The sequence below is a fragment of the Pituophis catenifer genome, unplaced genomic scaffold (assembly GCF_029215685.1).
Source record: "Pituophis catenifer annectens isolate HBS135680 unplaced genomic scaffold, rPitCat1.0.hap2 SCAF_17, whole genome shotgun sequence".
NCBI lineage: Eukaryota > Metazoa > Chordata > Lepidosauria > Squamata > Colubridae > Pituophis > Pituophis catenifer.
Genome location: NW_027256897.1, coordinates 6371532 through 6443620, shown reverse-complemented (window position 1 = coordinate 6443620; position 72089 = coordinate 6371532).

Here is a 72089-nt window from a genome sequence, read left to right as displayed (position 1 = left end):
CCCGGCTCTCACACTCATTCCTATAGATCCGAACGAATTAGAGTCAAAGATAATTGCCAGCAATCCGGTCCGATTTCTGCAAACTGGGATCTCTCTGTCGTTTATTGAATCTGCCAGTCAAATCCACTTCCCAGATTTCCCATCTCCCATTCGACGACTCGCGTCGGCCTCGCCTCAGCAGGCTGGGCCTGTTTATTTATTTATTTTGTTCCGAAACAAAAGTGCAACGGCTTCCAGTAAATTCCCTTAATTAGTTAATGCTTTCCAAAGTGCCCCGATCAACTGCAGAGCGATATAATTGTAGAGTTCCCACTAATATAATTGAAGTTGATTGTGCCTCTTCTTCGGCTGGCTGGCTGTTTTTCTTTTTAAAGAAAATCACCTTTCGCTCCGCAGCTCTGAGCGCACGGAAGAACGAGAAAATTGTTTCGACTTATGACGACAATCGAGCCCAGCATGTCTGTTCCTCCGTGAGACAGTTGCTCAGTGAATGCTGCCCCGATTTTACGACCTCTCTTGCCACAGTTGTTAAGTGAATCTGGGCTTCCTCGCTGACTTTGCTTGTCAGAAGGTTTTACGTGCCCTGGGACACTGCGACCGTCATAACTATGAGGCAGTATGCCAAATGTCCAAATTTTCCGACTGAAGAATAGCCGAAGTCAGAACTGAAGAAGCTTCTTGGGTGAGAAGCGAAAGGTCTTCAAGTCAAAAACGAAGTTTTGAAAAAAGCACCTTTGGGACAAATGGAACAGCCAAAAAACAGGCAGTTTGGGGGGCATTTTCTGGGCATTTTGGGGGCTGTTTTCAGGCCATTTTCAGGCTGTTTTTTGTGCTGTTTTCCAGCTGTTTTGGGGCCATTTTTGGCCTGAAAAACAGCCCCAAAACAGCCAAAAAACAGACATTTGGGGGGCATTTTCTGGGCCTTTTGGAGGCTATTTTTAGGGCTGTTTTCAGGCCATTTTCAGACCATTTTCCAGGCTGTTTTCTGGGCTGTTTTCCTGCTTTGGGGGGCCATTTTTGGCTTGAAAAACAGCCAAAAAACAGCCCCAAAACAGCCTGAAAACGGTCTGAAAAATGGCCAAAAATGCCCCAAAAAACAGGCATGTGCATGCAGGGAAACCTTTGGGTTTCTGGTGCTCCGGCGTACGTTCCAGTTTGGACACCTGGTGACGAAAAGGTTTTGCTCTATCACTGCTCTATTCTGTAAAAATAAACCACTGGTATACCAGAACCTGTGATTTTTTTTTTTTCCCCCAAGACATTTTCAAAGAACGATTTGCTGGGAAACCGAAGAGAAGGAGTCTGCGAATGCAGGCAAGTCGCTGATCCATGTCTACCTTCAGAATTGATGTACGTCGTCGACTCTTCACCCAGAGATTATCCCTCTCTCTATGCTTTGCAGTGTTATTTTCACCTCCGCATTTCGCACCGGGCCTCTTTAACAAGAGCCATTTCCCTCCTTCCGTTTTTTTTTTTTTTAAGCATTTCTCCCTTGTCCAATTCCTTTCCCCCCCCCCCCCGAGTTTAGCCAAAGCATCGAATTAGAATGCCTTCAGCAGACCAGAAACAGATAATAACACCTTCAGGTATTCAACGAGTCCGTAGCCTGTTAAATATTATATACGGGCATCCTTGTTTTGGTGCAGGTTGAATTTTTTTTTTTCCTTTTTCATTTTTCGCAAGGTTTATGCAGAGGCACGCAGCCAGAATCCGCAATGTATGGAAACCAATCTTGTGATGGAAAGAAAATCGAATCGCTTGCTTACTTTTTTTTTTTTTTAACCGTAACTCTCTTGCTGTTTTCCCCATAAGGATTCCTTCTGTTTTCCAAGCTGAAAAATCTAAGTTTTTTTTTTTTTTTAAACCATTCCTGAGTTCAAAACAAAGAATGTACAAAACCCTCTGGAGAAATTCCTCCTGCCTTTCCTGAAATTCTTTTAACTGCTCAAGCAGCGATAGAGGTGCTGAACGGACTGCACAATTTGTTTGATTTGTTTTTTCCCCACAACAGAACACGGTGGGCTATTGTTGATGGCCAAATCGGTTTTGCCCTGGCAACTGAGCAACCGATTCGGAAGATCATTTAAAAGCAATTTATTAGAGTACTCTGATAAAAGTTTCCCTTGGAAAAGTGGGGAGGGGGGAAGCAGGAAAAATGGCTTACCTTCACTTTTTTATACTCGGCACAAAGAAAGAACTTCAAAACAAAAGTTGATTGGTTTAGAAACAGCCCTCCGTCCAGTTACATCACAAGGATTAATAAAGCATCCAATAATTGGTGAGCGCAGCACAGAAAAGAGCACTGAATTCTGAGTAACAGTAAAAGAAACTTTTGCCAAGGGGGAAAAAAAAACCATCAACATGGATGTTGGTAAAAATACATGCTCAGTGCTTCCCTCAAGCTTGGGCTTGAATATTGTTCATGGAGGCTTAGGAACAGCTAAAAACGAAACTGTTATCTACAACGCATCGAATCCTATTCAGCCAGTCCTGGTTTCTGAAAGAGAGACTTATGGCAAATTATTAGCAATACATTTGAAAAAAGCAAATTTAAAATATAAGAAAAGCCATGTTAGTAGTTGTCTTCTTCTTCTCTTCCTCCTCTCCCTTCTTCTTCTTCTTCTTCTTCTTCTTCTTCTTCTTCTTCTTCTTCTTCTTCTTCTTCTTCTTCTTCTTCTTCTTCTCCTTCTCCTTCTCCTTCTCCTTCTCCTTCTCCTCCTCCTCCTCCTCCTCCTCCTCCTCCTCCTCCTCCTCCTCCTCTTCTTCCTCCTCCTTCTTCTTCCTCTTCTTCTTCCTCTTCCTCCTCTTCTTCTTCTTCTCCTTCTCTTTCTTCTTTTTCTTCTTCTCCTCCTCCTCCTCCTCCTCCTCCTCCTCCTCCTCTTCTTCTTCTTCTTCTTCCTCTTCCTCCTCTTCTTCTTCTTCTCCTTCTCTTTCTTCTTTTTCTTCTCCTCCTCCTCCCCCCCTCCTCCTTCTTCTTCCATGTGTAGATCAAATTTCAAACTGCTAGAATGAAGCCACGTTCTCGGCTATGTCACTGGGGTACACAGAAGGAGCCTCCTCGAAGATTGTGGATCAATATTTCAAACCACAATCGGGCGTACCCTGGGCAACGGCAACTTTGTTTGCCGGCTAATCCTTCTCACACTAGATCAAACCTGGGCAAACGAAGGAACATTTGCCCAGCTAAATTGTCAAGACCAATTTTAACAATGTTCTCAAAGCATATTGAGGGATTGTCTAATGATAAAGAGCTAGCCAGGGCAACAGTACTACTGAAACCATGTTTCAGGTATTACAAATCCCATCCTGTGTGGCCTTCAATGTCATTGAACGATAACTACCTGGATGGATAGGGGAAACGTTCCTTGTTCCAGGAGGTAAAAGATTTAACTACAATTAGGACCCGGCATTGAGTCAGTTACAAAGTGAGTCAAACAAATATAGCAATTTCCCTGACAAGTTTCTATATTGCTTAGAAGCAGGTGATCCAGGAGTCTCTTGGATTACCTGGCTTGGATGTTACTACCACTTTACAATGTCTTGGTAAGACCACACTTGGAATCCTGCATCCAGTTTTGGTTGCCACGATGTAAAAAAGATGTGGAGACTCTAGAAAGAGTGCAGAGAAGAGCAACAAAGAGGATTAGAGGACTGGAGGCTAAGACATATGAACAGTTGCAGGAACTGGGTATGTCTACCCTGTTTTCCCCAAAATAATACCTCCCATGATAATAAGCCCAATCGGGTTTTTGAGCGCATGGCAATAAGGCCAAGCGCTTATTTCAGGATTCAAAAAAATATAAGACAGGGTCTTATTTTCGGGGAAACACAGTAGTTTAATGAAAAGAAGGACTAGGAGAGACATGATAGCTGTCTTCCAATATCTCAGGGGCTGCCCCAAAGAAGAGGGAGTCAAGCTATTCTCCAAAGCACCTGAGGGTAAGACAAGAAGCAACAGATGGAAACTAATCAAGGAGAGAAGAAACTTAGAACTAAGGAGAAATTTCCTGACTGTTAGAAAAATTAATCAGTGGAACAACTTGCCTCCAGAAGTTGTGAATGCTCCAACACTGGGAGTTTTTAAGAAGAGATTGGACAACCATTTGTCTGAAGTGGTGTAGGGTTTCCTGCCTGAGCAGGGGGTTGGACTAGAAGACCTCCAAGGTCCCTTCCAACTCTGTTATTCTATCTTTAAGTGCCTACTTTCTAAAGTCAAGGATCCATATGTATGTGGGCGTATAGGATGAACTAATTGAATTTTGAACGAAGTTTATATTTATTTATTAATTTAATTTGTATACCGCCCTTCTCCCAGAGGGGACTCAGGGCGGTGAACATGGTTATATATTTGTGGGTGGATATGCTGGTCTTAGAAAAGTTTGTTGTGTCAACTCAGTCTATGGATGTGTTGTCAGACGATCGAGTTCCACTCCAGCGCCTATGCTTTAGCCCTTAACCAAAATGTAAAGCTAAATAAATAAATATTGTCACTTTTAAACAGCGTCTTCACATAATCGCATCTTGAAATGGTCCTCAGATGCAGGACGAGCAAGTTGTGAGCGCTCCCGATATTGAATTTTAAATAATATATCACGCAAAAGAGCTTCCAATTTGATTTGGGAGGGGAATATATTTTCATGAATTATTGAAGATTGGATTATTGTTTGAAGGACTTTCACGAGCGAAGCTACAGAAGCCGCCATTCTTCTAAAGCCCGTGACAGACTTTGGTTATCAATATTTAAAGCAACATCCAAAGCCGGCAAATATAACCCACATCCGTTTGTTATCGTCAGCACTTATGTGGACTTGCGCCAATTGGTCGCCAATTCCGTGCGCCGGAAGGCCGAGGTAGTTCTAAAACTTTGCTGCTGTTGGACTTTGAGCTAATTCTTCTGGTATGATCTGTGATGGAATCATAGGCATTCCTTCCACGTCTCAACCGTTTCGAAAAGGAATCGTGCTTGATGCCGTGAAGTCACACAGGTTACTACGCAGTCGATGATCCCTCTTTCACAAAGACCATCATGCAAAGAGGCGAAGCCCATTTCTGAGGTCTAATTGAAGAACGTCTCGAAAATCAAGTTTATCAGAGAGAATCGGTGGGTTTTCTAGCACTGATGATGTTACCCAGTTGGGTAATGAAACATCTGCAAGAAAACAATCCAGCTCAGAGAACATCAAGGATCCCACAGTTGTACTTCTCCCCCTCCTCCTCCTCCTCCTCCTCCTCCTCCTCCTCCTCCTCCTCCTCCTCTTCATAGACCCCACTCCTTTCTAGCATTGATGGTTACCTAGTTGGTTAATGAAACAACCAATCTTAGAGAGTACCAAGGACCCCACAGTCATCCTCCCTCCCTCTCCTCCTCTTCCTCCTCCACAGACCCCACTCCCTTCTAGCACTGATAATGTTGCCTAGTTGGATAATGGAACATCTGCAAGAAAATCACCAAGTTCAGAAAACATCAAGGACCCCACAGTCCTCCTCCTCCCATTCTTGCTCCCCAGGTCCCACTCCCTTCTAGCACTGATAATGTTACCTAGTTGGGTAATGAAACATCTGCAAGGACAACTAAGCTCAGAGAGCACCAAGGACCCTACAACTCAACCCTGAGCTACAAATATTTTCTTCTATTGGAAAGCATGGATCTGGGGCAGTGTCAGACCCCTGTCCTGCACAAGGAGGAGGAGGAGGGGGGGGGGAGAAAGAAGAAGAAGAAGAAGAAGGAGAAGGAGAAGGAGGAGAAGGAGAAGAAGAAGAAGAAGAAGAAGAAGAAGAAGAAGAAGAAGAAGAAGAAGAAGAAGAAGAAGAAGAAGAAGAAGAAGAAGAAGAAGAAGAAGAAGAAGAAGAAGAAGAAGAAGAAGAAGAAGAAGAAGATGGAGCTTTTTTCCTTGTTCCTCAAGAAGTGTGGTCTAATGGGATGGAAAAAGCTGTATAAATGTGAACATATATCGAGAGAGACACTTTCTTCTCTTTACCCCATTCTTTTTTTTTTCTTTTCTTCTTTTTCTTCTTTCTTTCTGCTGACTTCATAGCTTTCTGCTAAATTGCCTTTTTCTCCCTCATTGCTGATTGAAGCTGAGTTCAGGGAGGTTTAAACACATTGCAATATGGCTTGCTTAATGACTCAGAGAACCGAGAAACGGACAGCACAGAAAGCCAACTGAAAGGCCTCCCTTCTCTCTCTCTCTCTCTCTCTCTCTCTCTCTCTCTCTCTCTCTCTCTCTCTCTCTCTCTCTCTCTCTCCAAGCGTTTTCCATTCCTGCTTTCCCCCTTGCCCCTCCCTCCCCCACTTCCCTTACTTATACGTCGTGGATTTATTTTACGACTAAGGTCAACTCTTCGGGATTAATTCATCCAATTTGCATAAACCTGTTGAGAAGGACCAGGGAAGGCTTCCTTCCTCCTGCCATTTTTCCCAATCATTCAAGAACGGTTGGCTGTGCCCGGGCCTGGGGGTGAGAAAGGATGGGTGGAAACTTTCCAACTGACATGCTGTAATCATAATATGCACAGAGGTTTTAATGCTGAAAAATGCCACGAGAGGGATTAATGGTTTCCTGTGCTCCCGGTAGCCAAGGCGAAGCAGCACGGTGTGATATTGCACGAAGCTTAAATGCAGATGGGCAGTTGAAAAATAAATCCCTGGAAAATGCCATCAATTCTGAATTAATTCTTTCGGCATGTCAGTCTCCGGGCCGTTTTACAAATGGCAGGTTTAGCCTTACACCAAAGTGTGAAATATAGAGGCTCACCGTTTTTCAAACCAGCTCAGATCTGGAGAAGAGACAAAACTCTTTGGATCAGGAGACAGTTTAACAGTAACAGAGTTGGAAGGGACCTTGGAGGCTATCTAGTCCAACCCCCTGCTCACGCAAGAGACCCGTACTGGGGATTCGAACCGCTGAACTGCTGACCTTTCTGATCGACAAGCTCAGTGTCTTGGTGTTGTGACCTAGGCCCACTCAGTCATTACAGGACACAATTAGTCTCAAACAAAACCATTTTATTACAACACCTGAGAATTACTTCATTCCCAGCTTAGTCTAAATTAATTTCAAAACAAAGTCCTTCAGAAAAAGTCCTTTGGCGTATCACAAACTTTTATCTTCTTTGGCACCCTGCCAAAGGCCTTTCTTGGCAAAGCCCCATGAAGTTCAGAAACAAGAGATGCCGACTTGAAACAGATTTAGCAACGTTGCTTTCCTACAAAGCGCCCAAGAGCCTTTGCTGCTCTTTTAAACCTTAGGGGAGGGGCCAATCATCTTCTGGCCTTACTCCTGAGTAATTTACGAAAAGGGTTTACTGGAGGAAGAATTGTTTGAAGAATAATCTGCAGTGTGGGCCTATTTAAAAGCATGTATTAAACACATCTATATATATATTTCTAGAAAATGAATATTAATGAAAACACAATACAAAACTTTCATGTTATTCAGTTTTATAGTTCTCCGCAAATGTAAATTTCCTAACCTTGGAAAGCTATCTCTAAAATGATCTGTGGTACCAAATACCGAGAAATTGGTGATGCATAGATTCAAGGTCACCACAAAAGGAGGATTAAAACAATATAGAAGAACAAGAGTTGGAACAGACTTTGGAGATAGTGGTGGAACTCAATTTTTTTTACTTCTGGTTCTGTGGGTGTGGCTTGGTGGGTGTGGTGTGGCTTGGTGGACATGGCTTGGTGGGCGTGGCAGGGGAAGGATACTGCAAAATCCCCATTCCCTCCCTACTCCTGGGGGAAGGATATTGCAAAATCTCCATTCCCATCCCACTCTGGGGTCAGCCAGAGGTGGTATTTGCTGGTTCTCCGAACTGCTCAAAATTTCTGCTACTGGTTCTCCAGAACCTGTCAGAACCTTCTGAATTTCACCCTGCTTGGAGGTCTTCTAGTCCAACCCCCTGTTTAGGCAGGAAATCCTGAAATACCACTTCAGACAAATGGTTGTCCAATCTCTTCTTTAAAACTTCCAGTGTTGGAGCATTCACAACTTCTGGAGGCAAATTGTTCCACTGATTAATTGTTTTAACGGTCAGGAAATTTCTCCTTAGTTCTAAGTTGCTTCTCTCCTTGATTAGTTTCCACCCATTGCTTCTTGTCCTGCCTTCAGGTGCTTTGGAGAATAGTTTGACTCCCTCTTCTTTGGGGCAGCTCCTGAGATATTGGAAGACTGCTTTCATGACAACCTTTCTTTTCATTAAACTAGACATGCCCAGTTCCTGCAACCGTTTGTCGTATGTTTTTGCCTCCAGTCCCCTAATCATCTTTGTTGCTCTTCTCTGCACTCTTTCTAGAGTCCCAACATCTTTTTTTACGTGATGGTGACCAAAACTGGATGCAGGATTCCAAGTGTGTCCTTACCACGTTAATGGTAGATATGATGTTGTGATGCCCTTTAGTAAGCGTGTCTATATCACATGTAGAAAGGGATGGGGGGCTTGGATTGCGATGCTGTGACAGCCATCTTGCCTGCTTTGATCCCCTGTTGGTTGCCACCACCTTTCATTTCATTTCAATGAGTTGAGGTGGCGCAGTGGTTAGAGTGCAGTACTGCAGCTACTTCAGCTGACTGCTAGTTCAGCAGATCAGCAGATCAAATCTCACCGGCTCAAGGTTGACTCAGCCTTCCATCCTTCCGAGGTGGGTAAAATGAGCCCAGATTGTTGGGGGCAATATGCTATTTAGTATACTGTCTTTGGTGTAAGCCGCCCAGAGTCCTCGGAGAGTGCTCGGCTGTTGGTTTTTCTATTAAAATCACTGGTGAAATAGCACCAAAAAATTAACTCAGGTTTGTTTACCAGGTGTAGCTGTCCTTGTCGGTCCCTTTTGTGCATTTGTGACAAATCTCAAAACAACCGAGTCTCTTTTTTTAAACATGAATGCTCAGGTCCACCTTCTCGGCTACTACACGAGGGGCTGTGAGAATGAATGGCCTATAACAGTTCCCCTGTTCCACCTCTCCACTCTTACTTCACGCCAGACGATTCCTCAGCGAGGAAACTGGAGTAGACAGAACGGTGGCGAACCAATTTTCAGAATGAAAAGCAATGATTCAATTAGAGAGATGGTCTAAAGCCTTATTAGATGGAGAAGTTTTATCCCTCTGGCTTCAGGCTCCGAAGGCGAGGTGGATGCAGAATGGCACTCTGTGACAGCAATGTCTTCCATTATTTCATAAAATGGTAGCAACCCGACTCTGTTAGATCTGTAAGCATTTATTATGGGGCTAGAAAATAATTGGTCTTTATCCCCCTTCACAAAGGTAGGAAATCACCTTCTTCTTGAGGGATCTCCACGGAGATCCAAATCTAAGATCTAAAACACACGATGAACGGTTGCAGGAACTGGGCAAGGCTAGTTAGTGAAGAGAAGGATCCCAATTGGATCCTGCGGGATTATCCTGGGTCACGTATATTCGCCTTTAAGGGCCACTGAAGCCAATTTCCAATGCAGAGATCCAGATGAAAGCATTGCTAAGGAAAGCATTGCTATGGAGGAGGAAGAAGAGGAGGAAGAGGAACAGGAGGAAGGAGATGAGGAGGAGGAAGAGGTGAGGAGGAGGAGGAGGAAGAGGAGGAGGAGGAGGAAGAAGAGAAGGAAGAGGAGGAGGAGGAAGAGGAAGAAGAAGAAGAGGAGGAGGAAGAGGAAGAAGAAGAGGAGGAGGAAAAAGGAGGAGGAGAAATCACCTTCTTCTTGAGGGATCTCCATGGAGATCTAAATCTAAGATCTAAAACACACGATGAACGGTTGCAGGAACTGGGCAAGGCTAGTTAGTGAAGAGAAGGATCCCAATTGGATCCTGCAGGATTATCCTGGGTCACGTATATTCGCCTTTAAGGGCCACTGAAGCCAATTTCCAATGCAGAGATCCAGATGAAAGCATTGCTAAGGAAAGCATAGCTATGGAGGAGGAAGAAGAGGAGGAAGAGGAACAGGAGGAAGGAGATGAGGAGGAAGAGGAGGAAGAGGAAGAAGAGAAGGAAGAGGAGGAGGAGGAAGAGGAAGAAGAGGAGGAGGAAGAGGAGGAAGAGGAAGAAGAAGAGGAGGAAGAGGAAGAGGAGGAAGAAGAGGAGGAGGAAGAGAAGGAGGAGGAAGAGGAGGGAGGTCTCAGCTTTGTGCTGAATTTCAAGACTTTTGCACTTGTGATAAGAAATGAAATCTGTTCCTGAGCTGGCTTTTTTTTTTTTTTTATGGCATAAGTAATGAACCAAATTGAAAGACAGTTCAGGCGTTGGCTGGAATTACGGCTTCATCCAGGCTGGAGATAATCGATACCAGCTCTCACTTACCAATCTCATCTGCATGTTGACTCCATCTCACAGGCCGTCTCTCGACAAATCCATCTCGCCAGAGGTCCAATAAAGCATGTTGCTGGCATTGATCCGGTTTATTCATCACTGGGCATGGAAAATGCATCACTTAAATTAATAGAAGGACGGGCAATTAGGCCATGAAAAGTTACCCGGCTCCCAAAGAACAGGGTACATTTGTGCAATTAAGGAAGAAAATATTAGAAGGGCTGAGGAGATGCATCTCAGGCTCCATCTACATATTCATGTACCATTTACCTGGCAGGATCAGATGGACAAGGGTGTTTTCAAGGACTAACAGATTAACAGAGTTGGAAGGGACCTTATAGGTCATCTAGCCCAACCCCACTGTCTGAGCACCATTTCTGACAAACGGCAGTACAGTCTCTTCTTGAAAGCTTCCAGTGATGAAGCTCCCACAGACTAAGGTGGGATCCTGACAGCTGGCTGAGAGGAGGATTAAAACAATATAGAATAGCTAGAGTTGGAAGGGACCTTGGAGGTCTTCTAATCCAACCCCTGCTCAAGCAGGAGACCCTATACCGTTTCAGACAAATGGTTGTCCAATTCTTCAAAACCTCCAGTGATGGAGCATTCACAGCTTCTGAAGGCAAAGCATTCCACTGATTAATTGTTCTAAGTCTCAGGAAATTCTCTTTAGTTCTAGGTTGGTTCTGTCCTTGATGAGTTTCCATCCACTGCTTCTTGTCTTGGCTTTTGGTGCTTTGGAAAATAGGTTGACCCTCTCTTCTTTGTTAAAGCCCCTCAAGACATGGGAAGACTGCTATCATGTCACTCCCTGGTCCTTGATGAGTTTCCATCCACTGCTTCTCGTCTTGGCTTCTGGTGCTTTGGAAAATAGGTTGACCCTCTCTTATTTGTTAAAGCCCCTCAAGACATGGGAAGACTGCTATCATGTCACTCCCTGGTCCTTGATGAGTTTCCATCTACTGCTTCTTGTCTTGGCTTCTGGTGCTTTGGAAAATAGGTTGACCCTCTCTTCTTTGTTGCAGCCCCTCAAGACATGGGAAGACTGCTATCATGTCACTCCCTGGTCCTTGATGAGTTTCCATCCACTGCTTCTCGTCTTGGCTTCTGGTGCTTTGGAAAATAGTTGACCCTCTCTTCTTTGTTGCAGCCCCTCAAGATATGGGAAGACTTCTATCATGTCACCCCCTGGTCCTTGATGAGTTTCCATCCACTGCTTCTTGTCTTGGCTTCTGGTGCTTTGGAAAATAGGTTGACCCTCTCTTCTTTGTTAAAGTCCCTCAAGACATGGGAAGACTTCTATCATGTCACTCCCTGGTCCTTGATGAGTTTCCATCCACTGCTTCTCGTCTTGGCTTCTGGTGCTTTGGAAAATAGGTTGACCCTCTCTTCTTTGTTGCAGCCCCTCAAGACATGGGAAGACTGCTATCATGTCTCCCCTGGTCCTTTTCATTTATCAAACAAGGTTTCTTCAAGAAAGTCGATTGATGGTTCCACACAGGCCCTATCACCGTTGTGAGCAATATGGCATAATGGGAATGGCAAACGAACTTAAGATTTTGCATCCTTTGTCTGAAGCTCTGTTAAGGAATAACCTTTGGGTAGCAAGGGTGTGCACACGAAAGCGGTTGAGAATAATTATGAAGAAGCACAGTCACCACACAGATACACCGAGTCGTGTTTACAGTTTACATTCAGGAAAAATAAAGCACAGTCCAATAAACAAAGTCTTCATACCAGTCGTATTAATCATACACAGTAAACAGTTCTTCTGGAGTTGCAAACAGTAATACAGTAAGTCAGATAGAGATATCAGAGAGCAAGGACAACAAAGAGAGCAAGCCATGTTTCTAGCTCCCTCTTAAGGACATTGGCAACAAAGCTAACCAATCAGGACACAGTACGATGCAATACAGCAGTCTTAAAGCTCTACAATACAATACAATACAATACACTGCAAACATAGATTGATGGTTTATATATTGCCAACCCAACAAGTTAGGCAATAGTCTTATTCCTAACAAGCTCATTTCTTGTATTGAGATAAACAGCTTCTTGCAAACGCATTCAAGTGAGGAAACATCTCCAGAGGTTGCGCCTTTATCTCCTCTTCTACAAATGTATTCCTTTGGGAGGCGTTAACTGCTCTCCCAACTCCCATTAATGTCATGTGGAATTAGGAATTCCTACTTAGGGCCACCAGCCCCTTGAAATTTTTATTGCCGGGATCGTGTCTTTGGCTGCAGCATCCTGTCGACGAAAATTTGGATTCCGTCAGCGTTTCCTTCCGACGATTGTTTCCTCGCCGACGCGATCAGCCGGGCGAGCATTAATTGTTTAGCAGACCCTCTTTAGAAATTAATTTACAAGGAGACAAATTCAAAGAATATGCAAAAGTGAAATTAAAAAGTGTCTCAATTAACATACAAAAGTCGGAGTGCGCCGCCCGCTCGGATGAACATCTCCGCCGAGGCCCCACAGCGGCCGACGGAAAGGAACAGCAACACAAAAGCGCATGGATTGAACAGGCCCTTGTGGGGTGGGGGAAGAAGCGGCAACAGGGAGAAGCAACAAATGTGGGGTTTTCTATTAGGAGGCCTCGAAAAGCTTTATTGCAATGGAAAGCTCATTTCGGAAAACACAGTGGGGGGAAATGCAAACGGGACTAAATGGGTTTTGCGGAAAACTCATTTGGGGGTTTGAAATGAGGTGGTGAGTATAAATGCCATCTAAGCAGGCGAGAAGTCAGAAATTATTGTTTGTTCCAAGATTGGAGGGTATTTAAAAAAAATAATAAATGGTGGGGCGAGAGGCCTCGCGCAACGGAGGCTGGAAGGTAGAGAATTTCCCCGCCTGTTGAAGGATTTCATTGTGAAGAATCAAGGACGGGGAGATAAGACATTTGCCCAAATTCTAACCGTGAAAGGAGTGTTAATTTCCATCCTGGTTAAGGAAAAAAGTACTATAGTAGTAGCCAAAATTGTGGAACCCTTTTGGGGGAAAGTGTATTTTCTGAAATTAGCTAATTTATTTTTTTTATTATTTATTTTATTTTATTAAATTTCTATACCGCCCTTCTCCTGAAGGACTCAGGGCGGTGAACAGCCACGAGATAAAACACATAAATACAAAAAATTTAAAATGAATTCAAAACGAATTAAATAATTTGGCTGAATTTAAAATACCCCATAATTTAAAACAAATTAAAATAACACCATTTTTTTTGAGAAGTACTGTAAAATTATATATCAATGGAAAGATAATTTAATCAAGAATGTAATGCAATAACTCTTATGAAGGGTTTGCTATTAGAATAGCAGTTACAGTATAAAGAAGAAAAGTGAAACACGTAGAAAAAACGAGCTATACAAAAATGACCCACATGTCAGTTAATACTTAGTTGGGTAACCTTTAGCATGAAATGCGGCCTTACAATGTCTTCCCATGGAGTGAACCAAGTCTTTGAGTTCTGCAGCTGTTATGTGAAACCAAGACTGAAGGATTGCTTCTATTAACTGGGTTTTATTGCTGGGTCGCTTCTGACTAACAAGTTTCTTTAGTCGGCTCCATCGATTTTCCATTGGGTGAAGCTCTGGGCTATTCCCAGGCCATTCCAGCAGTGGAATAAGATTATCTTGAAACTCCAAAAGAAAAGTGGTGTTATTAGCCATCAAACCTCAAAAATACACTTTTCCCCAAAAGGTTTCCACAAGTTTGGCCACTACTGTACTGTAGAGTAGTCTTCCTGGACAGTGATCTCAAATACAGGGGAGGGATCTCAGGGTCCATTGTGGAAGCCAAGCTAGAATGAACCTAGAGATCCAACCTAGGAGAAATTTCTTAACAGTGAGAAAAAATAATCAGTGGAACAGCTTGCCTTCAGAAGTTGTGGTTGCTCCATCACTGGAGGTTTTTAAGAAGAGATCGGACAGATCCTTGTCTGGAATGGTATGGGGTCTCCAGCTCAAGCTAGCAGTTGGACTTAAAGACCTCGAAGATCCCTTCCAACTCCATTATTCTATGTTCTAGGAATCCTTGAGCAGCGAGAACTATCCATGGTACTGAAGTGGTTCTGGAAATAACAGGGAAATGGCGCTACGCTCTCAGAAGCACTGGTGCGAAACTCTGAGTGAAGCAAGCAGACTGTTCCCATGGACAGCTGAACAAAGTAATTTTCTGCTCAGGACTTAGGCAATTATGCAGATTGCAACTGGCAATTTCTCTGCCAGCTGCCAGAAACTCATTTGCTTGCTGAATCATACATCTTGCCACTGGAGATGGGGAGGTGAAGATGGCAGATTGAAAGCACCTGGCACTTCTACATGTGCTCACTTGGCCACCGTATTAAAAAAAATAAAGAGGATTCAAAATCAAGTGCAATAAAAGCTTGATTGGCTTGTAACATATATCTCCCCATGGTTCAAGGGGATGAAGGGAGAGCTGCTTTCAAATGGCATTCAGGAGATAAAGACTTGGAAGGAATTCTGGGCACATCCTGGAGAGAGAGAGAGAGAGAGAGAGAGGGAGAGGGGGAGAGAGAGAGAGAGAAGTTCCCTGAAGATGGGCTCCAGCATGAGTCTGAATACGATAGATAGATAGATAGATAGATAGATAGATAGATAGATAGATAGATAGATAGATAGATAGACAGACAGACAGACAGACAGACAGACAGACAGACAGACAGACAGATAGTCAGATAAACCTCCAAGTGGCCTCAATGACTCTCTAAAAGGATCCAAATGACCAGCTGTCTCCAAGGAGTATAAATCCTTCCATTCCCCACCACCATCCAGTCAGAGCTGAAGAAGCTTCTTGAATGAGGAGTGAAACGTCTTCAAAGAAAAAAACAAGAAAGTCCAGTTGCCTCCTGAAAAAAGAAAAGAGCACCTTTGGGACAACCATGACCTGGATGACTGAAAATCTCCATAGACATCCATCCAGAGATGGTAGAAATAATGGTCCACGCTAAAGAAGCTTTCAGACACAATCTGAAATTTTCAGAGACCGTGAGGCTGAGGTAGAAGCTACTCAAACATTGGAAGACAATTTGAGAAACCAGAAGACAATTTGCTTTAAGGTTAAATATAATATACCCAGTTCTGTGTAGAATATTGCCTTGGCTTTGATCTGAATTGGGCTAAGGACAGAGGTGGGTTTCAGCCGGTTCTGACCAGTTCTGGAGAACCGGTAGCGGAAATTTTGAGTAGTTCCGAGAACCGGTAGTAAAAATTCTGACTGGCCTCACCCCCATCTATTCTCTGCCTCCCGAGTCCCAGCTGATCGGGAGGAAATGGGGATTTTGCAGTAACCTTCCCCTGTCATGCCCACCAAGCCACGCCCACCAAGCCACGCCCACAGAACCGGTAGTAAAAAAATTTGAAACCCACCACTGCTAAGGGCAGCCTACTTTATTATACAGGGAATTCTTTCCTGTTCCTCTCTATGGTTGTGTCTCTCATGGTTTAATTTTTATCTTCCTACGCTTTTGTAAGCTATCTTGTGTCTTAAAGGAATAAGCCACAGATCTATTTATATATACGCATTCATTTTAAAAAATCCATATCTTAGGGTAGTGGAGGTCAACCTAATTCCTTACATCAATATTTGTTTCAGGTTCTACAGTTGTGAAACCCCCCCAAAAAGGGGGGACTCTTTTCCATTGAAGTGGGCAACAAGAAAGGAATAGGTGCCAAGGTATAAGCAAATATTCTGGATCTATTCATTCCTATCGCGGGGGGAAAATGTTGTCTTTTAAAGAAATCCCTGCACGAGCACATGACTTTCCCCTGTTATAGATCTTGCTAGTAAAAGAAGTCTGAATCTGCCTACATATCTATTTTCTTGCTGTGCTGGTATTTTTCTTTTCTTTTCTTTTCTCAAAACTGTTGGCATGGCACTTTTAGGTTGTCTGCCAACTGTACAGAAAGTGCAGCGGGAAAAAAACGAAGAGGTGACTCAGTCCGTCAACGATCGAGACACCTTGTCTTCCCCTCGCCCAATATTTTCTCTGACCTCGACTTAAATAAAGTTGAAAGAAAAAGCTTGAAACAGCAGCAACAGCAACAACAACAAAAAAAGACCTCCATCCCTTCCACCCACAGGAGCCATGGCTGAAATCGCTGAGTGAGAAGAGATGATGGAGGTCGAGATGAATAACAAAAGAGAATAACAGAGTTGGAAGGGATCTTGGAGATATTCTAGTCTAACCCTCTGCTTAGGCAGGAAACCGTACACAATTTCAGACAAATGGTTATCCAACCTCTTCTTAAAAACTTCCAGTGTTGGAGCATTCACAACTTCTGGTGGCAAGTTGTTCCACTGATTCATTGTTCTCACTGTCAGGAAATTCCTCCTTAGTTCTAAGTTGCTTCTCTCCTTGATGAGTTTCCACCCATTGCTTCTTTTTCTACCCTCAGATGCTTTGGAGAACAGCTTGACTCCTTTTTCTTTGTGGCAGTCCCTGAGATATTGGAAGACTGCTATCATGTCTCTCCTCATCCTTCTTTTCATTAAACTTCTTCTTCTTGTTGTGCCATGTCCGTCATCGACGTTGGCGATCATGTTGGCAATCCTATTTTTGTCAACAGCCGTATGAAAAAGTGCTGCTGAGTTTTTTCCAAACCAGTCTCTTAGGTTTTGAAGCCATGATGTTCTTCTTCTGCCTGGGCCTCATTTGCCTTCAATTTTTCCCTGGAGGATTAAGTGAAGGATGCTGTATTTTCTGGGTGTCACATCCCATATCCAAAATACTCTAACTTTTGCTTTTTAATGGCTTTGATTATTTCCCTTTGTTTTCCCAGATGGCTTATCGCCTCCTCATTTGTGATTTCATTAAACTAGACATATCTAACTCCACCAACCGTTCTTTATATGTTTTAGCCTCCAGTCCCCTAATCATCTTGGTTGCTCTTCTCTGCACTCTTTCTAGAGTCTCCACATCTTTTTTTTACATCGTGGCAACCAAACCTGGATACAATATTCCAAGTGTGGCCTTACCAAGGCCTTATAAAGTGGTATTAACACTTCCCGTGATCTTGATTCTATTCCTCTGTTTATGCAGACTAGAACTGTGTTGGCTTTCTTTGGCAGCTGCTGGCTCATCTTTCAGTGATTGTCCACTAGGACTCTAAGATCCCTCTCACAGGGTTATCTCTTGGTTGGTTAAATTTGAAAACAAAGCTTAGAACACCCAAACTTCCATACCATCACCCATCCTATGTATTAATTTTGGTCTAGTCCTCAGTATACAGAAGGTCTAGTCCTCTCGGTGGCTAAGAGTTGGGTTTTCTGAGCAGTGGAAAACCAGGGAAATGTGACTTGATTTCAAACACCCAGTTAAAACAACTACCTGTTTCTCCGAAAATAAGGCCCAACCGGAAAATAAGCCCTAGCATGATTTTTCAGGATGCTCATAATATAAGCCCTACCCCAAAAATAAGCCCCACTTAAGATCATCAGCAGATGGAGCTGTTTAGTACTGTATTTTCCCCTCCCAAAATAAGACCTAACCAGAAAATAAGTCATAATGTGTCTTTTGGAGCAAAAATTAATATAAGACCCAGTCTTATTTTGGGGAAAAACATGGTAGCAAATGCACAAAGATCAAACTGCCCTTGGCAGCGTCTTCCTACTTACTCCACGGAATGCTGGAACTCTCTTGCACCTTGTTCTGTTTTCTATTGTTTCACTGCAGTTTCTCCTCTTCTGCACCTGCCCTCAGAAGGAAGAATGGCCTCCAAATTAATTAAAACTGAAAAGGGAGGCACTTCGTCCACAGGGATCAAGAGCTGAGCTCTCTCAAAATTTAGCCTGATGGCTTTCCAAGAGAAGCAGATACTGCCAAGCCTCCCCTTAATAACTTACAATTACTTAGGCGTTGAGAAAGTTAAAAAAAAAAGGGGGGCCATAATAAATACGGGAAGTCTGCAGCTTGTGCCGAAACCCGTCTTGGCTACGATCCCAAGAGCTTTTCCCTGGAGGCAGATTCTACAGCTGAGTTGCAAACGCAAAGAGGAGGAAAAATAAACACAAAAACAGTGCAAGAGTCCAGGACTCCAAAAGGACATTCACACAAGAGTCCTGGTCCAGTAAAAAAAAAAAATAAGCACGTTGAAAACGTTCGCCAGCTTGACAGGCACGATTCATTTCCCTACCCCAAAATGTTAACAAACACCAGGCTCTTAAGTACGGTATGATTAATATTGATTTTAATATGCAATGAGTTTCCTTCTTGGTCTAATTGACCTTCGGAGTCCTATACGAGGACTCCGATGTTTACAGAAACCAGCGCAGAGGTGGAATTTGAAATGGTGTCAGGTGTTCCGGAAAGGAAGGCTTGGGCATTGCCAGTTGCTGAGCTCAAAATCCCATTTGGGCCCAGCGGGTTGCCATCTTGAGGTACTAGAGAGGAAAAAAATCTAATTTGTGCTTGGAGCCTCTTTTTCAATCCCCATCCCTGCCATGAAAATAACATTTCGGGGGGCTCTTGGCATGCTTCTCGAGAAGCGGGAAGCGGTGATAAATTAAGCACGGGGAAAATGCACGTTTGCCGAAGAGAAGCCATTTTGCCTGTTTAGAGAGAAACATATATTTACCTCAATCAGCCACCCACTTCGTTAAAATTCCTCATCCGTGTAAGAAGACGCCAGATGTGGAACCACCACTTACTTGTCCTCAGTGAGTGGTAAATATCCCAAGAGCTTTTTCACTAAAATCGCTGACATAAAAACCTCCCATCTTTCTCACCACCTTCCTGTCCATCAGGTTGGTCCTCCTGGAGTGACCCAAGCAAAGAAGAACCAGTTGGTCATTCTATGTCAGATTCAAGCAACCAAAAACCACTCCTGAATAGGCTCAGCTTTATTATTTATCCCCTTGTTGTTGTTGTTAGTCGCGAAGTCATGTCCAATCCATTGCGACCCCATGGACAAGCCTTCCTGTCCTCTACCATCCTCTGGAGTCCATTTAAGTTCACGCTGACTGCTTCAGTGACTCCATCCAGCCACCTCGTTCTCTGCCGTCCCCTTCTTCTTTTGCCCTCAGTCTTTCCCAGCATTAGGCTCTTCTCCAGTGAGTCAAGCCTTCTCATTAGGCGGCCAAAGTACTTGAGTTTCATCTTCAGGATCTGGCCTTCTAAAGAGCAGTCAAGGTTGATCTCCTCTAGGACTGACCGATTGGATCGCCTTGCAGTTTATCCCCTATGTCACAAGAATCTCACCCGCCTGCTTGCCTCTCCTAGGAACAACCATATAAGGCTTCATGAAGAGGTCGTGCTTATGCCCTTTGCGGATGCATAAGGATTCCAAGCTAGGCCTCTGCTTGACTCCTCCTTCCAGCCTGGCTAGCAGTTTCCCAATGGCATAACTCCTTGGGAGGAAAACAAAGCTGCACTGTGAAGGAGAATAAGAAAATGCAAAGGAAGCAGCCATCCCACTCCTGAGCTCCAAAAAAGCACGCTTTAGCCCCAAAGGAGAAGGAACAAAGATCATGGAAAAACATCTCCAATAATTCAGAGGACAACTCAGACCACCCAAGGCGATCAGATAAGCAGAAGGTGGAGCAACACAAATCAAAACTCTGCCACTTAGAATAACAGAGTTGGAAGGGACCTTGGAGGTCTTCTAGTCCAACCTCCTCCTTAGGCAGGAAACTCTACACCACTTCAGACAAATGGTTATCCAACCTCTTCTTAAAAACTTCCAGTGTTGGAGCATTCACAAGTTCTGGAGGCAAGTTGTTCCACTGATTAATTGTTCTCACTGTCAGGAAATTTCTCCTTAGTTCTAGATAGCTTCTCTCCTTGATGAGTTTCCACCCGTTGCTTCTTGTCCTGCCCTCAGGTGCTTTGGAGAATAGCTTGACTCCCTCTTCTTTGTAGCAGCTCCTGAGATATTGGAAGACTGCTATCATGTCTCCTCTAATCCTTCTTTTCATTAAACTAGCCATGCCCAGTTCCTGCAACTGTTCTTCATATATTTTAGCCTCCAGTCCCCTCATCATCTTGGTTGCTCTTCTCTGCACTCTTTCTAGAGTCTCCACATCTTTTTTACATCATGGTGACCAAAACTGGATGCAGGATTCCAAGTGTGGCCTTATCAAGGCATTATAAAACGGTATTAACACTTCACATGATCTTGATTCTATCCCTCTGTTTACGCAGCCTAGAACTGTGTTGGCTTTTTTTTTTTTTTTGGCAGCTGCTGCACACAGCTGGCTCCTATTTAAATGGTTGTCCACTAGGACTCCAAGATCCCTCTCACTTTTCAACCCTGGGCCTAAAGGGAGCCCCCGAATTATTCTTTGCTTACATTTGGCAATCTAGAGCGAGGAGTGCAAACATCTTCAAATCACACAACCAAGAAGGTGTTTTTTTTCCCCCACCTGGAATTTTGTGGATCGTAAGTGGTGCTGGAGATGTTTCTGCAAACAGAACTGAGAGGAAGACATTTAATTAGCCCCTGTAGAAAAAGAGACACATTTTGGCTTCCAGGACTCCAAGAATGGAATTCAACCATGTGGGTTAAAGCTCTGCTGGTTGGACTTTCCCTCCAGCTCTTGGTTTTCTCAGAGGACTAGGCCGGTAACACCAGACGATGGACCGAGTTGGGGAGTTTTCAACACAGTTGACTGGGGTGAAGTAACTTTAGCCCTAGGCAAAGCTGGAGCTGACTTTCAACTCTATTTTGGAGCTAACTGTAATCTAATTAACTCCGCTAACATTCCCATAACACAGTGAGCTCCTCCTGACTGTTGCCAGCCATCCTAAGGCAATCAAGTAACTTTATCTGCTTATTAAATCTAAGCGAACGAGCGAGCAGTGCTCAAAACAAACCCCAAAAAATGAAGTTCTCTTCCCCAGAGGATGCTGAAATCAAGAGTCCTCTTTTACCCAAAGGGGGAAAAAAAATTGGGAAGGCATCTGCAGGTACAACCAATACTTAGGTGATGACCTGCCCTCTAGGACTACGTGACGCTTTAATCGGAAAGCAAGCCTTCAAACAAACAGCTTTTTCCCAAACGTGTCAAGAAAGGGGATCTGAGTTGTCAAATTGAATAAGATGCCTGCAAAGCATTTTAAGGAAGAAGAAAAAAAATTGGTGCATCACACTGAATTTCCTAACTGATTCAACTCTGAGTTCCTAGCAAAGGTTTAGATCCGAGCAGTAGTGAAATCCAATTTTTTTTTTACTACCGATTCTGTGGGTGTGGCTTGGTGGGCGTGGCAGGGGAAGGATACTGCAAAATCTCCATTTCCTCCCCACTCCAGGGGAAGGATACTGCAAAATCTCCATTCCCTTCCCACTCCAGAGGAAGGATACTGCAAAATCTCCATTCCCTCCCCACTCCAGGGGAAGGATACTGCAAAATCTCCATTCCCTCCCTACTCCAAGGGAAGGATACTGCAAAATCTCCATTCCCTCCCCACTCCAGGGGAAGGATACTGCAAAATCCCCATTCCCTCCCTACTCCAAGGGAAGGATACTGCAAAATCTCCATTCTCTCCCCACTCCAGGGGAAGGATACTGCAAAATCTCCATTCCCTCCCCACTCCAGGGGAAGGATACTGCAAAATCTCCATTCCCTCCCCACTCCAGGGGAAGGATACTGCAAAATCTCCATTTCTTGTCGGGATCCTTTGTGATCCCGACAAAATCTAAACGCGAGAAAACCCAGCCAGTTCGAAGTACAGAGAGGAAAAACCGCAAAGAGCCATTGCGAAATAAGCAGCCAATTCTGTAAGAGCCCCTTGTGTTAGGACCACAAAACGCCTGCCTTCCGCACAACAACACACATAACCAGCTCGCTAATTAATCCGCTTTGCTTCCACTGACCTCGCTCAACATGTTGTGCGATTCCCATCGCACCTGTACAAGATCTGCCGGGGAAAAAAACATTACTCAGATATTTTGAGAGAGAAGGTGAACGAGGCTGGAGGGTCCTTAATATCATTACCTGAATTAACCGCTCGTTTTGTCAAGGTTGTCCAAAGTGAACGCTCATCCCCAGGATGAATTATTATTTTTTAAAAATATTTTTTTTTCTTAAAAAAAAAAAGGGGGCACACACAAGTGAGGCCTCACTGCAGGAAAGGGATTTATTAACAGGTCACTGCTCCTGCGGTGGCATAACAGGGAATCAGAGCTTAGCTGGCGAAGTGTGACATTTGATTAATTAACGCTTCTGCAGCACTTAGCAAAAACATGAGCAAAGCGCTAAACTTCATTAGAAGAGGAACACAATGATATTTATATCCTCCCTAGGCCAACATAGGTAGGGCTTATCTCCCTAGAGACATGTCAGGTTGGAGATACCAAAGGGCCTTTGTTTCAAGAGGCAACTGGACCGTCTTTGCTTTTCCTTGAAGATGAAAAACCACGAAAGCTCAGTTGCCTCTTGAAAAAGCATCTTTGGGACAACCGTGGATGACTGAGAATCTCCAGAGACATTTAGCTACGCCAGAGCTGAAGAAGCTTCTTGGGTGAGAAGCAAAATGCCTTCAAAGAAAAACTAGAAAGTGTTCTTCCCCAGCTACGGACCCCAAAGAACGCAGCACACCCAAAGTCTGTACGAACCTTAGTTTACTAAATTAAATCAGTTTTATTTCTTCAAATAAAGGCTGTTAATTAACTTACTTAACAGCCTACAAGAATCCAAAGAATAAATAATTGTAATCTTACTAGGGTTGGCAGAAAGCCCAGAAGCAATTTGCAGGACACTGATAAGAAAACTAAGATCCGGATGCGAAGGAGAGTGAATGAAGTTGTTTCCTGCAAATTGCCTCAGTCGTCCTCCTTCCTTAAATAGGCTAAGGGAGTGGACAATTAGCCCCAAGCCTTACTCTCAAGGAGACCTCCTCCTGAGGAGCCACTCCTGCCTTTGGGCAGCTCTGTGCGCCCGTGCATCAAGAAGAGGCTCCTCCTCTTCTTCCTCTTCACTTATGGGAGCTTCTGGAGGTTCTGAAGGCCCTGACTGAATCCCCACCTCTGGCACCACATCTTCTCCAGCCTCCTCACTGTCTGACTTGAGTGCCCAGGCTGCTGGTGCAGCACCACACCAGCCTCCTCACTGTCAGAATCAGCTATTAGCTGCACAGGCCGCTGATGGGCCACAACAGAAAGTCTAGTTGTCTCTTGAAAAAACACCTTTGGGACAATCGTGACCTGGATGACTGAGAATCTCCATAGACATTTAGCTACGCCAGACCTGAAGAAGCTTCTTGGGTGAGAAGCGAAACGTCTTCAAAAAAAAAAAAAAAAGGAAGTCCAGCTGCCTCTTGAAAAAGCATCTGTGGGATTGTAATCTGAGATGATCGAGCAAGTCAGTTCAAGGTGGCTTAATAAATTGCATGAAATCAAGCAACATGGAATAGGCCACACTTTATTGCACGCCCTGGCAAAAACAGTTGTCTCTTCAAAGAAGCTGGCTTCGTATCCGGGGGTTTTAGTGTCTGGTATGAAAAAAACAAAAAAAAATTGCTACCAACCTGACTTTCATGGAGGACCTGTATACTGCAGAAGTCGAAAAGAGGGCTGTGAAAATATTGACAGACCCCTCACATCCTGGACATAAACTGTTTCAACTCCTACCCTCAAAACGACGCTATAGAGCACTGCATACCAGAACAACTAGACACAAGGACAGTTTTTTCCCGAACGCCATCACTCTGCTAAACAAATAATTCCCTCAACACTGTCAAACTACTATTAATCTTCTCATCTTCTCATCGTTCCCACCACCCATCTCCTCCCACTTATGACTGCATGACTGTAACCTTGTTGCTGGTATCCTTACGATTTATATTGATATTGTTTCCTGATTGCTTATTTGTAACCTATGACTATCATTAAGTGTTGTACCTTATGATTCTTGATGAACTTATCTTTCATTTTATGTACACTGAGAGCATATGCACCAAGACAAATTCCTTGTGTGTCCAATCACACTTGGCCAATACAAAAATTCTATTCTGTAGCCCTGGGAATGGCTATCAGTGATAAGAAGGTTGATTGAAGTTTAGGGCATTTGCTTGGAGACTTGCAACGATTCTTGGACCACTAAGCATTGATCTTCTGAAGTAGTCAAGCAGATCAGATTGCAAAACCCTGGGTTTTGTTGCATCCTTGTGCGGTGAGGGGAAACGAGTTGAGAAACCTCCAGCGAGTTAACCACGGTTCTAAGCATCCCGCAACAATTGCCGATGCGTTTCGTTTAGCTTCCTCTGAAAAATACAGACCCCTACTGACAAATGAATACCTAACACACCAAGGCAAAAATATATATAAAAATATATATATTCCAATCCGGCACCGTGGCACTTCAGCGATCTCTAAGTGCCGTCTTCCTAGTTGCTCTCAGCAACCAGAACTGACAAACTGTTCATAACCTCCTTTTTTACAATTATTGTTTTTACACAAACAGCAGGTGAACATGACAGGGCCAGTCCATCTTTCTGGGGGAATGCGCAAGGCCGATGGCTTTAAATGACAGCCGAACCAATGCAAAGAGAAGAAGGATGACTTTGTTTTTGAACAAGGCACAGCTGGCTGCGTGAAAAAAAAAAACCAGTCGTTCAGATCAAAGGACACCAATTTAAGGGATGAGGGCCAGAATTTGGCTCTCCGTCTTGTAGAAAACCACAGGAAAAGGTGCGCCAAACAAGTTGGGACCAATTTTCAGATGGTTTTTCCTTTGGGAAGTTAACTATGGGGACAGGAACAGTTTTCGCCCATAAATGGTCTCCTTTCAAAACACAAAACACATCAAAAATAAATCAGACTCAGTGAGGACTTCAAGTGCTGAAGGATCAGGAGTGGGAACAGGATCCCTGACAATTCCCTACAGGACCCCCGAAAGGTCAAGTTTTCACGAGAAATTTACTTTTAGAAGCTTTCATGGGAGAAAAGTTAAATAAGGAAGAGCAGTTGCATATTAAGATGCTCCTTAAAATTGGGAAATTGTATACAAAAGCACTGATGACATTACCTAGTTGGGTAATGAAATGTCTGCAAGCAAGCAAGCAAGCTCAGAGAGCACCAAGGACCCCACAGTCATCTCCTCTTCCTCCCTGCAAACAGTACTCTCTTCTAACACTGATGATGTTACCTAGTTGGATAATGAAATGTCTGTAATAAAACTACTAAGGTCAGAGAGGACCAAGGACCCCACAGTCTTCGTCCTCCTCCTCCTCGTCCTCCTCCTCGTCCTCCTTCTCCTCCCTGAAACCCTCATTCCCTGTTACTAGTTGGGTAATGAAATGTCTGCAGGAAATCAACCAAGCTCGGAGAGCACCAAGGACCACACAGTTCAACCTTGAGCTACAAATATTCTCTTCTATTGATATATTAATATTTTTTTAGGCATAGGTGACAAATACTAGAGGGACATAGATGGCATTGTCCTTTCTTAGGTCAACATTCTTTTCCTCACCCTCTTCCTTGTGTCTCAGAGCAAGGAACATGTCCAGATACACCACATGTCAATATATCTCAAGATAATGCCCCGTTGGGTTTTATAGCTAAGAAAGCCACAAATCCCTTAGCCAGGAACCCGATAAGCAGCAACCAACAAATTAAAGCAAGAAAGAGGCTTACAAGTAAACGCTCTTTCACGGCCAGGCTCTTCGGGATTCTCTCGGCGGTGATAAGTCCGCGGGCCAGGCAAGACAAAGAAGGTATAATGAAGTCGAAAGACCAGGCACATGGTCCAGCAACTACAGAACAGGAATATGAAGTCCAGAGACGAAGAAAGCAAGCGAACGGAAGACCGAATAAGGAGCTTGCTTATATCTGCCAGGCTGGCTGGTTTCACCCCAGCTAATGCTCGTTTTGAAGTAAGACAGCATTGCTTTCGCTAACTCTCACCTTCAACTCTTGTCCACCGTGCCTTCATCCTCAAAAGATTTAACCGTTTTTTCTCTGAGACAAGAAGGGCCTTTAGCAGTGGTGGCATTTAGCTCGTTCTATCCGGTTCGGACGAAACGGAAGCGGTGGGAGGCTCAACCCACCAGCCCAGACGTCATCATGTCCTGTTTTTGTTTTTTTAATTTTTTTTAATTTTATACACAAACAAATATTTAATACATCAGTCATCCCTCCCGTGCGACATCTCGACGTTTTCTCCGTGACTTCATCTTCTTTTTGTTGTTTCTTCTGTCTTCATTTTCACCAATCCTATTACAACATTTCTCCAAAAGTACAATATTCTAATTATACCATTTTTTACATAGCTATTAATTTACTCATCTGGATCTCTTTTCTAACCAATGATAAAATTGATCCCGTATCTTAAAATATTCCGAATCCTCTCTTTCTTTCATCATCAGAGTTAATCTATTCATTTCTGCACAGTCTAAAATTTGTTTTAATTACTTCTCCTTCCAAGGGTATTTTCTCTGCTTTCCAATTTTGTGCAAAAACAATCCTTGCAGCTGTTATTACATGTATAATCAAATAGGTATTTTCTTTACTAGTTTTCTCTGGAAGGATACCCAGTAGGAACAGCTCTGGTTTTAAATCAATACGTTGTTGTGTCATTTCTTCCAACCATGTCTTGATTTTATTCCAATAGTTTTTAGCTTCTGGACATGTCCACCACATATGATAATAAGTTCCTGGTAACTGGTGACATTTCCAACATTTAGCTGATTTATCTTTAAACATTTTTGCCAGTTTCTCAGGGGGCATATGCCATCTGTAAAACATTTTATATTGATTTTCTTTATATGCAGTGGACATTGTTAGTTTGTAATTCCTTTCCATGTCCTGGTTTTGACACTCTGCGCATGCTCAGAAGGTCCTGCGCATATGCGGAGGTGGCGAGTGCGCTCACATTTGCGAATCAGTAGCAAAGGAAGTGAATACCACCCCTGGACTTTAGACAGAAACTTGCCACCCCACAACGAGTAGAGTTTTCAGACCTTTATAAAACCTGGTCCTACCCAAACAGTTTCTCTTCTTTCTCCATGGAGGACTTTTCAAATCTGCTTGACCTCTCACCACTTGGAACCTTGATCTAATCTAATCTAATCTAATCTAATCTAATCTAATCTAATCTAATCTAATCTAATCTAATCTAATCTAATCTAATCCAATCCAGTTGAGCACTACTTTACTCCTTTTTTCAAGTAGTCCAGAAGAAACTTCTGGCGGGACCTTCCCGGCGGCTGTTTTACTACCCGTTTCTGTTCTGACCTAGGCTCCCTTAAAAAGCAGGAAGCAGAGTCTTGGTCCTGGCAAAACCTCTTTTATTTACACCACTGTGAATTCCTTTCACTCACAGTCAGCAAGGCCTGTCCAAACAGTTTTTCAAAGGAATATTTATCAACACAGACCTTATCTCGTTGGAAGGCTGCCATGTAAACTAGTGGACTACCACCACACTGCCTTTTAACACTGATCAGCTGTAGGGCGGCCCTTTGAAGCCCCGCGGCGAGAGTTGAAACAGTATTTTTCCTTCCAGCCGATCAGCTGGGACTCAAAGGCAGCGAATAGATTGGGGGTGGGGGGGGCAAATAAAAGGTAAGAATTACGTGGGGGGAGGCGGGAGGGCCCAGCTCCCGAACAAAGAGAACCGGTTCGGTGATGTCATATCGTCACCGCTACCGGTTCGGCCGAACCGGGCCGAACCGGGATGAACCCACCACTGTCTTCCAACTGCTGTTGTGCAATCTGTATTCCACTCCATGGCCTTCCAACTCTGTTATATTTTGCATTCAGCGTTCTGCTCTGTGCGGGTTTTTTTTTTTTTTGCTTCAACCAACACTATCAAAAGCATGCTCGTTTTCCTGATGCCTTTCAGGGTTTTTTTTTTTTTTTTTTTCCTCCCCTCCCTCCTTTTTAATGTCAAATTCCTACAGATGCCTCGTTAAAACGGTTCCCCTTTGCTCCATACAAGAAAGTTGGGAGGGGAGGTGGGAGGTGGTGGTGGGGGGAGAGAGACATTGCATTCAAGTGATACGTTTGGCTCGGTGCGGTTTTAATTTGTAATCTCTTTCTTTGGAGCCGATTGCATTTGGCAAGAGCGCTCAGAGGGATGTGTATTATTTTTTAATATATATATATATTTTTTGGTCCCCCTTTCCAATGTATACCTTGGCGAACTTGCGATTCAATTGTCATTCCCTTGGGAGGGGAAACAAAAAACTTGGCTATTTGCCCCATAGTGACAGATGCTCCCGTTTCGCTTGGCTTGCCAAACTTGTCATGTGCCTTATTAATCTTTTGCTGTTCCCCATATTAGCAGGGAGCACATAATTCACTGGAGCTACGGAAAGAAGGGTGAGCTGTTCCCGGAGTCAGATTGCAAGCTCTTTAGCAGTCAGACCAACCAACTTGGCTGGGGAAGCTCATTTGTATCCGTAAGGTAAAAGGTGAAGGTTCCCCTCGCACATACGTGCTAGTCGTTCCCGACTCTAGGGAGCGGTGCACATCTCCGTTTCAAAGCCGAAGAGCCAGCGCTGTCCGAAGACGTCTCCGTGGTCATGTGGCCATCATGACTCAATGCCAAAGGCACACAGAACGCTGTTCCCTTCCCACCAAAGGTGGTCCCTATTTTTCTACTTGCATTTTTTACGTGCTTTCGAACTGCTAGGTTGGCAGAAGCTGGGACAAGTAACAGGAGCTCACCCCGTTACGCGGCACTCGGGATTCGAACCGCTGAACTGCCGACCTTTCGATCGACAAGCGTCTTAGCCACTGGGCCACCGTGTCCCCATTTGTATTGGTAGTGGCTTTAATTATGAAAGAGGAGAAGGGGGCATTTGGGGTGTGTCCTGATAGAAGAGTGGGAAGGGACCTCGGAGGCCTTCTAGTCCAACCTCCTGCCCATGGCACAAGATCCTATACCATTCCGGACTTTCTTTGGTCTTGAAGAGATGGGTACACGTGATCATAGAAAAAGAAGAGAGGAATAGAGTGGGGAGTTCCCCACTCCCCCCTGGAGTGGGGAGGGAATGGAGATTTTACAGTATCATTCCCATGGAGTGGGGAGGGAATAGGGATTTTACAGTATCCTTCCCTTGTAGTGGGGAGGGAATGGAGATTTTACAGTATCCTTCCCATGGAGTGGGGAGGGAATAGGGATTTTACAGTATCCTTCCCTTGTAGTGGGGAGGGAATGGAGATTTTACAGTATCCTTCCCATGGAGTGGGGAGGGAATAGGGATTTTACAGTATCCTTCCCTTGTAGTGGGGAGGGAATGGAGATTTTACAGTATCCTTCCCATGGAGTGGGGAGGGAATAGGGATTTTACAGTATCCTTCCCTTGTAGTGGGGAGGGAATGGAGATTTTACAGTATTCTTCCCCTGCCATGCCCACCAAGCCACGCCCACAGAAGCAGTAGTAAAAAAAAATTGAATCCCACCACTGGGGTGGGTGCTAACTTCCTACAACTTCTTCCCTTCTCCATCAGCCACTGCGCAAGCGTGACCTTGTTTTCATTGGGGCCCAAACACCTTGGGATCAGAACAGGAGCAGCTGGTCGAATTGTACCCGGAGAAAAAAAAGAGGCGCCCAATTCATCAATCAGCCTAAAGTCCATTGCTTTCTCTCTCCCCCCCCCTCCCCGTCCTCCCTTCCTAAACTTCGGTTAGTCATAATTAAGAAGGCTCCGGGAGGTGTCGGTATTTACACATTCTGGCATGACCTGATATGATCTGTGTCTCCTCTAGGAAAGATCAGGCCTATTTGTTATCCACTTGGTTTCTCCGGGGGCAGTGTGATTCTCAGCTGAGCCAGGTTGCTTTTGATGAATACAGATGTAGTTATGCAGGGCATATCAGGAGATTAAAAGCTGCTTTGAAATTTACCCACAGAGGGAGGGAAGGGAGGGTGGCGTATGAGCTAAAAGGAGCCATTTAAATATAGGTGGCAGAGCGAGGAGAGAGAGAGAGAAAGAGAGAGAGAGAGCCGAAGAGCCAGTGCTGTCCAAAGACGTCTCCGTGGTCATGTGGCCGGCATGACTCAACGCCAAAGGCGCACGGAACGCTGTTCCCTTCCCACCAAAGGTGGTCCCTATTTTTCTACTGGCATTTTTTTTTTACCTGCTTTCGAACTGCTAGGTTGGCAGAAGCTGGGACAAGTCACGGGAGCTCACCCCGTTACGCGGCACTAGGGATTCGAACCGCTGAACTGCCGACCCTTCGATCGACAAGCTCAGCGTCTTAGCCACTGATGTCCTTCTAGAATCACCTGAAATAATTCATTCAAGATTAAAATCGTTAAAAAGGGCTCAGTGTCCATTGAGATTCTCAATCATCCAGGTCATGGTTGTTTTTTTTTTTTTACTTTTTTTGACGTTTTTCCTCGAAGACATTTTGCTTCTCATCCAAGAAGCTTCTTCAGTTCTGATCAAGTTGCACAGGGCTCCTTCGTAATGAGAAAAACCCTCAATCTGTCTTCTGTATCATTGCCCAGATTCCAGTGACTTTTGTCCACCGAACATTTAATTTTTCTCCCAACTACCCGTTGTATTCTGACCAACAGCCAAGCAATTAACCAACATGCAGCGTTGTCGCTGATGGGAAGAAACGATTCGACACCACGTCTCCCAAATCTGACTTCATCTCAGTGGTTTTTTTTGCCTCTTACTTCAGTGACGGTCTTTGAAACTGTTTTTGAAAAGCTACCCCGTCTCTTGTTTTCCCCCATCTCTGTCTCTCTCTTGTCCAGATTGATTTTATCCCGGCATTAGTTCAGAAGGAGATGGAGGCTGGGAGGAGGAAAAGGGGGAGAAAACCCAAATGCTAAAAAGACAATTACCATCTGTGAGATGCAGAAGACATTGTAATTGAAGGAAAGGTCTCCCGACTTTCTCCCGAGTTAATAGAGCGCAAGTGAACACGAAGGAAATAATTCCGATCATCGCCCTTCCCGCAAAGGTTTCTGCCACTTGCTGACACTCAACCTCATTATTTTAATCACAGAGTGGGAAACAGAACATCTAATAAGTGACAGGGCAGGAGTCCAGTCAGTGTAATAAGGAGCAAGCAAAACATCGAAGGGCCGTGGCAGTTGACAGCAAAACAAAAGTCGCTGGGATGTCAAAGGATCGCTTCTGAAACTGGGGAGCTTTCATCGTGGGGGTTGCGTTGGACCCAAATGACGGTTATTAGGTTGTCAAAGCAAAGAATCCGCGGATAAGAACTGTGTCGTAGCCTGTTGGCCTCCAGCCCCTCCAGCAGCTCAATCAGAGGAGGAGGAGGAGGAGGCCTGGGAGTCAGGTTCAGCAAGAGTGGAGAGGAGAGGAGGAGAGAGGAAAGGAGAGAGAGGGATAGAATGGAGGGAAAAGGAGAGGAAGAAAGGGAAGGAAATAAGAGTAGGAAAGGGGGCTAGAAAGGGAGGAAGAGGGGAGGAGTGGAGGGGAAGGAGAGGAGGGAAGAAAAAAGTAGAAAGGGATAGAAGAAGGAAGGGAAGGGAAGGAGAGGAAAGGTTGTTGTAAAATAACAACCTGAGACCTCTGAGGGGGAAGAGAGAATGGAGCTGGCACACACACACACAGAGAGAAGCAGAGCCTGGGCCATCCGTCATCACTCAGATGGAGAGTCAACAGCCCCCAGGTCTGGAGGTGGCTGATGAGGAAGAGGAGGAACAGCTGGGTCCAGTGCCTGATGCACATATGCACAGAAAGCAGAGGAGAGGAGAGCAGTGGAAATCTATGGGCTGGTCCTTCGGATGGAAGAGCCACCGCTGCTAGCAAAGCCCCACCCTAGCTCTGGGGATAAAAGGCAGGGAGTGGAGATGAATAGATGTGGCAGACAACTATCAATAACAGAACATACAACGTAGAATATCAGAGTTGGAAGGGAGCTTGGAGGTCTTCTAGTCCAACCCCCTGCTTAAGCAGGAAACCCTATACCATTTCAAACAATTGGTTGTCCAACCCCTTCTTAACAACCTCCAGGGTTGAAGCCCATTTCAGATAGGTGGCTATCTGATCTCTTCTATGATGAACAGTTGCAGGAACTGGGCATGGCTAGTCTAGTGAAGAGAAGGACCAAGGAAGACAAGATAGAAGTCTTCCAATATTTGAGGGGCTGCCACAGAGAGGAGGAAGGGGGTCAAGCTATTTTCCAAGGCACCCGAAGGCCAAACAAGGAACAATGGATGGAAACTGATCAAGGAGAGATTCAACCTAAAAATAAGGAGGAATTTCCTGACAGTGAGAGCAATCAACCAGTGGAACAGAAGTTGCTTGAGCTTCATCACTGGAAGCTTTCAAGGAGAGACTGGAGTGCCATCTGTCAAAAATGGTGTAGGGTCTGTTGGGTGAGGGGGGTTGGACTAGATGACCTACAAGGTCCCTTCCAACTCCGTTAATCTGTTAGTCCTTGAAATCACTTGCTCATCTGCTCCTTCCAGGCAAACGGTCCATGGATATGTAGATGGAGCTGAGATACAGGACTACCTGTAGTATCACATCATTGGTACTCTGGCTTTTTGACGCTCTAGCAATTTGGTGGCCCATGAGGCCTAGAAACTCACCCAATGAGGGAAATGTTGCATGTTTTGAAATTTGAAGCTAGAATTATGGGATGAAACTTGAGTTGCCAATTGCACAGTTTTAAACCATGCAATCAAATGCGGAGTCATTTGGGGATTTAAAGATAACATAACAGAACATAACAGAATAACAGAGTTGGAAGGGACCTTGGAGGTCTTCTAGTCCAACCCCCTGCTCAGGCAGCAAACCCTATACCTTTTCAGACAAATGGCTGTCCAGATGCTTCTTAAAAGCCCCCAGTGATGGAGCACCCACAACTTCTGGAGGCAACTTCTGTTCCACTGATTGATTGTTCTCACCATCGGGAAATTTCACCTTAGTTCTAGGTTGTTTCTCTCTTTAATTAGTTTCAATCCATTGTTTCTTCTCTTACCTTTTGGAAAATAGGTTGACACCCCCACCCTCTTCTTTGTGACAGCCCTTCAAATATTGGAACAGATAGCATTGTAGAAGTGTCGTGTCGCAAAGCATTCCTGGCTTGCTCTCGAGTTGCCATAGGCAAGGGGGATGGGAAACCGACGAAGTAGCACGGCAGCCAAAAATGAAAGCACATTCCAGACATATCTGTCTCAAGGCTGTCTCCCAGGGTTACCCACAGCAACCGGAGGGGAGTGATCTCTACAACCCACAAAATTGTTCTGTTGGCGAATGTGATTGATGACACACCCTGCGGGGAAACAGGGTCATGATTGGGGTGTAAATTACATGGGGTCAGAGTTGGCCAAACTTGGGAATGTGCCAAGATCCAGAAATAACTGGATTTCTTTTGAAGCTTGGCTCAAAGCTCATGATTTAATTAGGGCATCTGTCAGAACCCTGACATCCTGAAGGTTTCTCCTCTGAGATGCCGATCAAAGTGAGGAACATCAAGGGACTATGACCTTCTGGTGATGTTGCTACCTAAGATCACTTGGGGTTTGATGGTTGCTCCAGGCCATATTTAGTTGGCTTGGGGCTAAGCGAGCTCTGCAGGGAAGGCCTATGGTGAACTCCCAAGGATAATCACATTCCTGTGATATCTCTCCCCTTCTTCCCTGGGTATGTCATGGCATAGAGAGACAAAGCAGGTTTGGAGGCCAAATGACTCCATCCGTCTTATTTCAATGACGGCCTAATGGCCATTATGAGATAAACAGAGAGAACATTCGCTGGCAAGCGAGACTGACAGAAGGGCTATTGAGCTGTAGAGGGCAGGGGGTGCCCAATAGGGAGTCATTTCTCCATTTCCCCCCAACCCCAGGGACCAAGGCATATAATAGAATAAAGGATAACCCTTGGAGCCTTACAGATGTTTGCAAAGGCATTACACGCCGCTATTAAAAAGCCGCAGCAGGCTGGAATCTCTTCCCCTTCAGACTTCACTGACTCGGTGACTGTCACCAATTATGTTTCTTCAAAACTGGGTGTCTTTTGACAAGCTGGCCACCTTTCCAAGCCTTTGGTGGCCAGCAGATCCCGTGTCACGGGGGAGGCACGCTTTCTTCAAACGGTGGCAGGAAGTTGCATGATGGATCAGCCCTATTTAAAAGACCACCCCTCCCTCATTAGAACAAGGTTAAGTTGTGGTTTGGAGGACTTCCGCTCTTGATGGATCTCCGGGAGATAATAAATCTCAGATCTTCCCTAACGATGGTGGCTGGGAATATTTAATTTATAATGGAGGAATGACGGATAAAAGTCACATTGGAGTGAAAGAACAGTGTCAAAAAAAAAAAAAAGAAGAAGAACTGTTCAAGACAGGCTCTGAGTTTTGATTTATGGATTATTTGTTCTCACCTTCTGGATCTCCACGTACTGAAAATCCAACCGAGATCTATACACGTGATTACACAAGCCAACGTTTATTCAGATTGGCTTAGCTTATCTTAATTTAGTTTATCAAGGTGGAACTGAGGCAGTAGGATTTCCCCATTGTTCAGTCTCTTTGATTTCTAAATGTTTCTGCAAAGTGATGTGCGTGCATAATTTGTAGCATTTCAACTCTTTAGTAGATAGATAGAGAGATAGAAAGATAGAGAGATAGATAGAGAGATAGATAGATAGATGGATGGATGGATGGATGGATAGAAAGATAGATAAATAGACAGACAGACAGATAGATGATAGATAGATAGATAGATAGATAGATAGATAGATAGACAGACAGATAGACAGATAGACAGATAGACAGACAGACAGATACATACATACATACATACATACATACATACATACATACATACATACATACATACATATTTCCCCGAAAATAAGACCCTGTCTTCTATTTTTTTGAACCCTGAAATAAGTGCTTGGCCTTATTGCCATGTGCTCAAAAGCCCAATTGGGCTTATTATCAGGGGATTTCTTATTTTGGTGAAAACAGGGTAGATAGATAGATAGATAGATAGATAGATAGATAGATAGATGGATGGATGGATGGATGGATGGATGGATGGATGGATGGATGGATGGATGGATAGATAGATAGATAGATAAAATATACAATGGATAGATGATAGATGATAGAGATAGATAGAAATAGAGATAGAGAGATAGATAGAGATAGATAGATATAGAGATAGATATATTTCCATATACTTACTGAGAACAATTTGGAAAGGTGGAGGGAGATTCTTTTGGGGTTTTTTCCCCTTAAAAAATTGCTACCTTCTACCCCAAGGTGAGGAACATATGAACCCATGTAGGAAACATCGAGGTTGGGTGAATTTAATTGGAACCGATGAAAAGTTTTCCAAATGCAATTCTTATTTCACAACTGGTTCTCTGCCCTAATGACCAGCTGGATAGGCATGGCTGGGGGGGAGGTCATGTGACTGGTGGAAGTGAGTGACATCGAATTGGCCACGCCCCCCCCCCCAAGGTTTTGTGGCTCCCGGTGTTTTCTTTTCTGCGGGAAACGGGTCCAAATGGCTCTTTGAGTGCTTAAGGTTGCAGACTAAAGAAATAATTGCGTGACTGGTTTAGAATTGAGATTTTCATCCCCCCTTTTTATATCATCCCTCCGTCTTTCCAACCCTTAAAGCTCCGTTGGCTCCCAAATGCTCATCACTCTGATTTGTGTTGAAGGGACAGCTTTGGAATTAACAATATATCTCTTGGGGTTTCAGGCCCACAGTAGATTTACCCTGAGATTCCTTCTTCGGGGACCGGAGATGCTTAAAGTTGACAACTCGCTAAAAAAACAACTGCATAAACAATCCAGAATAAGAAAACATACCCAGGAAAGGACTTATAATGTGATGGATTATTTAAAGGGAAAAAAACCCTATTTCATCTGCCCAAAAGGTAGTTTGTCAACAAAGGGGCCATGCCTTAGCAGATGGAACATTTCTTCGGGGAAGCGACATTCAAAATGGTTAATATTTTTCAAATTCTGACTCGAAAACGGAGAGGTTCCCTCCTCCCACCTCCCTTCCTTCTGCCCCCTTCTTTTGTCGATCAAAAGGTTGTCAGTTCGGCGGTTCGAATCCCTAGTGCCGCATAACGGGGTGAGCTCCCGTGACTTGTCCCAGCTTCTGCCAACCTAGCAGTTCGAAAGCACGTAAAAAAATGGAAGTAGAAAAAAAAATAGGGACCACTTTGGTGGGAAGTAGAATAGAATAGAATAGAATAGAATAGAATAGAATAGAATAGAATAGAATAGAATAGAATAGAATAGAATAGAATAGAATAGAATAACAGAGTTGGAAGGGACCTTGGAGGTCTTCTAGTCCAACCCCCTTCTTAGGCAGGCAACCCTACACCACTTCCGACAAATGGTTATCCAACATCTTCTTAAAAACTTCCAGTGTTGGAGCATTCACAACTTCTGGAGGCAAGTCGTTCCACTGATTAATCAGAGAAGGACATTTCTCTTCCTGAGAGAAATCAGGGAAGATTTTTTTATTCCTATAGTCCACCCTCGGAAGGCCACTCTTCAGTTTTCAGAAGTGCCATCTGAAGAAGCTTTTCAATTGTTTGGGGCAGGAGTGGGCTTCAAAAATTTTAGTGAGAGGTTCCCTGCCTGGTTGCTGGGTGGGCGTAGCCATGGTGGGCGTGGCTATGTCGGCCTCCTGCACCACGGTGGGGGGGGAGGATTTTGCCCTCCCCAGGTTCCGGAGGTTTTCTTTGAGCCTCCGGGAGGGCGAAAATGGCCTCCCCAGGCTCCAGGGGCCCTCTGGAGGCCAGAAACAGCCCCATTTCTGGCCTTCCCGAACTTCTGGTAGGCCCATTTTTCACCATCCCCGAGCCTCCACGTGTGCCCTGGACTTACCTATATCCAAAACGGGCCGTGTGGGGACTCTTGGGAAGGGAGAGTTGGGGTGGGCAGGGCCAGCCAGGAGTGAGATTTGGGGGTTCTCCAAACTGCACAGAATCTTACCTAGAGGTTCTCCCGAACCCTTGCGAACCCTGAGCAGCCCACCCCTGGCTTGGGGTGGTGTGAGAAAATTGGTCTCTCTTTCAAGATCCCAAAACGGCTTTCACAACCCCTTCTTCCCCTTCCTTTCGATTCCCCTTTCTCGTTTCTCCCATTGACTTCTCCCCGTTCCCTTTCAATTTCCTTCTCCACACTTCCTCCTTTCCTTAAAAACCCCATCGCAATTCTCGCCCACTTTCTTCCCACCTCCTTCCTTCCCACCCGACGAGGCTAACATCAAGATAATTTCCCGTTATTAGATCTGAAGTGTTTTCGATGCGAAATGCCTTTTTCACGGGGAAAGAATGGAGGCCTAGGCCTTATAATGGGTTGCTTCTTCGCCGCGCCGCGCACGACATCTTCCGAAGTATATTCAGGTAGGATAATCTTGGCAACTTAGTCTCCATTAAAGGAGCGATGGTATCTCTTAATGAAACCACTGTTGTTTTGGTCCTTGTGCCTGCCTGAATGCAAGGGGCACAGATGCCTGGAGAAAATGATGATGCTATGAGCCTTTTCCCTTCTCCTCCCCACCCATCCCCATCAATGGAAGCTTACAAGATCTACGAAGCTATACATTTCCCGCAACGATGGCAGCAGCGTATGTCACATCTCTGTGCCACATAATTATATTTCATTTGCACAAAGGAAGAGGGGGAAACCTTGCAAGGAAGGGAAGACATTAGCTAGACAGGATCTAGCTAGCCGTGGGGTTGCAAGTTAGAAGAGGAAACACAACAGCAGCAAATCACGCAAACGCCCGGTTATAATTGTGGAAGAGCTGACGAGTTTCTCGCAGGCTGGGAGAAGTTGTACATCAAAATATATTTTACTCTTTGTTCGGTTTCCGTCTTCCCGCGTTAAAATATTTACGGAATCCACAACGATCCGAGCATCGGCGTCTCCATTAAGATAACCGAAACTAAATTAATCAAATAGAAATAGCAAACGGGGGGAAAATATCCCTTTCTCAAAACTTCCTCAAAACCCCAAATAGGTCGCCCAGACCTAATCCACATATTAAAGGATTAGGTCCGCAAACACAACAGATCTACCGTACTTTTCGGAGTATAAGACACACTTTTTTCCCACCCCATTCTGGGGCCAGCCAGAGGTGGTATTTGCCGGTTCTGCTCAAAATTTCCGCTACCGGTTCTCCAGAACCTGCTGGATTTCAACCCTGCCCTCATCCCATCTGTCCTTGTGGATTGTGTCACGTGGATTGTTTTACCCAGGATGCCGTTCGCACATTCTCCTGCCAAGGGGCATTCTGGGAGAACCATGGAGGAACCATTGCTGACCAGAGTGCCACGGGGGAAATCACAAATCTCGACCTCCAACGCGATCACCTTCTCCAACCACGCTGAATTTCAGCAGATGGCCAAGCAAAGGTGTTTCGAAAATAGTTTAGAGGCAGAAAACCCATTAAATCTTGTGTGTAGAGCCACTAGAGATGCTCCACGCAGGTGTTTGCTTGTTTTAAGGAGCAGGCGAAGAGGCCAAACTTCAAACTGTTTTTAACCTGCTGACTTCCTTTTATTCCCCCCCCCCTTTTTTTTTTCTCTTGAACTGCCTTCAAAAAACCAAACAAACTTGAATTTAACGAAGGCTTCCAGCCTCCTCCAATGTCTTCCCCAATCTACATTAGACAGGCCAATTCTTGGCCGTGGAGAAAAAGAAAACATATTCTTTTTTTTTTCTTTTTTACCACTGCAGGTTTATTGTCACGGATAATTCATTGGTGGGTTGCTTAACAGAATAACAGAGCTGGAAGGGACTTGGAGGTCTTCTAGTTTCAGCAAGTTTCTTGTTTCAGCAAAAAACTCTATAACAAATAGAGTAGAGTAGAGTAGAATAGAATAGAATAGAATAGAATAGAATAGAATAGAATAGAATAGAATAGAAAATAGAGTATAGAGTATAGAGTATAGAGTATAGAGTATAGAGTATAGAGTATAGAGTAGAGTAGAGTAGAATAGAATAGAATAGAATAGAATAGAATAGAATAGAATAGAATAGAATAGAATAGAAAATAGAGTATAGAGTATAGAGTAGAGTAGAGTAGAGTAGAATAGAATAGAATAGAATAGAATAGAATAGAATAGAATAGAATAGAATAGAATAGAATAGAAAATAGAGTATAGAGTATAGAGTATAGAGTATAGAGTAGAGTAGAGTAGAGTAGAGTAGAATAGAATAGAATAGAATAGAATAGAATAGAATAGAATAGAATAGAATAGAATAGAATAGAATAGAATAGAATAGAATAGAATAGAATAGAAAATTGGGTTGTTTTAAACTGGGCCAAAATTATTTAATTGTTTTTAAAATTGTTTTTAAATTTTATATGCTATGTTTTATCTTGGCTGTACACCGCCCTGAGTCCCGCAGGAGATGCGCGGTATAAAAATAAAATTAATTAATTAAATAAATAAATAAATAAATAAATAAATAAATAAATAAATAAATAAAATAGAATATAGAATATAGAATATAGAATATAGAATATAGAATAGAATAGAATAGAATAGAATAGAATAACAGAGCTGGAAGGGACCTTGGAGGTCTTCTAGTCCAACCCCCTGTTCCAGCAGGAAACCCTTTCAGACAAACAGTTGTCTAGTTTCTTCTTGAGAGCGTCCAGCGATGGAGAACCCACAACCCCTGGAGGCAAGCTGTTCCCCTGTTCTCACTTAGTTCTAAGCTACTTTTCTCCTTGGTTAGTTTTCCATCCGTTGCTTCTTCTCCTGCCTTCAGATGCTTTGGAGAATAGGTTGCCCCCCCCTCTCTTCTTTGTAGCAGCCCCCCAAACATTGGAAGACTGCTATCATGTCACCCCCTCGTCCTCCTTTACATGAAACTAGACATGTCCAATTCCTACAACCGTTCTTCAGTAGGTTTTAACCTTCAGTCCCCTAATCATCTTTTTATTCTCCATGTTCCAGAAGGTGCACTCTGCACCTTGACTTAACTGAATGAAAGATGCATTTTTGGTTCTTCCTCGTCACTTCGGCAGACTTCCCCTCCAAGTATTTAATAATGATGTTCCTAATCACATCCTGAGCCACATGGAGTTTGCTCATCATTAGAAATAATCCCAATGTCTCCTAATTGCTGAAATTCAGGCACAAAATCCAGCCAAAGTTAAGCACCTGCTTAAATCTCTAATTAAAATCAATGGAGCTTAAATAAACCCAGCTCAGATAAAGCAGAATTATGCTTTATTAGAGTCTCTTCCCTTCCTCAGGAAGACTTATAGGGGGTAAACATCCATCTTTGATATAGTTTTTAAAAACTTGTGTTTGTGCTTACAATCAAGGTTTGCTAGGGAAAGGAAGGGAAGGAAAGGGAAGGAAAGGAAAGGAAAGGAAAGGAAAGGAAAGGAAAGGAAAGGAAAGGAAAGGAAAGGAAAGGAAAGGAAAGGAGGAGAGGGAAGGGGAAGGGATGGGATGGGAAGGGAAGGAAAGGGAAGGAAGGGGAAGGCAAGGCAAGGCAAGGCAAGGCAAGGCAATGAAAGGAAAGGAAAGGAAAGGAAAGGAAAGGAAAGGAAAGGAAAGGAAAGGAAAGGAAAGGAAAGAAGGAGAAGGAAGGGGAAGAGAAGGGAAGGGAAGGGAAGGGAAGGGAAGGGAAGGGAAGGGAAGGAAAGGAAAGGAAAGGAAAGGAAAGGAAAGGGTGTGAGAGAAAGGAAAAGAAAAGAGAAAAAGATATCCTGGGACTTTAGATAAAATAGATGCTCTTCATGCAAATTCTACATCCAGGTATTCTACTAAGGGTGCAGGAAGTAGCATCCTTTCTCACTAAACTCCTGGATGCAGAATTTCCAAAATCTCTTCAATCTAAAGTCACAGGATTATCGCAGACATTACGAGTCTCAAAGGCCCATCCACTGAACACTGTTTTTAATCCGTGCCCTTAAATTTGAGTCTTCGATCCCGCCCTGTTTACATTTCCTGGGAAAATACTTGGGAAAATCCCATTGGGGGGATGGGGGAGTGGGGGCAATCCATTTGGTTTTCGAGACATCCTCTGAGTTTTCAAGACACCTTATCTAGGGAAAATACATGGGAAAATCCCCGGGGGGGGGTCAAATCGATTGAAGGTCAGGATTAGGTTGTCCCCATGAAATTCGGAGAGTAAAATAGACATCGCCAATAGATTCAGTAGCAGATAGATACACATAGGAGGGCTATGACTTTTCGAGACCGCCTTATCTATTTTTTTCCTGGAAAAATACATGGGGAAATCCCACTGGGGGCCCAATCTCTTCCCCCCACCCTCCCCTCAACTAACTGCCTCGTTACCTTTATTTCTTTCATCTTCTCATCTATAAGATGCTGCTGGACGTGGTGCATCTCGCAAGCTTTCAATTTCACATGGCATTTGTTGCCATGACGACCACTTCCTTCCCCCCCCACCGAAGATTTACAGAATCAGCTTGGTTGTGTTGTTGTTGTTGTTGTTGTTGTTGTTGTTGTTGTTGTTGTTGTTTTAAAAAAAACCTGGCCTCAATATGGCAGGGTCCCATAATGGGCCCTTACATTTCTCCCAGTCTCTGCTATCTCAGAGTGTCCCACATTTGAGCAGCGTCTGCCACCATCTCAGCTCCCAAGGGGCAGTTCTCAAAATTTTCATCTCCATGAGCTCCAGTCCCAAGAATGAATTTAGAATAGAACACAACATAATAGAGAATTGGGATGGGATGGGATGGGATGGGATGGGATGGGATGGGATGGCACCTTTGGGACAACCATGATCTGGATTACAGATTACAGATTAACAGAGTTGGAAGGGACCTTGTAGGTCATCTAATCCAAGCCCCCATTCAAGCAGGAGACCCTACACCATTTCTTACAAATGGCAGTCCAATATTTTCTTGAAAGTCTCAAGTGATGAAGCTCCCACAACGTCTGAAGGCAACTTCTGTTCCATTGGTTGATTGTTCTCACCAACAGAAACTTCCTCATCATTTCTAGGTTGAATCTCTCCTTGGTCAGTTTCCATCCATTGTTCCTTGTCTGGCCTTCGGGTGCTTTGGAAAATAGCTTGACCCCCTTCCTCTCTTTGGCAGCCCCTCAAGTATTGCAAGGCTGCTATCCTGTCTCCCCTGGTCCTTCTCTTCACTAGACTAGCCAGGCCCAGTTCCTGCAACCATTCTTCATGTTTTAGTCTCCAGTCCCCTAATCATCCTGGTTGCTCTTTTCTGCACTCTTTCTAGAGTCTCCACATCTTTTTTTACATCGTCCAGTTGCCTTTTGAAAAAGCACCTTTGGAGATCAGCAGTCAGTCCTAGAGGAGATCAACCCTGACTGCTCTTTAGAAGGCCAGATCCTGAAGAGGAAAGTCAAATACTTTGGCCGCCTAATGAGAAGGAAGGACTCACTGGGGAAGAGCCTAATGCTGGGAACAACTGAGGGCAAAAGAAGAAGAAGGGGACGACAGAGAACGAGGTGGCCGGATGGAGTCACTGAAGCAGTCGGCGTGAGCTTAAATGGTCTCCGGGGGATGGTAGAGGACAGGAAGGCCTGGAGGAACGTTGTCCATGGGGTTGCGATGGGTTGGACACAACTTCAGGGGCGAAATGTGGACCGCTATCTAATGTCCTCTCCTACCTCCATCTTCCATCCTCCTCTTCCCCCTTGCCACAGTGAAAAGATCATCCCACTCTTAAAAGCAAAACTTTACGGCAAAGAGCATCTGATGCTTTTTCATTATGAAGATACATGGGTTGGCGGGGAGCTAATGAATGTCAGCGTTCAAAAGGATAATCCCTGCTTCTCTCTGATACAATTTAACATCGTATTTCCCTAATTTGAGCCTTGATTTAGTCGCAGGGGTATTTGGATGCCTCTTCCGCGGTACCGATAGTTAATTAAACAGATGTTGCAGAGGGAATCATTAATTTTAGTGCCGCAGATGGGGAGTGGAATGACTTTGCGAAGTTAATGTTTCAGCAAAACAATGGGCTTCTGTCATCAGTTGGTATAAACCAAGTAAATTAAGAGGAGAGGCAGAAGTAAGAAGAGGGAGCGCGGAGAGCTATCAATTTTTCATTCGGAGAGTTATTATTACTTTTGATTTCAGTGGGTCACGTGGTAGAGTAATAAAGGGGTTGAGGCACAGAGAGAAAGAAGAGGAGGAGGAGGAGGAGGAGGAGGCTGAAAAATTTTGGAGACTTGCAAATTAGCGCAGGATATTAGGATTCTGTCGAGATTAGATTCAGAGATTTGATGGAGAGCAAACTGACCCCCATCTCCGAGACAAACCAACAAAGATAATTCAGAGTGAATCGTTGGCGTCAAATCAAGGGGACTTCAATCAATCATTCAACCAATCAACCCTCGTATCAATCTGTGATTTTCTTTTCAGGTTGATTCAGAAAAAAACCCCACAAAAACCAAATTTGATTTTCCAGCTGAATTAAATCCAATGTTTCAAACAGAGCCGAAGTTTCAGGTAGGATGTGAGCCAGAGGAATTTTTCTGTCAATCAACCCATGGAACAGAAGTTGCCTTCGGAAGTTGTGGGAACTTGAAGCTTTCAAGAAGAGACCGGACTGCCATCTTTCAGAAATGGTGTAGGATCTCCTGCTTGGGCGGGGTTGGACTAGATGATCTACAAGGTCCCTTCCAACTCTGTTAATCTGTATCTGTATCTGTGAAATACAGGACCACAAAGACACTGCTGGGCAATGATTTTTTTTTTCCAGTTCAGCTCTAAACCTGAATGATGGATGGGATGCTGGAGTTGCAAAATTGCATATTTCATAAGATGGGGGAATGCTGACCACTGACTATTGCCGAGTCACATTTTTTTACCCGCTCTTCACAGGACTGTCCGCCCACATTCTCTTTCTATTATCTTGCCTTCCTTTCCATTAAGGCTTCAAATAGGAGGCATTAAAGAAATTGTGTTGGTTTGTTTGTCTGTCGAATTCCAAACAGTTTGCAGCGCCCAGACAGTAATTATGTTCTTGGCAATCTTCGTTGGAAATAAATCTTCCATGAAGCATCTTCTGTTGTCCTTACCACAAATGACCAGGTCTTGAGAAATGGAGGAGGAACATCGACGGTCTATATTTTCAAGCAAAGACGGGATTGCGCTGCTGGGGGTTCGGAGGGGTTCGGGAGAACCTCTAGCTACAATTCTGTGCAGTTTGGAGAACTCCCAAATCCCACTCCTGGCTGGCCCCGCCTACTCCACCGTCCCCCTCCCAGGAGTCCCTATGTGGCCCATTTTGGATCCAGGTAAGTGCAGGCCGCGTGCACTTACGAAAAACGGGCCTACCGGAAGTTCAGGAAGGCCGAAAACAGGCCCATTTCCAGCCTCCAGAGGGCCGCCGGAGCCTGAAGAGGCCATTTTTGTCCTCCAGGAGGCTCAAGAAAAGCCTCCGGAGCCCGGGGAGGGCAAAAACAGAGTAAGAAGGGACCTTGGAGTAGTCCAACCCCCTGCTCAGACATGAAGCCCTATACCCATGATGGCGAACCTATGGCACACATGCCGGAAGTGGCGCGCAGAGCCATCTCTCAGGGCACGTGAGCTGTAGCCCGTTGCTCTTCCGAGTTTCGGCACACTGGCCAACTGGTTTTCACATGCGCGGGAGCACCGGAAACCAGAAGAGCAGTTGCCCGGTGCGCATGTGTGTGCCAGGAAGATGATTTTCCAGTTTCCGGCATGCACATGTACATTGGCCAGCTGGTCATCATGTGCGCATGCGCACCAGAAACAGAAGACCAGGTGGCTGTGCGCCTGTGTGTGCCGGAAACCGGAAGATTATCTTCCTGTTGCGTGCATTCGTACCGGGAGGCTGCTCTTCCGGTTTCCGGCACGCACACACTGCCATTACGGCATTTGGTGCCGAAAAGGTTTGCCAACACTGCCCTGCACCATTTCAGACAAATGGTTATCCAACATCTTCTTGAAAACTTCCAGTGTTGGAGCATTCACAACTTCTGGAGGCAAGTTGTTCCACAGATTCATTGTTCTCACTGTCAGGAAATTCCTCCTTAGTTCTGGGTTCCTTCTCTCCTTGATGAGTTTCCATCCGTTGCTTCTTGTCCTGCCTTCAGGCGCTTTGGAGAATAGCTTGACTCCCTCTTCTTTGGGGCAGCCCCTGAGATATCGGAAGACTGCTATCCTGTCTCCCCTAGTCCTTCTTTTCATTAAACATTAAAGTGAGTTTCATCTCATTCACTTGCCTTCAATTACATTAGGAGAAGAATTAAAATAACCTATTTGTAGATCCCTTATGTAAAGGGGAGGAGAAATTATCAGTTTTTCTTGTTTTTTCTTTCCTCAGCGTCCAGCCAGGGTGAATTCTATGCGTTTCACGTTTAAATTTATTTGATATTTGGGTTATTTTTTTTTCTTTTTTGTACACATTTATTTTTTCATTTGTTGTTGCTGTTGTTAGGGTTGGAATTTTCTGTCTTGCATTTCATTCTTATTGATAAAACAAAATAAATGTTAAAGAATTAAAAAAAAAAAAACCCACCTACTAGGAAGACTTTTTCTGAAACAAAATTGCAAATAAAAGTTAACAATTGGTGGCAGCAAAAGGTATTCAATGTATAACCCCCCCTTTTTTTTTTAAGATTGCTATTTTCGATGTTCAGAGGTTAGAATTAAGCAGCTAAGATGTGTAAAAGAAAAAGAAAAAACTCTATCCAAACCCTGCTTCCTTATTTTATGCCTCAAATGTCTAATGTTATGCCTCTTTGAAAGAGTTAACACAACTTTCCTTCTTTATGCATGTATCTCTGCCTTTCCGAAGACCTTCGAACTTAAAAGACATTTTCCTGCTTTGTACTAACTAGCCTTTATCAAAAATATCAAGAAAGGGATTTTTTTTTTCAAAAGAATTTTCATCCATTACTTATTTATTTCAAGGCCAGGCTAACAAAGCCTGTAATTTAAAACGTTTCCTCTTCCCGATGCACTCACGCAGTTTGAAGCTGCCATATTGTAGAAGCTGAGCTCATGTTTATTTAAGTTGTTTATTCGTTTACTTTTATCATTTTTTTTTTCCAGCAGGCATCTCTCCCTCTTTCTCTCTCCCAGGCTGGACACACATCATCCCTGCTGATATAAGATGTTAAACGTTAAAGGTAATGAAACTGCCCTGCCCGTTGAAAGCCAGTATAATAATTCAAGAGTCCCTAGGAAAAAAAAAAACAAAAAACCACATTATACAAATGTTACTAATTCAATTAGACATAGTGGAGCCTCTATAGAACCTCATGCATATGAGATAAGTCTTCTTCCAAACTCCTATCATATAAAAAGTGATGAATTTATTTCTAGGATGACTATGATCATGATTTATTACTTATTGCTTGTATGTTCACCGAGAGTTTATGCACCGGAGACAAATTCCTTGTGTGTCCATTGTCACACTTGGCTAATAAACTATTCTATTCTATTCTATTCTATTCTATTCTATTCTATTCTATTCTATTCTATTCTATTCTATTCTATTCTATTCTATTCTATTCTATTCCACCCAAGCAGACCCTATCCCATTTCAGACAGATGGGAGGTTCAATCTCTTCTTGAAAGCCTCCAGTGATGAAGCTCCCACAACTTCTGAAGGCAACTTCTGTTCCATGGGTTGATTGTTCTCACGGTCATGAAATTTCTCCTTATTTCTAGGTTGAATCTCTCCTTGATCGGTTTCCATGTATTATTCCTTGTCTGGCCTTCAGGTGCTTTGGAAAATAGCTTGACCCCCTTCCTCCTCTCTGTGGCAGCCCCTCAAATATTAGAAGATGGCTATCATGTCTCCCTTGGTCCTTCTCTTCACTAGACTAGCCATGTCCAGTTCCTGGAACTGTTCATCGTATGTTTTAGCCTCCAGTCATCTCATCATCTTGGTTGCTCTTCTCTGCATTCTTTCTAGAGTCTCAACATCTTTTTTTATTAGATGCAGTATTCTAGGTGTGGTCTTACTAAGGCTTTATAGAGTGGTACTAGTACCTCGTTTGATCTTGATTATATCCCTCTGTTAATGCAGCTTGATTTCACTTGCCCTGTTTGTCTTCTTGGATGGTAGAATCTTGACCAAACAGCACAGTTCAATGATCTCATACTATCAGACATAATGGGGAGAGGGCCACCATCTAAAAGATCCTCTCTGTATATATCAGGGATCCCCAAACTTGGCAGCTTTAAGACTTGTGGACTTCAACTCCCAGAATTCTCCAACCAGCTAGAATTCTGGGAGTTGAAGTCCATAGGTCTTAAAGCTGCCAAGTTTGAAGACCTCTGGTATATAGGAACAACATGTTTATCCATGTCCCAAAGGTGCTTTTTCAGGAAGCAACTGGATTTTCTTGTTTTTCTTTGAAGACGTTTCACTCTTCATCCAAGAAGCGTCTTCAGCTCTGACTGGATGGTGGGGAATGGAAGAAACAAATAAGGAAGTCCAGTTGCTTCCTGAAAAAGCACCTTCAGGATAACCATGACTTGGATGACTGAGAATCTCCGTAGACACGTTTATCCGCGATTAACAAATTTCAAGAAATCTATCAGACTTTCTGGAAGGAACCTGCTATAAACCAGATCAATGCCACATGAGATTAATGCCTCCTTTGGTAGTAAAGGATCCCACAGGGAAACCTGGGGCCCTCTATGTCCAGCTTCCTCACAATGTGCACAATTAATTTCCCAATTTCATTTCTGCACCCCTTTTCTGCCCTTCGATAGCTTGGCTTCGGAGGTGCAATTGTGGCAGAGAGAAAGCAACGCAGCCTATTTCGGATGGATAAATCTAGACTGCAATTGTGTTTTTTTTTTTTTTTTATTAAAACCTCCTGATCAAAGATGACACTTCCAGCTTTAATTTATCCCGTCTGCTTTAATGAAATACCCCGGCTCATGTCTCTACTTTATTTAACCGACAATAATATGTGTTTTTAAGTGAGTTATGGGTTCACATAAACATTCATATGAAAATTAAAACTGCATCGGAATACCGTGGAAGCATCTAATCACAAGCCATGGCTAGAACCGAACAGCATGTCGAAAAGATCAGAGCAATAAAAGATTGCAATAAAGAGAGCAGTTTAATATTTTGTGGAAGTTTTTAAGACTGTGTGCTCTGTGACAGTCGCTCTGACAATGAAAACCGAAAGTAATAAACTATATTCTCTTGGCACCTAAAGTCTAAGGATCACAGGATCAAAATCTTCCTGGGAAATCCTGGTTATTTCTACTGGGCCTTTCTTTAAAAGTTTACAAGGATTAGGAATAGTTCCAGGTTTAAGCCTCCTCTCTGAGATAGGCAAGGCCTTTCTACCAGAGATAAGTGAATCTGTCAATTTAATATCTTTCTCGGTTTCTCATTTTATGAACTGTGACTGGGCTTATTTCTGAATTAATTTACTTTCTTGGCCGAGAACTGTCGGCGTAGGTAGGGATCGGTTTTCAAAGCATGCCTTTGATTCTCGTGCTTCTGATGTCTTGGTATGTGTTTTTTGCAAATATTTTCCCTCTTAATCAATTGCATTTTTGTATGCAAGTTCCACCGAGTTTGGTATACGGGCTAGAGGTGGGTTTCAGCAGGTTCTGACCAATTCTGGAGAACTGGTAGCGGAAATTTTGACTAGTTCGGAGAACCGGTAGTAAAAATTCTGACTGGCCCCGCCCCATCTATTCTCTGCCTCCCAAGTCCTAGCTGATCGGGAGGAAATGGGGATTTTTGCAGTAACCTTCCCCTGGATTGGGGAGGGAATGGAGATTTTACAGTATCCCTCCCACGCCCACTAAACCATGCCACGCCCACCAAGCCACACCCACAGAACCAGTAGTAAAAAAATTGAAATGCACCACTGGACATGGGCGTCTACTTAACACGGCTGCAATCAGAATTATTGTTTTAGAATAGAAGAACAGAGTCAGAAGGGACCTTGGAGGTCTTCTAGCCCAACCCCCTGCTTAGGCAGGAAACCCTACACCACTTCAGACAAATGGTTGTCCAACCTCTTCTTTAAAACTCCCAATGATGGAACACCTGTCCTCTTGAGGAATTATGAAATCATTGTCGTTTGATTTGTCTTGGTGTGTCAGGTTGTTGAAGAGTCAAGCGACACGTGCTACCATTAAAGGTGAGGTTTATTTATTTATTTATTTATTTATTTATTTATTTATTTATTTACTTATTTATTTATTTATTTATTTACTTATTTACTTATTTATTTATTGGTTTGATTTATATGCCGCCCTTCTCCGGAGATTCAGGGTGGTTTACAATGCGTTAAGCAATAGCCTTCATACTTTTCTATATTTATACAAAGTCAGTTTATTGCCCCCACAATCCGGCTCCTCATTTTACCTACCTCGGAAGGATGGAAGGCTGAGTCAACCTTGAGCCTGGTGAGATTTGAACTTGGAGTAATTGCAGGGAGCTGGTGCTACTTAACAGCACTTTAGTCTGCTGCGCTACCAAGGCTCTTTAGCCAACCTATAGTTTGATCTGATTTCCCTTTAAAATGTAAATTTTAATTTGTTTTTAAAATGATTGGGATGTTTTAAATTTGTCTCGGCCAAATTGTTTAATTCGGTTTTATTCTGTTTTTAAATTTTGTATTTATGTGTTTTATTCTGTGGCTGTTCACCGCCCTGAGTCCTTTGGGAGTAGGGCGGTATACAAATCCAATAAATGAAATGAAATGAAATGAAATCAGGGGTTTTGTTTCACATTCTTCCAGAAATTGTGGAAAGGGAGGGTGAAGCTCGGAGAATGAACCTTCAGCCTCACCTTTCACCCGAGCTATAGATATTCATCACTATTGCTTTGTGGAAACTCCACAGAGTGGTATTTGGTGCATTGATTTAAAACATAATTGATTTAAAACCTCACCCCATTCCTAAGAGGTTTGTAAGGGGGTGTGTATAAGCGCACCAGCATGCCTACCGTCCCTGTCCTAATATTCCTTTTTACTTACTCTTTTCATGCATTCAAATTAGAGCCTTGGTCCCTTCCGGTGCTATGATACTGCGTATATGCGGCTAATGCAATGGATGTTGGAGAGACATTGTGATCGCATAACTCTGGGACGCTGCAACCGTCATAAATATTTGTGTGTCTATATTTTTCTTGACTGTACACCGCCTTGAGTCCTACGGGAGAAAGGCGGTATAGAAATATAATAAATAAATAATAAATATAATAAATAAATAAATAAAATACGAGTCAGTTGCTAGGCACCCGAAATGTAAGTAAGTAAGTAAGCTTTTATTGCGGTCAGAGACCAAATTAAAATAGACAAAGAAAGGGAGCATATTTTACAAATATGGACAGATCATGGGACAGTACACCATCTACTGCCTCAAATACAATCTGTACTATCAATAGTAGTGATCCTCTGCCGTCGGGCTTACCCGTCTCTTTTCCCCAAATGTAAATCACGTGACCAGGGCGATGATACTGCCACAGTGAAAAATGGTCACAGATCTTCCCACCCCCAGTGCCATTATAACTTCAAACAGTCACTAAATGAACTATTTATTTTCAAGCTATTTATTATTATAAGCTATTTTCCAAAGCACCTGAAGGATAGACAAGGAATAATGGATAGAAACGGATCCAGGAGAGATTCCACTTAGAAATAAGGAGAAATTTTCTGACAGTGAGAGCAATCAACCAAGTTGCCTTCAGAAATTGTGGGAGCTTCATCCCTGGAAGCTTTCAAGAAGAGATTGGATTGCCGTTTGTCAGAAATGGTGTAGGGTTTCCTGCTTGGGCAGGGGGTTGGACTAGATGACCTACAAGGTCCCTTCCTACTCTGGTAATCTGTAATCTAATATCTCAATGAAGCGGTCATCACTTTCTATGGATCCTTGTTTGGTTGACTTTGGCAAGATTTGCAAGGTCAAATCTGATTGATTGATTCAACCTAGAAATAAGGAGAAATTTTCTGACAGGGAGAGTAATCAACCCATGGAACAGAAGTTTTTTATTTTTTATTTTATTTTGAATTTGTATACCGCCCTTCTCCCTGAGGACTCAGGGCGGTGAACAGCCAAGTAAAAACATCAAATACAAATATTAAAATACAGTTAAAAGATATATATAAATTTGGCCCCATTAATTAAAAACGAAAAACAAAACAATTAAAAACACTTAAAAAATTAGGCCAGCCCGGCTTGCTGGAAAAAGAAGGTTTTAAGGGCACGGCGGAAGGCACTGAGGTCATGGATTCTCCTTATCTCTGGGGGCAACTGTTTGGTTGACTTTGGCAAGATTTGCAAGGTCAAATCTGATTGATTGATTCAACCTAGAAATAAGGAGAAATTTTCTGACAGGGAGATTAATCAACCCATGGAACAGAAGATGCCTTCAGAAGTTGTGGGAGCTTCATCCCTGGAAGCTTTCAAGAAGAGACTAGACTGCCATCTGTCAGAAATGGTGTAGGGTTTCCTGCTTGGGCAGGGGGTTGGACTAGATGACCTAGAAGGTCCCTTCCTATTCTGGTAATCTGTAATCTAATATCTCAATGAAGCGGTCATCACTTTCTATGATCTTTATTTGATTGACTTTGGCAAGATTTGCAAGGTCATTACAGCAAAAAAAAAAAAATTACAGAGGAGAAATTAGAAAGCAGCATACTTTCTGTCTCCCTCTGGTCTCTGCAAGGATTCTTGGCTGACATCTGAGAGAGAAGCTAGTTCTCAAAAGCCTTGTGTCTGTTTTTTTTAAAAAAAAATTGGTCACAGAAGCTTAAGCAGATCCTTCTGATAACGTTCAACCAACTTAAGTGCCCAGCAGACTCCTCTCATCAGTATTTGTGATCACGGAAGGAAGATCATGTAGTCTAAAAAAAAAAAGAAAAAAGAAAAAAAAAGCTTTCTGTTTCCTTTGATAGGCCTGGAATGTTTAAAGAAGCCAAAGTGAAGGAGATAAATAGATTATTGATCAGAGAGGCATGTAATTCCTTAGCGAATTGGATTTAGCTGCCGCAGCGTGATCAGGCTTCTGCCATAAATCTCTTTTGGGATCGATAACCCTGCCTTGCAACGAAGCCAGCTTTTGTTGCTAGGACCAGCATAAGTCGAGGCACCAAGGCAGGGGTGGGCTTCAAAAATTTTAGCAAGGGGTTCTCTACCCAGTTGCTAGGTGGGCGTGGCTATGGTGGGCGTGGCCTAGCTGGCCTCCTACACCACGGCGGAGGGGGCGTTTTTGCCCTCCCCAGGTTCTGGAGGCTTTTTCCGAGCCTCCGGGAGGGTGAAAATGGCCTCCCCAGGCCAACTCTTTTATTCTGCGGATTGTCTTCAGAAGTTGAGGATGCCCCATCACTGAGGTTTTTAAGAAGACATTCTACAGCCATTTATCTGAATTCTTCCCCTGGAGTGGGGTGGAAATGGGGATTTTACAGTATCCTTCCCCTGGAGTGGGGTGGAAATGGAGATTTTACAGTATGCTTCCCTCTGGAGTGGGATGGAAATGGGGAGTTTACAGTATCCTTCCCCTGGAGTGGGGTGGAAATGGAGATTTTGCAGTATCCTCCCCCTGCCAGGCCCACCAAGCCATGCCACGCCCACCAAGCCACGCCCACAGAACCGGGAGTAAAAAGTTTTGAATCCCACCACCGGGGGGTGGGCTGTCTGCATCAGCTCCCCTCTTTATAAAGGCCAGCGGGGAGCTAATGACTGGGCAATGGCACTGCCTGGGTGAAGATGAAGTGCCAAAGACATTTTTTCCAATCATTCAGTTGGCATTAAGCCAGCCGGGTTCTGTTTCTCATTGGATCATAACTTGCCGAGCCGAGCTGTTGCTATTTCCAGTTGAATTTACTCCCTGCCAATTCCATTGCAAAGGCACAAAGATGAATTCGGTGATGCACCCAGGCAGGGCAAACCCGATTTGCAAGAGAAGCTTTCTGCCAGACCAGGAAGAAGAACTCCTCCTGCTGATGGTTAGTTGGCTTAATAAACAAATAACTTGAAAGTTCGTCTAGTCTCTGGAGAAATGGAGGATGGGATCCTTCCGGGTTGGCCAACAGAACAGGGTACATGAGGATTCTTCTTCTTCACAAAGAGTCCTCTTGGAATCTGGTGAAAAGTCTACTTCTTCAGCAATCTTGAAGGGCTTTCTCAGGATTGTCAACCCTCTGGAGAAAATCGTGGAGTGGAATTCTTATGAGTTGGCCAACAAAATGGACTCTTTGAGGATGGTTCTTTCCATGCTGATTTTTTTTAAAGGTCTTTTTGGACTCTGGTGAAAAGTCTACTTCTTCAGCAATCTTGAAGGGCTTTTTCAGGATTGTTAACCCTCTGGAGAAAATTGTGGAGTGGAATTCTTATGAGTTGGCCAACAAAATGGACTCTTTGAGCATGGTTCTTTCTTGTTTTTTTTTTTAAGGTCTTTTTGGACTCTGGTGAAAAGTCTACTTCTTCCCCAGCAAGGCTGGCTGGGGAACTCTGGGAATGGAAGCCCACACACCTGAAAATGACCAGGGTTGACATCTCTATTGTAAGTTTCCAAAACATAGTAAGGCACAGAGTAGCCACAAGACTGAGTAACTGCATGTGTATCTTCATTAACAATGCAATATAATTTCTTTGCCACCAGAAATCATGTTCAGAAACAGAATAAAGTGGAACTTTTTCTCAAAACACGAGCAATTGTTTCTCTTTTCCTTCTGAGCTTCAAGATTTCTAACCCTGCAGACAGGGATTCCAGAATGAAGGAGATCAGTTCAATAAGAAAGAGACAAGTCAAATCTGTGGCAAGGATGATGATGGCGTTGCCGTTTCTGTTGTAACAGTCTCCATCACAAACTTTTGGAAAACGATGATGCTTCTCTAAATGGTGAGCCTCAAGAAATCCAGTGGCTTTTATGAACACACAGCAATCTTGAAGAGCTTTCTTAGGATTGTCTACTCTCTGGAGAAAATCATGGAGTGGAATCCTTATGGGTTGGCCAACAACTCTTTGAACATGTTTTTTCCTTCCCTCTTTTTGGACTCTGGTGAAAAACCTTCAGCAATCTTGCAGGACTTCTGAGATGGAAGTATTCTACTTGAGCCCTACAAGAGTCCTACAACTTTTCCGAGGAGCAAAACCTTCCTCTATCATTTGGTGACAAGTGGCTTGAGAAGGCCCTTTCCCAAAAAGAGTGTGTGGGGGCCAAGAAAAAACTAAGACAGATTTCATTTTATTTACACTGAATTAAAGATCAGGAGAGTTTCACCATTATTTCAGGCTCACGCATTTCTTTCATGCTGTCCATTATTTCAACTGTTATCATTTGTGAGCAACTTCTGGAGGTTTTTGAAGGAGCGACGTCCAAAGATTGTGAAGGACGCATGCGGATATCAATTATGACTTCTTCCATAGCTCCTTTAATTTGTGCGTCTCTGTTTGAGTTGTCTTTGTTAAACTGTGAGGTCCTTGGTGCTCTCTGAGCTTGGTTATTTTCTTGCAAATGTTTCATTACCCAACTAAGTAACATCATCAGTGCTAGAAGAGAAGGGATGGGAGGAGGAGGAGGTGCAGGAGGAGGAGAGGAGGAGGAGAACTGTGGGATCCTTGGTGCTCTCTGAGCTTGTTTCTTTTCTTGCAGATGTGTCATCACCCAACTAAGCAACATCATCACCGTTTGAGTTTGTATCCTTTGTAGCATGCAAACATTATTCTACCGCTCAGCAGATTTGGTGGGGAATGGAGAACCATTTCATTTAATATTTTGCATGCCGGTGCAAACGTCCCCAAAAATCGATCGATATTTCCCAGAAGTTTTAGCCGAGTCCTTTTTTTTTTTCTTTTTTTCCCCCCCTTCTCTTCCTCCTTTTAAATAATGCTGCGGATTTCAGCCACGCGGTCTCTCTCTGTGTGTGTGTATTCAGGACAGCTTATTTTTAGACATGAAATGGCATAAATGAGAATGACATTATTGCCTTGCCCAGTTTTTGGAGAAAGGAAATATAATAAAGTCTGGATTTAACAGAGGCTTTCTTGAAACGAAGCCTCGGCTGAATCACAGGTTCAAAACACACACCTGACCGTCAGAGCCAAGTAAGAACACTGTGGCTTGAATTTTTTGAAGGCACATATCCCTTTATCAGACAGTGGCGGAGTAGAAAAGATATTCCAATGCTTATTAAAGTGAGATCAGTGGTGTATAAATTTACCGTATTTTTCAGAGTACAAGATGCCCCTAAAAGAGAGTGAAAATTTTGGCGCGGCTTATACACCAATGGGACATAGTGGCTCAGTGGCTAAGACGCTGAGCTTGTCGATCGAAAGGTCGGCAGATCTTAGGGGGCACAGCCGTGAGCGTCACTATTTCACCAGGTTATACCTACAGTAAATAAAGATATACTGAAATTCCTGAATCCTCTAACTTTTGCAACATTTGGGAATCAGATCCTGGATCAGTGGTGAAATCCAATTTTTTTTTTACTACCGGTTCTGTGGCCGTGGCTTGGTGGGCATGGTGTGGCTTGGTGGGTGTGGTGTGGCTTGGTGGGTGTGGCAGGGGAAGGATACTGCAAAATCTCCATTCCCCACCCCACTCCAGGGGAAGGATACTGCAAAGTCTCCATTCCCACCGCACTCCAGGGGAAGGATACTGCAAAATCTCCATTCCCACCGCACTCCAGGGAAGGATATTGCAAAATCCCCATTCCCACCCCACTCCAGGGGAAGGATACTGCAAAATCTCCATTCCCACCCCACTCCAGGGGAAGGATACTGCAAAATCTCCATTCCCACTGCACTCCAGGGGAAGGATACTGCAAAACCTCCATTCCCACCGCACTCCAGGGGAAGGATACTGCAAAATCTCCATTCCCAGCCCACTCTGGGGCCATCTAGAGGTGGCATTTGCCAGTTCTCTGAACTGCTCAAAATGTCAGCTACCGGTTCTTCAGAACCTGTCAGAACCTGCTGGATTTCACCCCTGTCCTGGATTTATTAAATCATGTGAGATTGGAGGCCCGGAGTTGAGAAGAAGCTCCACTGGGCAGGAAAAGAGGTGACTTTCAGTGCAATCTTACATTTTTGGGATAATATTCTGAGGATAATAGGGTATCTCAGACCATCCTCCCTCCCTTCCTTCCTAGCTGCAAATATACGCCTAAATTCAAAAGCAACTTGCATAATTTAGTTCAGTTTCTCTCTCTGGTCTGCCCTTTTTTATGGTTTTTTTTTCCCCCCGTTTAGAGGCAATGAATAATCTTAACATTTTCTGGGGCACCGAAGCACAAAGAATGGAAGATCAATAGCCAGAGGATTAAATGCAAGACAAGCACTATTTCTAATGAGAGAACCACCCAGATTCTTTATTTAAATTATATATATATACAATATATACAGAGAGAGAGAGAGAGAGAGAGAGAGAGAGAGAGAGAGAGAGAGAGAGAGAGAGAGAGAGAGAGAGAGAATGTAATCTCACCATCCTTGTCTACTGAAAGCTCAGCAAAGCATCCCTACGGTTTCAAGTAAAAAATTGTAGGGATTTCCAACTTTGATTTGTTTCTCAAGTAGCTTAGTTCTCTTTTCATTTCATCCATTCAGCGTGCAGAGGATAGATAGTAAGTAGGTAGATAGATAGATAGATAGATAGATAGATAGATAGATAGATAGATAGAGACAAACAGACAGACAGACATTCAGAGAGTTGAGAGAGAGAAAGAGAAAGAGAGAGATGATAGAGAGATTGGATGATGGATAGAGATTATAAATAGATTAGGTAGATAGATAGATAGATAGATAGATAGATAGATAGATAGATAGATAGATAGATAGATATAGATAGATAGAGACAGACAGATAGAGAGATAGACAGGCATAAATAGAGAGAGCGAGAGAAAGAAAGAGAGAGATTAGATGGATGGATCGATGGATGGATAGAGAGACAGACAGATGCGAGAGAAAGAAAGAGAGTAGATGGATGGATAACGAGAGAGAGAGAGTGAGAAAGACAGACAGATAGACAGATGAGAGAGAGAAAGAGAGAGATGATAGAGAGAAAGAGAGAGATTAGATGGATAGATAGAGAGAGAGACAGACAGACAGATGAGCGAGAGAGAGAAAGAAAGAGAGATTAGATGGATGGATGGATAGAGAGAGAGAGAGAGAGAGAAACAGATGAGAGAGAGAAAGAGAGAGATTAGATGGATGGATCGATGGATGGATAGAGAGACAGACAGACAGATGCGAGAGAGAAAGAGAGAGATGATAGAGAGAGAAAGAGAGAGATTAGATGGATGGATGGATAGATAGAGAGACAGACAGACAGACAGATAAGAGAGAGAGAGAAAGAAAGAGAGTAGATGGATGGATAACGAGAGAGAGAGAGTGAGAAAGACAGACAGATAGACAGATGAGAGAGAGAAAGAGAGAGATGATAGAGAGAGAAAGAGAGAGATTAGATGGATAGATAGATAGACAGACAGACAGACAGATGAGAGAGAGAGAGAGAGAGAAAGACAGATAGACAGATGAGAGAGAGAAAGAGAGAGATTAGATGGATGGAGAGAAAGAAAGAGAGAAATGAGAGCGAGAGAGAAAGAGAGAGATTAGATAGATAGATTAGATAGATAGACAGACAGACAGACAGATGTGTGTGTGTGTGTGTGTGTGTGTGTGTGTGTGTGTGTGTGTCTGTGTGTAGCACCTCGAGAATATTGCTATGATCCCCATTGCGGACGTCTTCATGCCTTTATTCTTCTGTTCCTTGCTGACTTGACAATACCGATAATATCCTGATATTGACCTCAGCATCTCCTCGGTCCTTCTGGTGATGACCCACCATCACGTGCCAGGCCCTCAGCAGCTCTGCCTTCAAAATGGCCGAAGAAAAGATGGCTTCCCTCGTCTTTTGAGAAATTGCTTTCTGTCAGAATGTATAACCTTGGGATATACGGTTGCCAGGGTTTCATTTCATAATAGGAAATTGGAAAAAAAAACCTATTCAATGGCTGAATACACGGTTTGCTTGCAGATGTGACGGGACACATCTGTTTTGCATGCCAAAGGCCTCCGGGTTCTGTCTTCTGGCATCTCAAAGTTGGCACAGATAGTCCTCGACTTACAACAGCTCATTTAGTGACCAGAGTTATAACGGCGCTGAAAAAAAGGGACTGTTTTTCACACTTACGGCCGTTGGGGGCATCCCATGATCCAAATTCAGACGCTTGTTAACCAACTCATATTTATGACGGTGGAGGTGCCCCGGGGGTCACACAATCCTCTTTTGCGATCTTCTGACAAGCCAAGTCCATGGGGAAAGCCGGACTTGCTTAACAACCGTGTTCCTAAATTAACAACTGTAGTGATTCACTTAACAACTGTGACTCGTGAAGTTTGTTTGGATGTGCTTAGTATTCCGGCTAAACATGTCTGAGCGAAGGAAATTAAAACCGTAACTCTTTTGAAAGCAAAACCATCTTGCTGCGGTCAATAATATCGCTACTTATATTTCCTTCCTATTAAACGAAATTTAGGCTTGATCATCCTTTGACAATTCAACGTAATGAGCGTTGACTCATCAATCTTAGTAAGACCACACCTAGAATACTGCATCCTGTTTTGGTCCCTGCACTATAAAAAAAAGATGTGGAGACTCTAGGAAGAGTGCAGAGAAGAGGATTAGGGGACTGGAAGCTCAAACATAGGAAGAATGGTAGCAGGAACTGGGCATGACTAGTCTAGTGAAGAGAAGGACCAGGGGAGACAGGATAGCATCTTCCAATATTTGAGGGGCTGCCACAGAGAGGAGGAAGGGGGTCAAAGTATTCTCCAAAGCACCTGAAGGCGAAACAAGGAATAATGGATGGAAACTGATCAAGGAGAGATTCAACCTGGAAATAAGGAGAAACGTTCTGACATTGAGAACAATCAACCCATGGAACAGAAGTTGCCTTCAGAAGTTGCGGGAGTTTCATCCCTGGAAGCTTTCAAGAAGAGACTGGACTGCCATCAGTCAGAAATGGTGTAGGGTCTGCTTGGGCGGGGGGTTGGACTAGATGACCTACAAGGTCCCTTCGAACTCTGTTCATCTGTATATCTAATCATTCAAATATAGACTCTGAAGTCTATATTTGAGGTTCGACTCCGTCCTACCTCCTCTTAGGACTCTTGCAATCTTTCTCCTTTCCTAAACCTTTCTTAAATCCAGCTTAACACGCTCACGAGATTGATTGCAGGCTTGGTTTGACGACCTTCCCCGTTCATTTGAGCTCGTTCCTCTGTTTGCAAGCTTGTAAATTAGACAGAACAGCCAGCCCATCGACGCCTCTTCTTACGCCGGAAATTGTGCAGCGAGAAATGTCAGCCATTTAATGCCTGCCTCCCAGTGTCACTTCTACCCCACTTTAGAGAATGGCTACACACGCTTCCTTTCCGTCTCTTGACAAAAACAAATGTTACTAAACTGCTAACCTTTCTCCATCATTCTCTGATTGACAGGGTGGGAAAACTCTCTTCCCTTCCAGCGCCCGACGCTCGTGGGGTGTTTTGAATAGAATAACAGAGCTGGGAGGGACCTCGGAGGTCTTCCAGTCCACCCTCCTGCTCAAGTAAGAGACCCTATACCATTTTTGAGAAATGGTTGCCCGATCTTTTCTTAAAAGCCTCCACTGTTGGAGCATTCACAACTTCTCAAGGCAAGCTGTTCCACTGATTGATGGTCCTTACTATTGGCTTACTGATACGGTGGCTCAGAGGCTAAGACGCTGAACTTGTCGATCGAAAGGTCGTCAGTTTAGCAGTTCGAATCCCTAGTGCCATGTAACAGGGTGAGCTCCCGTGACTTGTCCCAGCTTCTGCCAACCCAGCAGTTCGAAAGCAGGTAAAAAATGCAAGTAGAAAAATAGGGACCACCTTTGGTGGGAAGGAAACAGCGTTCCGTGCGCCTTTGGCATTGAGTCATGCTGGCCACATGACCACAGAGACGTCTTCGGACAGTGCCGGCTCTTCGGCTTTGAAACGGAGATGAGCACCGCCCCCTAGAGTCGGGAATGACTAGCACATATGTGCGAGGGGAACCTTTACCTTTTCTGTTGGTTTTGATTCCTTGACCTAGTAGTGTCAGTCAAGACCACTCATTGTTGCTCAAGCAGAAGACAAAGGCGCCCATTCACACATACCAAACATCTCGATCTTTAAGATTTTTCATCCATGGGATCCTTCCCAGGGTCTCTCTAACTGTGGAAATCAACTCCTTTAAATTCTAAGACACTAGTTTGATTTTGTTCGATTGGACTGTGGTTAGAATGCAGTACCGCAGGCTACTTCTGCTGACTGCCAGCTGCCTGCAGTTCAATTCTCACTGTCTCAGGGTTGACTCAGCCTTCCATCCTTCTGAGGTCAATAAAAGGAGGACCTAGATTGTTGGGGAGCAAGCGGCTGACTCTGTAAACCGCTTAGAGAGGGCTGTAAAGCATTGTGAAGCGGTATATAAGTTTAAATGCTAGTCCTCTTTTGCTTGTGTCTGCATTGTATTGAATTCCAATAGAACGTGCTCTGCCAAGTTCCTGCAACTTCAATCCCCTCTATCATTTCTCCTCTGTTAGTAAGTATTAAGTAAGGATGACTCTCTAGTTCCCTCTTCTACCTTTCGGATGACAAAGTTGTCAGCTAGGCTCGTCAGGATCCTGTTTGATCTCCCACTTGATGCAGAGTTTGTCCTCCAGTTGAGGTCAGGCTAAAGTCCCCTATTACTACTGTGGTCCTACATGCATTAGTTAACTGGTTAGCAAAAAGTTCATCTATTTCTTCTGCTTGGTTGGGTGGCCTCTGGGGTACACCTACGGCCACCCAACCAAGCCTTTTGCCTTTTATGTTGACCCATATGCATTCAAGGAGCAGGATGGTGAGGTGGCCTAGAGGTGGAGGTCTCACCTCACAATCAGGAGGCTGTGAGTTCAATCCTAGGTAGAGGCAGATATTTCTCTCTCTGGGCACAATGAGAATATATCTGCTGAACTAAGCTCCGCATTGGCAACAGGAAAGGCATCCGGCCAGTAAACACTCAACTCCATTCAATTGCCCAGACTCCACCCTGCAAGGGATTATGGGGTTGTAAGAAGAAAAAGAGGAGGAGGAGGAGGAGGAGGAGGAGAAGGAGAAGGAGAAGGAGGAGGAGAAGGAGAAGAAGGAGAAAGAGAAGAAGAGGAGGAGGAGGAGGAGGAGGAGGAGGAGGAGGAGGAGGAGGAGAGAAGAAGAAGAAGAAGAAGAAGAAGAAGAAGAAGAAGAAGAAGAAGAAGAAGAAGAAGAAGAAGAAGAAGAAGAAGAAGAAGAAGAAGAAGAAGAAATGCATTCAAGGAGCACCCCAGGAACCCACAGGTCTATCCAAATTGCCTCACAATTGCAACCAAGTTTGCTTGATCAGCAAGGAAGGGAGCCTGTTTATATCTTCATCTCCAAGGTTGTGCACTCTTAAATATGTTAAATACGGGAGTTTTTTTTTTCCCCAAAAAAGGCAAAACGACTCCCTCTGTTGAACAGATTGAGGCATCATAATATTGTCGGAAATATCCATCGCTTCGTTATAATCTCTCAACGTTTCCTTCTTGGGTTCAGGATGGCGTTTCTCTAGCTACATTATTATTATTATTATTTTCTCTCTCTCTTCTTTCTAAGTAATTCAGGAGACGTTGGATTTTCTGCTTTATATCCGCTGGCGTCTAACAATGTCTCTAGTCTGTGTAATTTGGGTATTTCACAGCTCTGAGTCCGGGGCAAAATAATGAGAGCTTGTTTAGCCAGGTTGAACATCATTATCTCTCTTGCGATGTTGTGATGTGGCATTGCGCAGCTTAGCATGGGTCGACTCTGTTCTTTGAGATCCGTTCATGCCGTGGGAATGGTGCTTTTTTCTCTTCGTTCTTTGTTTTGCATAACTCTGAAATGAGTCGGGGGGGAGGCCATAAGGGGAGCGTTAATTTTGACATGAAGCCAAGACCTCTTACCCTACACAAATTGTGTTAATAACCCGGGATGAGAAACGAGCTGGGTTTGAAGGAGAGACCACTTAAAGCCAGGCAAGCTTCGTTACTTAGGTTGTAGATAAGATGTGGGAGAGTTTTTTGCAGTATTATTATCATTATTTTTATTATTACCATTACACGTACAACACAGTAGTGGGTTTCAAAATTTTTTATTACCAGTTCTGTGGGTGTGGCTTGGTGGGCGTGGAATGGCATGGCTTGGTAGCAGGGGAAGGATACTGTAAAATCTCCATTCCCTCCCCACTCCAGGGGAAGGATACTGCAAAATTGCCATTTCCTCCTGATCAGCTGGGACTCGGGAGGTAGAGAATAGATGGGGGCGGGGCCAGTCAGAATTTTTACTACCGGTTCTCCAAACTACTCAAAATTTCCGCTACCGGTTCTCCAGAACTGGTCAGAACCTGCTGAAAAACCCACCTCTGGTACAACAACATGAAATCACAGCTGCCAGGACTTTACCGAGTATTCTCCTTTATTTGACTGCAATCTGTCAGAAATGGTGTAGGGACTCCTACTTGGGCAGGGGGTTGGACTAGATGACCCATAAGGTCCCTTCTGTTGTGACCTAGGCCCAAGTAGTTATTACCAGACACAATCAATATATTGTATTAGAACAGCTGAGAATTACTTCATTCTCAGCCTAGTCCAACTTAAGTCCAAAACAAATTCTTTGTAAACAGCTTTATCACCAACCTTGGTCTACTTTGGCACCCTGCCAAAGGCTTTTCTTGGCAAAAGTTCAGAAGCAAGAGATGCCGACAAGAAACAAATTTAGCAACGTTGCTTTCCTACAAAAAAGATCCCAAAAAGCCGTTGCTGCTCTTTTAAGCCTTATGGGAGGGGTCAATCATTTCCTGGCCTTACTCCTGAGTCGTCCTTTTTGCTTTAGCTAATCTTGCCCTCTGGCAGCTCTGTGCATGCGTGCACTAGGAACAGGCTCCTCCTGTTCCTCTGCCTCTCTGCTATTTTCCTCTGGAGGCTCCAGAGTCCGTGCATCGCTCTCAGATGGCCCTGGCCCCATCTCTGCCTTTGACGCAGAGCCCTCATCTGAGCCTTCCCCAGACTCCAGGACTGGCCCATTGTCCTCCCCAGCCTCCTCACTGTCCGACTCCTCTGCCAGCTCTGCAGGCTGCTGGCGGACCACAACACCTTCCAACTCTGTTATTTTGTTATTTGCACTGAGTTCTTAAAAAAAAAAAAACTTACAATGTTATCATTATTACTATTACTACAATTACTATTAAGGTTCATGGACCATGTCTTATTTTGACCTCTTTCGGTGAGTCCTCGACTTACAACCACAACTGACCCCAAAGTTTCTGTTGCTAAGCGAGACGTATTTTGATCATGTGACCGCAGGGATGTTTGCCACAGTCGTAAGTGTGAAAAACTCCCTCTTCTCAGTGCTGTTGTAGCTTCAAACGGTCGCTAAACGAAGCGAGTTGTAAGTCGAGAATGACCTGTACATTTCTTTTTTTCCACCCCAGGTTCCGACTCTCCAAAGTGAACAGTTTGAGAGAATTTTACTCCCTTTAAACGTGAAATGGAGGACTTTATTTTTCTATATGAAAGGCCTACCAGAGGCTTAAGGAGAGCAGACACCTGCTCTGAAATTGGGGATAGGGAAGAAAAAAAAGTCAATCCTTTTCAGCCACTGTAGATTTATTTGAGATAAACTCAGGAGTATTTTTTGTTTTTGTTTTTCCTCCCTTCGGAAACCCCAGCCGAGGTTGTCATCAGTTGGACAGAATTTCTCTCGGAACCATCAAAGGGCCCATCAGTCAAATTGGAGCAAGATCTTCAACGCCAATTACTTTTCCCTGCTTCCTTATTTCATACCTTCTTCCTTTTCTCAGAGGTGGCTCAGATGGGATCACACTTTGTCAGCATTTTCTGGGGAAAAAAAAACCCACCCCAAAACTTTATTGATAAACTTTATCCCGTCAAGGTCTTTATGGAATCTGTTTCTTCAGGCTGATTGTTGACTTTCCCCATCCCTGGAGAAATGGAGAAAAGGGATTGGCGTATTTTTATTTGCAAGCCTATTTGCCGAAGGAGTACAAGTTAGAATATAGAATAACAGAGTTGGAAGGGACCTTGGAGGTCTTCTAGTCCAACCCCCTGCTTAGGCAGGAAGCCCTACACCACTTCAGACAAATGGTTATCCAACCTCTTCTTAAAAACTTCCAGTGTTGGAGCATTCACAACTTCTGGAGGCAAGTCGTTCCACTGATTAATTGCTCTAATTGTCAGGAAATTCCTCCTTAGTTCTAAATTGCTTCTCTCCTTGATGAGTTTCCACCCATTGCTTCTTGTCCTGCCTTCAGGTGCTTTGGAGAATAGCTTGACTCCCTCTTCTTTGGGGCAGCCCCTGAGATAGTGGAAGACTGCTATCATGTCTCCCCTAGTCCTTCTTTTCATTAAACTAGACATACCCAGTTCCTGCAACCGTTCTTCATATATTTTAGCCTCCAGTCCCCTTATCATCTTGGTTGCGCCCATTGAAAAGGAGATGATTGATGACTGGGAATTTGCCAATATTAATCAGTGCAAAGATTTGACTTCAGAAGTTGTGGATGCTCCAACACTGGAAGTTTTTAAGAAGAGATTGGACAGCCACTTGTCTGGAACGGTTGGACTAGAAGACCTCCAAGATGGTGAGTTGACCCATTCATCTAGGACAGCACTTCCAAAACTGACTAAATTACCCCAAAATTGGGTAAAAGTGCATTTTTCTTTGGGTAACGATACACAAACTCATGACCTATCCCAATAGGGACGATAAAATTGACTTAAAGATTGTCACCCATACTAAAGTTTATTTGAACCACTCCCAAAGTATTCTCACGAAGATGACAATGGATGAAATTACCAGTTGAAATGATATCAAGCTCATTCAATTATACTGGGGTTTTTAAAAATATAATATAGGTATTCCTCAAATTATGATCTTTCCTTCAGCAACCATTCGAAGCTACAAAAGTCGCTGATGGAAGGGATTTACAACAGCTCCTGGATAGCCATAGCACTTAGACTTATACCCTGCTTCACAGTGCTTTTACTCTCTAAGCGGCTTACAGAGTCAGCCTATTGCCCCCTACAACCTCGGTCCTCATTTTACCAACCTCAGAAGGACAGAAGGCTGAGTCAAACTTGAGCCTGTCATAACTGAACTACTGGCTATGGGCAGAATTAGCCTGCAATGCTGCATTCTCACCACTGTTCCACCACAGAAAGGAGGGAGGGAGGGAGGGAGGGAGGGAGGGAGGGAGGAAGGAAGGAAGGAAGGAAGGAAGGAAGGAAGGAAGGAAGGAAGGAAGGAAGATAGCAATAGCACTTAGACTTATATACTGCTTCACAGGGCTTTACAGCCCTCTCTAAGCAGTTTCCAGAGCCACTCATGCCCCCAACAACTTGGGTCCTCATTCTACTGACCTCGGAAGGATGGAAGGCTGAGTCAACTTTGAACCGAGCAAGAATCGAACTGCTGACAGTCGGCAGAGTCAGCCTGCAATACTGCATTCTTACCACTGCACCACCACAGTTCACCACGAATGTTCAATAAGACTTTCTGTTATTAACCTTCGGATAATGAAGGAAAAAGTTGAGGAAGCTGGTTTTTTTCCCCCCTAATCATTTAATGCTTATAACGCCAGCCTTATTAGGTTGTAAAACCCATATTCCTCGCAGCTTCAAGTCTCGTTGCTTATGTGCTTTGAAAGGCACTGAAATCCCAGAAAAGAAAACAGATTGGGTGTTTTTTTTTTAAAAAGATACTTCAGGAGGGGGAAAAAAATTGATGTTCACTTCAGGAAGAATGTTAGGAGGGAGCCTTGTTGGTAAAGATGATTGTCTAGACAGTGAGAACAAACTCTTTCCCAAAAAAAAAAGAAAAAGAAATACTCAATAGCGTTTGAAAAATCTCGGGAGCGAGCAATTCCGAAGGGGAGCCAGAGTGCTTTTAAATCTGTCTCATCCTTGTTAATAGCTGATGCCCAACGCATGCCAGCCTAAGCTGAAATCTCAAGAGGGGAGAGATAATCACTGGAGGAAAGATTTGAAGTGCCAGCAAGTTTCCGCCATAATCAGCCGGCAAACAAGGAGGCAGATTTACACCGTTCCCCAGACTTTCTGTCTAAACCCAATGGCTCAGAAGCCAAGAGCCAGGATTTTCTTCTAACCCAGTTTTTCTTGCCACCTGTTTTCTAAAACGTTGGTTTTTTTCAGGACAGTATTCGGGATTTGGGGATATAGCCAGCCCGGCTGGCAAAAGGGCTGGACTGCGACTGCTATTGAAATTGGGGGAACGACACCGTCTGTGTCTGAAGGTCAAAGTTATGGTAGGAACACAAAATGTTCTTTTGAGTGGATGACCAAAGGGAATTATTTAGGGGAACACCTTCCAGAGCTGTAGATATAAAGTATGTTAAAAATCAAAGCACAGGAGCAGCTTCTTCTTCTTCTTCTTCTTCTTCTTCTTCTTCTTCTTCTTCTTCTTCTTCTTCTTCTTCTTCTTCTTCTTCTTCTTCTTCTTCTTCTTCTTCTTCTTCTTCTTCTTCTTCTTCTTCTTCTTCTTCTTCTTCTCCTCCTCCTCCTCCTCCTCCTCCTCCTCCTCCTCCTCCTCCTCCTCCTCCTCCTTCTCCTCCTCCTCTTCCTCCTCCTCCTTTTTCCACCTCCTCCTCCTCTTCTTCTTCTCCTCCTCCTTCTCTGCCTCCTCCTCCTCATCATCATCATCTTCTTCCTCCTCCTCCTCCTCATCTTCTTCTTCCTCCTCCTTTTCTCCCTCTTCCTCTTCCTCCTCTTCTTCTTTTCCTCCTCCTCCTCCTCCTCCTCCTCCTCCTCCTCCTCCTCCTCCTCCATCACCACCAACTCCTCCTCATCATCATCTTCTTCTTCCTCCTCCTCATCTTCTTCCTCCTCCTCCTTTTCTTCCTCTTCCTCTTCCTCCTCTTCTTCTTTTCTTCCTCCTCCTCCTTCTCCTTCTCCTCCTTCTTTTTTCATCTCCTCCTCCTCCTTCTCCTTCTCTGCCTCCTCCTCCTCCTCTTCCTCTTTCTCCTCCTTCTCTATCCTGTAGTGGATCCTCACTGTAGGAAATGTTTAATGAGAGCGTGATGCGCCTTCTTTATCTTTGGCTAAGCAAAACCAAATAAAAGATCAATTGAAGCCTCTCATATTTATCTGTTAGCAGGGCACCAAAACAATAATTTTGCCGGCCTAGATGAAATTTTGCAATTCCTGGCTTCTGCTTTCCAAAACAGATGGCAAGCTAGGGGCAGGATGTATCTTAACTTATACACCAAATGCATAATTTTCCTCTGGAAAGGCTTTTTCTTTTTCTTTCTTCCTCTTTAATAAATAAATAAACACACTAGATTTTGCAACCAAAAGCAGCAGTGAAGGACCTCTTCTGAGTAACTGACATTCAAGAGCCATTAGCGTCTTCCTTCAGCTCAAACGTCGCTAGAAAAAATGACAGTGACATTCTAAAAGAGTCCATTGTGTCATTTTGATTTACCAAAAAAAAAAAAAAAAGAGAGAGAGAGAGAGAGAGAGAGTTAAAACATGAATTTTAAATTAAGTAATAAACAGTCTGGAAAGACAGATGGAAACGCAAGCTCAGCTAACCACAAGGAAACTTATCATCTCAGCTATTGCCTTCTTCTTTCAAACAATCTCATCAAATTTTTCTTATTGGTCATCCCAACAATGCTCTTCCAACCATCAAGGGTCAAACACCACATCTGGGGATTTGTTTATTTAAATATATTGATATTCCCCACCCATCCAATTCCCATAAGGCAGGGGTCGGCAATCTTAAACACTCAAAGAGCCATTTGGACCAGTTTCCCACAGAAAAGAAAACACCGGGAGCCACAAAACTAACATATGTAGTTGGATTAAATGTTCTGTTTTCTTCTGAAGTTTTTCTTTTTCTGGATTTATCCATGGTTGTCCTACCTGGGTTGAAAAGCTCAATAAATCTTGTGCCAGCGGGTGTCGCACATTGACGATTGTGACGTATATTTTGAGCAACAGGGAGCTGCAGCAGAGGGATGAAAGAGCCACATGGGGTTCCAGAGCTGCGGGTTGCTGATCCCTGCTATAAGGAAAACTGGTTTGTATTTTCAGAAGAACAGAAGAACAGAGTTGGATGGGACTTCGTAGGTCATCTAGTCCAACCCCCCTGCCCAAGTAGGAGACCCTACACTATCTCTGACAGATGGCAGTCCAGTCTCTTCTTCAAAGCTTCCAGGAATGAAGCTCCCGTAACTTCTGAAGGCATTTGGGTTTTGAGTTTTGAAGCTAACATAGTCCTAGGCTGCATCAACAGAAGGATAGCATCTTGGGAAGTCATAGTGCTGCATTATATTGCACTAGTGAGGCCACACTTGCTTGCAGTTTTGGTCACCATATTATAAAAACAATGTTGAGACTCTAGAAAGAGTGCAGAGAAGAGCAACAAAGATGATTAGGGAATTGGAGGCTATAATCAATGAAGAACAGTTAACGGTATATCAAGTTTAATGAAGAGAAGGACTAGGGGTGACATGATAACAGTGTTCCAATATTTGAGGGGCTCTCACAGAGAAGAGGGAGTCAACTTATTCTCCAAAGCCCCGAGGGCAGAACAAGAAGCAATAGATGGAAGTCATCGGAGAAAGATCCTAGCTGGAAATAAGGAAGAATTTCCTGATGGTGAGAACAATTAATCAACGGGACAGCTTTCCTCCTGGAGTTGTGAATGCTCCATCACTGGAGACCTTCAAGAAAAGATTGGACGTTCATTTGTCCAGGTTGATATAAGGACTGCTGGCTTGGGCAGGGGGTTGAAGACCTCCAGGGTCCCTTCCAGTTCTACGATTCTACAATTCTATGATTCTACAATTCTATGATTCCACGATTCTATGATTCCATAATTCTATGATTCCACGATTCTATGATTCCACGATTCTATGATTCCACAATTCTATGATTCTACGATTCTATGATTCCATGATTCCATGATTCCATGATTCCATGATTCCATGATTCTACGATTCTATGATTCTATGATTCTACAATTCTACAATTCTACAATTCCATGATTCCATGATTCTACGATTCCACAATTCTATGATTCCACGATTCTACAATTCTATGATTCCACAATTCCATGATTCTATGATTCCACGATTCTACGATTCCACGATTCTACAATTCCATGATTCCATGATTCTAAATTCCACGATTCCACGATTCTACGATTCTATGATCCTACAATTCTATGATCCTAAGATACTAATTTCTACAATTCCACGATTCTATGATTCGATGACTTCCAGGAAAATATCAGATTGGGGGAATCTCCAAAGACCCTTGGAGGAAGTCCCCTGTAAAACCTCTTCCATGAAAACTATGGATGTTATAGGAGCTTCCCGGAAGTCAAATCAACTCCAACAAAATTTCACTTCTTACTTTTTAAACAAGCAGAAGGACTCCTAGGCGCTCGTCTGCAGTGCCACCAGCCTTCTCCCCTCCTTTGCAATTTTCTTCATTTTGGCTTCATCAAATCTTTGTTCACTTGTTTCCACTTCGGAAGAAATTACATTTCACCTCCTTTGCTTGTTTCCTCGGGTGCCTCCTTTCATCTCCCATCGTAATCTTCAATAATGACTTATTTATTTTGCTTTTCCCTTTTTTCTCCGGCTTTCTCTTTCTTGAAAGCGAGAGCTGACCTCTCCCTTTTCTGTTCTCCGGTGGCTTCAAAACATGTTGTTTGCGAATTTAATTGACTTCTTCGCTCTCTTTCATACAATCCGGGCGACTTTATTTATTCAGATGTGGTCATCCACACATCTCTTTTGTTTGTTTGGCTCGTCTAATTTCAGCCTGAGTAAGAAATTAGAAGATGCAACGTTCCACCTTGGCTCGGCTCTAATTACTATTGAGCCTGTGAATGGAGTTTAATTTTGAAAGGCAAGTAGTACATAGATGTGATCTTAAGATAGAACCAGGAACACATCGGTAGTTGTAGCCACAAATGTTAACTACCAGTAATGACATTTTTTTAAAAAGAAATGTTTAATTCTGTCGTAGCTTGAGATACAGATGCTCCAAGATTTATTATTATTATTATTTTTGGATTTGGATTTGTTTCTAAGCCAAATTGGAGGACTTACTTTGTGGAGGATTAGATATCTCAAAAGATGCCAAAGCATGGGAGAATTTCATTTTTTATTCATGCTAAAGAGAGAAAAATCTCTTGCATGTTTTTCCCCCTCTCCACCAGCCCTCATTTCGCCGGATGAAAGAGACACTTAATTCTGATGAAATTCTCATGGCTTCGTATTAGACCTATTAGAAATAAATGGTAAATATTGAGAGAGTATTTATTGTTTTCAATTGGCGGCGTCAAGATTCGGCATAACGTGCGCTTGTGGCTTATACGTTTATTTCTGAAGGTGTTTTGCATGAAATGGACTTTGAATGGGGCTGTTTATTTAAAAAGATGAAGGCCTTACACTTTATTTTCTAAGATGAGCTTTCGTTAGTGACGCAAAGAAAAGAAGCTGGGCCTTATCATAATTAAGAACAAATTAACACCTTTTTATCCTTGTGCAGGCCAGTCTGATTTTTATTTTTCTGTCGGCTCAAGGTTGGATCAGCCTTCCATACTTCCGAGGTCAGTAAAATGAGGACCCAGATTGTTGGGGGCAAGAGGCTGACTCTGTAACTGCTTAGAGACGGCTGTAAAGCACTATGAAGGGGTATATAAGTCTAAGTGCTATTCTATTCTATTCTATTCTATTCTATTCTATTCTATTCTATTCGAGAGCTGCGGTGGTGCAGTGGTTAGAGTGCAGTACTGCAGGCTACTTCTGCTGGTCATCGGCTGCCAGCAGTTTGGCAGTTCGAATCTCACCAGGCTCAAGGTTGGCTCAGCCTTCCACTCTTCCGAGGTGGGTAAAATGAGGACCCAGATTGTTGGGGGCAAGAGGCTGACTCTGTAAACTGCTTAGAGACGGCTGTAAAGCACTATGAAGCGGTATATAAGTCTAAGCGCTATTCTATTCTATTCTATTCTATTCTATTCTATTCTATTCTATTCTATTCTATTCTATTCCATTCCACTTTCTATTTTCTATTCTAATTCTAATTCTAATTCTAATTCTAATTCTAATTCTAATTCTAATTCTAATTCTAATTCTAATTCTAATTCTAATTCTAATTCTAATTCCATTCCATTCCATTCCATTCCATTCCATTCCATTCCATTCCATTCCATTCCATTCTATTCTATTCTATTCTATTCTCCTCTCCTCTCCTCTCCTCTCCATTCCATTCCATTCCATTCCATTCCATTCCATTCCATTCCATTCCATTCTATTCTATTCCATTCCATTCCATTCCATTCCATTCCATTCTATACTGTGGTGGCGCAGTGGTTAGAATACAGCACTGCAGGCTAACTCTGCCAATTGCCAGCAATTCGATCCTGACTAGGCTCAAGTTTGACTCAGCCTCCCATCCTTCCGAGGTGGGTAAAATGAGGACCCAGATTGTTGGGGGGCAAGAGACTGATTCTCTAAACCGCTTAGAGAGAGCTGTAGAAGCACCGTGAAGCAGTATATAAGTCTAAGTGTTATTGCAATTGCTAATTCCCAGGTCTCTGAGTACTCTGAAACCTCCCATATTCGACTGGTCTCGTAATGGCATTAGCAAGCTGCAGATTATTATTTTTTAAAAAAATTCTTTCCCCCAAGAATCCTCTGTAAATATGAACTTAGGATAAATCAGCCCCACCGTACCAATGCGCGCACATGGCGGAGAGTGCGTTGGTGTTCCATTTATCTGTTCTTAAAATGGATCCTAACATCTAAATCTCTGCTTTTTCAGAGCCTTTAAAGATGCCTTGAACATGAAAGGCCCACTATTAACACACAGGGAGAATA